The sequence below is a fragment of the Cornus florida genome, unplaced genomic scaffold (genome assembly GCF_030987335.1).
Source record: "Cornus florida cultivar Cherokee Brave unplaced genomic scaffold, ASM3098733v1 CherokeeBrave_3.0.0_Hap2_Chr06, whole genome shotgun sequence".
Classification (NCBI taxonomy): Eukaryota; Viridiplantae; Streptophyta; class Magnoliopsida; order Cornales; family Cornaceae; genus Cornus; species Cornus florida.
This window is the reverse complement of record NW_026775576.1, coordinates 76160973-76232875: the sequence shown is the minus strand read 5'-3', so window position 1 is coordinate 76232875 and position 71903 is coordinate 76160973. Positions and strand designations below refer to the sequence as shown.

The 71903-nt window shown below is 34.7% G+C and overlaps 7 protein-coding genes across 9 annotated transcripts in view; 1 reads left to right on the top strand and 6 right to left on the bottom strand.

Moving 5' to 3' along the window:
* Positions 1-10858, bottom strand: part of LOC132312151 (probable caffeine synthase 4) — a 15526-nt gene extending 4668 nt beyond the window's left edge. Inside the window, exons 1-4 of one of the 3 annotated variants that reach the window (XM_059810404.1) lie at positions 10701-10858; positions 10170-10562; positions 9351-9623; positions 8611-9021 (exon numbers count right to left, since the gene is read on the bottom strand). In XM_059810404.1, coding sequence (XP_059666387.1) covers positions 8674-9021; positions 9351-9623; positions 10170-10562; positions 10701-10775 — 1089 coding nt within the window. In that variant the 5' untranslated portion in view covers positions 10776-10858 and the 3' untranslated portion in view covers positions 8611-8673. Of the gene's footprint in view, positions 1-6982; positions 7304-8610; positions 9022-9350; positions 9624-10169; positions 10563-10700 lie in introns of those variants that run through there. The other 2 variants (XM_059810406.1, XM_059810405.1) reach the window with 2 other exon arrangements.
* A 2227-nt stretch (positions 10859-13085) lies between these two features.
* LOC132312150 (probable caffeine synthase 4) lies at positions 13086-15312 on the bottom strand. Its single transcript, XM_059810403.1, has 4 exons — positions 15134-15312; positions 14669-15041; positions 13958-14220; positions 13086-13580 (listed from the first exon to the last, which is right to left on the bottom strand). Exons 1-4 carry the CDS (start codon positions 15206-15208, stop codon positions 13236-13238), a joined length of 1056 nt encoding a protein of 351 aa, XP_059666386.1. The 5' UTR covers positions 15209-15312; the 3' UTR covers positions 13086-13235.
* A 28787-nt stretch (positions 15313-44099) lies between these two features.
* On the bottom strand, positions 44100-46773 carry LOC132312149 (probable caffeine synthase 4). Its single transcript, XM_059810402.1, has 5 exons — positions 46619-46773; positions 46138-46530; positions 45322-45594; positions 44428-44731; positions 44100-44351 (listed from the first exon to the last, which is right to left on the bottom strand). The coding sequence occupies exons 1-5, from the start codon at positions 46691-46693 to the stop codon at positions 44275-44277; spliced, it is 1122 nt and encodes a 373-aa protein (XP_059666385.1). The 5' UTR covers positions 46694-46773; the 3' UTR covers positions 44100-44274.
* A 1213-nt stretch (positions 46774-47986) lies between these two features.
* On the bottom strand, positions 47987-50313 carry LOC132312148 (probable caffeine synthase 4). Its single transcript, XM_059810401.1, has 4 exons — positions 50166-50313; positions 49665-50057; positions 48867-49139; positions 47987-48745 (listed from the first exon to the last, which is right to left on the bottom strand). The coding sequence occupies exons 1-4, from the start codon at positions 50238-50240 to the stop codon at positions 48398-48400; spliced, it is 1089 nt and encodes a 362-aa protein (XP_059666384.1). The 5' UTR covers positions 50241-50313; the 3' UTR covers positions 47987-48397.
* A 1715-nt stretch (positions 50314-52028) lies between these two features.
* Positions 52029-54044, bottom strand: LOC132312147 (probable caffeine synthase 4). Its single transcript, XM_059810400.1, has 4 exons — positions 53910-54044; positions 53407-53799; positions 52517-52789; positions 52029-52434 (listed from the first exon to the last, which is right to left on the bottom strand). Exons 1-4 carry the CDS (start codon positions 54012-54014, stop codon positions 52087-52089), a joined length of 1119 nt encoding a protein of 372 aa, XP_059666383.1. The 5' UTR covers positions 54015-54044; the 3' UTR covers positions 52029-52086.
* A 1190-nt stretch (positions 54045-55234) lies between these two features.
* On the bottom strand, positions 55235-56204 carry LOC132314936 (probable caffeine synthase 4). Its single transcript, XM_059813707.1, has 3 exons — positions 56106-56204; positions 55616-55991; positions 55235-55473 (listed from the first exon to the last, which is right to left on the bottom strand). Exons 1-3 carry the CDS (start codon positions 56178-56180, stop codon positions 55448-55450), a joined length of 477 nt encoding a protein of 158 aa, XP_059669690.1. The 5' UTR covers positions 56181-56204; the 3' UTR covers positions 55235-55447.
* A 3465-nt stretch (positions 56205-59669) lies between these two features.
* On the top strand, positions 59670-60281 carry LOC132314935 (WUSCHEL-related homeobox 7-like). Its single transcript, XM_059813706.1, has 2 exons — positions 59670-59942; positions 60048-60281. Exons 1-2 carry the CDS (start codon positions 59670-59672, stop codon positions 60279-60281), a joined length of 507 nt encoding a protein of 168 aa, XP_059669689.1.
* The last annotated feature ends 11622 nt before the right edge of the window (positions 60282-71903 follow it).

Here is a 71903-nt window from a genome sequence, read left to right as displayed (position 1 = left end):
AATAGAGGATAACAACTTTGAGCAGGTCAGAACTGAGTACCAGTGGCTACCAAAGTTTTGTACCAAATCTGAACCACACTGAAATGTCATGCCCTCTCAACTTCATCGACACTCCAAATCACAAGGGCAAAGGCACTCTCATTGCTGCTGACATCAATGGTCAACCTCAAAAGGGCAACAGCCCTGCAATGTATCCAATAAGCACTGAATGGGTAACTATAAGGAAGAAGAAGAAGAAGAAGAAGAAAGCTGGTACAGCCAAATCAGTATCCACATCATTACCATAGAACCAATCGAATGGCAATCAATTCTCTCTATTATCACAAATGAATCATGATTCTACTCCACCCATTAATCCCATCACCATTAGCCCAACATCCTCTCCCACTCAACAATGCAACCACTCATCACCACAATCTAGATCACACACACCTATCCATTCCCATCTCTGTAGCAAAAAACTAAATTTCACACTTGCCAGCCCCTTATCCCCCAAAACTCTACCACTACTTGTATTAACCATACCAATTACAACAGTTACACCAACCACATTCCCCCAATACAGGAAATAAACAAGAAAATACAGCTTAGACGGCATTACCACAACAAACCAAAATCATGTGCTCTCTTCCTTAAGTGATCCAGAAAGCATTGAACCACCTGTAATTATCAACCAAGGAAATATGGCACACAGAAGAATGAAGAAGGTCACAGGGAAAATGTCTTGCAGGAGCAGCTCAGTTTTGATGGCTGAAGGTCCCTTAACTAACCACAGGCATCTTGGAGGTTCATTAAATCCTCTATTTAAATGATCAATTTTGTCACATGTAACATTAAAGGGTTAAACCAACCCTCTAAACAGTCATAGATTAAGAGGATAATCTCTGAGAAAAGACTGGACCTAATCTCTATTGTGGAGACCAAAGTGTCTCACAACAATGTGATTTCCATCCATAGGTCATTGGCACCAGACTGGTCCATTGTCCATAATTAGAACTTCTCACAATTGGGAAGAATTTGGGTAATGTGGAACCCAATTCTTATTGATCTTACAATCATTGTTACCACTAGGTAGGCAATTCACTGTAGTATTTCCATTATTGGTCACAACATCAACTTTTTCACTTCATTCATTATGTTGCAAATGATATAAATGAAAGAAAGTTCCTCTAGGAGGACATTACCCATCATGCAGGTCTCTTTTGCCACTCTCCATGGTTACTTATGGGGACTTTAATGTCATCCTAAATGCTGGAGAGACACATGGTGGATCAACGAGATGGTGCCCAGTAATGACAGATTTCAAGGATTGTTTACAGCAAGCTGAGCTTGAAGACCTCAAATTCAGTGGAATCCTCTACACCTGGAGCAACAAAAGTGAATGAGCTGCATGCATCACCAAGAAATTGGATTGAGCACTGGTCAACCACGTGTGGTCCTTAACCTTTCCATAGTCAGATTGTATCTTCTTAACACCAGGTACATCAGATCACAGCCCAATATTGGTAAATCTAGACTTCAAACTACCAAACAGGTGTATTCCCTTCAGGTTTTTCAATGCTTGGAGTGCACATCCTCAGTTCCCCACCTCTGTACATGAAGTTTGGTGCACTTTCATCAGGGGTACTGCAATGTTCCAAGTAGTTCAAAAGCTCAAACTCTTGAAGCAAACTCTAAAGGTTAACTGTATAAAGAAGTACTCTGATGTTGATTCCAAATTACAAGCCGTGAAAATGGAAATAGATTTTATCCAATTGGATCTTGATTACTCACCATTTGTCGTTGACCTAAGACAGTTGGAGAAAGGCATTATCAAGGAGTACCTTAGGTTGGCCAAAATCCAGGAAGACATGCTAAAACAGAAATCAAGAATGACCTAGTTGAAATTGGGTGATTGCAACTCATCATTTTAATTTTCACAAATCCTTTTCATCTAGAAATAACAAGAAGAAGATATTTTCCCTTACCTGTGATGATGGTATATTATTGAGGATATGGAGTTGATTAAGCAAGAAGTGGCCTCACATGTTCAAAGATTACTTGGATGGTCACCACCTGCAACACATTCTCTATCTAGTCTTCAACCATTCATCACTAAGTAAGTCCCTCTTCACCTGCACAATTACTTGGAGGAAATCCCTTCAAACCTGGACATTCAAAGATGTATGTTCAACCTCAACAGTGACAAAGCATTAGGCCCAGATGGTTTTAATGCCTTTTTCTTCCAAAAAGCATGGGGTATTGTTGGTAGACCTGTCCCTAATGCCATGTTTAAGTTCTTTAGAAATGGGAAACTACTTTCAGAAACTAACAACACATATATATCCCTGGTACCTAAATGTCAGAATCCATCAACCATACATGATTACAGGCCAATATTGTTGCAACATAGTCTATAAGTGCATTGCAAAGCTACTGGCATAAGAGTTACAAACCTCACTCCCGCACATCATTGACTCATCTCAATTAGTTTTTATCCAAGGGAGAAAGATTACTAATCCTATCCTTCTGTCCGTGAGTTATTAAGGGGGTATCACAAGAATTCTACTACAGCAAAATGTGCCATCAAAATTGACCTGAGGAAGGCATTTGATTCAGTAAAATGGGACTTCATCACTTCATGTCTTACACTCCTCAACTTTCCCCTTAAATTCATCTCACTGGTGCAGGCTTGCATCTCATTAGCATCTTTTACCATAGCACTGAATAGTGAGTTTCAGGGCTTCTTCAAGGGCAAAGGAGGGTTGAGATAAGGTGACCCTATCTCACCTTTTTTTTTTTTTTTTGTGGTAATGGATGAATTGTCTTCAATTATCAACAACTTTGTAGGAAGAGCTCATACTTTCAAGTATCATTGGAGGTGTGGAGAACTCATAATAACTCATTTTTTGTGATACTCCTTGATTCTAGAACCACGGGTGATCAAGTCCGAGCACAGATCCGAGGGATACCAAAACAATTAGGTAATTAACAAACATGGAATACAAAATGAATTAAGAATAAAGAATAAAGCTGAAAGAATACTAATTAATAAATCATCATTAATTAATCTAATAATAAAACTCTAATAACAAAATCATCTGATACCAGTAATTAATTAAAATTACAACTTGAAAATCCATCATGTAGACCCCTAATCCAAAATCCAACTGAAATAAAATAATATTTGACTAAAAAAATAATAAGGAAATCCTACGTTAAGACGGATGAGTGAATAAATCGTCTCTGCTCAGCACGAACAATCCCTAAGCCTGGAACTGACGAACACTTGAAAAATAATGGTGGGTCAAGCTTACAAACAAGTTCCAATCTACTATATCCCAAACAGAGACTCAAAACTCATATACATCCTAGTCAATCCAATAATAACTATATAGTCAGTATATATATAGATACATACTAAATGAACCTCATTAGACTATAGGCTTGTCTCAACCTGAATAGTAAGTAACATGCAAAACGCACATATAGTGGGTATGAGTACCTAAACCTACCAGGGTATACAACTACATTATATCTAGGTACACATCCCTGGCAATATACGCACCCTAACCATGATCTTAAGACTCAAGCTCATATCATGGCATATAACTATTTATATATGATCTGTCCTATTCAAACATAAAATAAATATCCGATATGTCACACAACTGATTCAGTTGACCCGCATAAAAATATGTAGGATTTAACATTTTAGTTAATTCATTCCGTTATACATAAATAGGTAGGACTTAACGTTTTTAGTTAATCCGTCCCTAATATGCCACCATCCCATACTGGTGCATATAATGCATACAATCCATAAATGATGTTACAGTTATAATATCACATCAAATAAACCCATACATAGTATGATATAAATCATACATATATTCATTTGCATTTAATTGAACAAAACATAACAATTCTAAGTAGCATGCATTGAATTCATCTCATAAAAATTAATATGCATCTCAAATATATGATATAAATCATACATATATTCATTTGCATTTAATTGAACAAAACATAACAATTCTAAGTAGCATGCATTGAATTCATCTCATAAAAATTAATATGCATCTCAAATAATTGTACTAGTCCACAATCTGATCAAATTTATTTAAAACCAAATAATTGATTAAAATAATTTAATCCAACCATATTTAATTAATTTAACCTTTTAAATTAATTAAATGTTATACTTAACGTGTGTACTTAAATCATGTTTTTAAAATCCTCCATAATCTAATTTAACAATTTAAAAATCATTAAAACAGATTAAACAATACAGATACACACACAATATACAAAACACATTACATAAACTATATATACTGTAATTTTAGAGTTTATCATGCAAATAGGTTCAATTAATTAAATTAAATATCCTAGAATTAATCTAAGCTTGTATAGAATATGAATAAAATGGGAAGAGAAGAAAAGAACTTGCCTTAAGAATTTTGATAAAAACCCTAACCTCCTTCTTCCTATTTTTCTTCCTTTTTCTTTCTTCTTCCGCTCTCTAAAAAAATATACTACGTGATTTATTTTCTAATTCCCTTTTTTTCAGACCTATAATTATATATTTATAGGCTAAATAAAATAACCCTAATCATTTTTCTAATCCAAGTCAACTTAATAAAGAAAATAATAAAATTAAAATATTAAAAAGGTAACTAAAAATATGTTAAGTATATAATCTATGTATATCCTTATTATACAAATATAAAAATGTATACATCCGATTATTAATACTAAGTTACAATAATATTAATTAATTAATTACTTTCCTTTTATATATATATATATATATATATATATATATATATATATATATATATAAAACTATTCATGGGTAACTAAAAATATGTTACGTATATAATCTATGTATATCCTTATTATACAAATATAAAAATATATATATCAAATTATTAATACTAAGTTACAATAATTTTAATTAATAAATTACTTTCTTTATATATATACATATATATATATACACATATGTAAAACTATTCATGGGTAATTAAAAATATGTTACGTATATAATCTATGTATATCCTTATTATACAAATATAAAAATATATACATCAGATTATTAATACTAAGTTATAATAATATTAATTAATAAATTATTTTCTTTATATATATATATATATAAAACTATCTATGGGTAACTATCCATGCCCATTAAACCTCTTATCCAAGTAATCCATGTGACCCAATTGGTTGGTCCATTACTACTAATCATATCCATAAAATAAAAAAAAAAACAAAATAAACATTTAATTATTTAATTTACAAGTAATTACAAATAAATAAAACACATCAATTAAATCAACTAATTCAAATAACATTCAAGCACATACTTTCAATTAATCAGTTAAGTCAAATAAAAACATTTAAGCAAATAAAATACTTAATCAACCAATTCAATTAAACACGTAATCAAATAGTCAAATAATCAAGTAAATAAATAAAAATGTAATTAAAATATTTAAAATAATACCGAGACTATCATTTTAGAATTAGGGGTATTACACCTTTCATATGCTGATGATCTCCTACTTTTGTGTCATGGAGATATCACATCTGTCTCCGTTCTTAAATGTGCTTTGGATCACTTCTGCTCAATGTCTAGCCTTGAAGTCAATCTATCCAAAAGTAATGTTTTTTTCTTTGGAATCGACCAACATACACTGAGTAACATCTCTAGTTTACTTGGCATTGGTGTTAGTACTCTACCTGTAAAGTATCTTGGAGTACCATTGATATCCACAAATCTAAAGGCAACTCATTGCAGTATTTTGATTGAGAAAATTACTCATAAAGTAACCCATTGGTTATCTAGATCCTTATCATATGCAGGCAAGCTTCAACTCATCAAGGCAATCCTTGTATCAACCCAAATTTATTGGTGTAGCATCTTCATTCTCCCAAAAGTTGTTCTCAATGAGCTAAACAAAATCCTAACATCATTCCTTTGGTCAGGTCCTGAAATGAAGACCGCAGGAGCTAAAGTTAATTCGGGTAAGGTGTACAGACCTAAGGATGAGGGAGGATTGGGTATCCCTAACTTAGAAATTTCAATCAAAGCTGGAATTCTAAGATTTATTTGGGACCTACACAATGAAGATAATAACAGACTTTGGATTAGGTGGTGTAAAACCTATCTCATCAAGTCTATAAACTTTTGGACTTTCAAGACACCACAACCATGCTTATGGAGCTGGAGAAAGATTCTGCAACTGAGACTCCCTGCAAGACTACTCACGAAGCACAAAATTGGTAATGGAAGTGACACTTAATTCTGGTGGGATAATTGGGTACCTTGGGGTCTTTTGAGCACTAGATTTCCAAGCCAAATTATCACTGATGGTGGATTCAGTATAGACATCTCTTAGTTAAGAGCTTTATAGTGAACTCATCTTGGTCTTTCCCACATTGCATTGTCTCTTCAATCCCAGAACTCCTCACTTTGCTTCCACCATATCCATCAACAAGTGATAAATTATTATGGACAGCATCTCCTATAGGGACATACAGCCTCAAACACATATATACTCATTTAACAGGTCGGCTAACTTCAGTGTAATAGCACAATCTGGTATGGAAATTGCCAACAATCCCTTGCATGAAGTTTAACCTTTGGGTAGTTGTACAATCCAAGCTCCCTACATTGGACAACAAATCAATGGCCCATCATGAGAACATCTATGTCCTTTGCCGTGCTCAGCCAGAATCACATGAGCATTTGTTCTTCAATTGTTGTTTTTTCTCACCATTATGGAGATTCGTCAAGCAAAAAGCTCGATTTTTGTACTTCAACTACAAATTGGGATAACCTAATCCAATGGATCAGCATCCAATGGAAGAGGAATTCAGCTGCAAATCTACTTCGCAAAGTATGTTTCTTCTCAATTGTATACCATAATACATGGAAAGAGCGCAATGATAGAATTTTCAGATGAAAGAAAGCAACACAAAGAATTGTCCCTACCTGCATCTGCTCCACCATCACCTCCATACTAAGATTGGGTTGTTTTCAGGAGTGCCAAGCATTAAAAAGAATTCTTTGTGAATGGAATCTCTCACCTTCATGTTGTCGTCCTCCTCCAAGACCACCAGACTGAACCTCGCAGGCCATGCCGCCGGATCACTGCTATTGGACTCACCAGGTTGGAGCTTTTCCACCATTAACGATTAATCAACCGTTAATTGCGGTTATTGTTGCTTATGGGTTTTAAATTGTTTGCCTATTGGGCTGTGCTATTGTCCTTATTTGGGGTTGTTTTGGTCAAAGACCCACTATGTAATTTACTTTTATATTAATACAATTGCTTAAAATTCCATATAAAAAAAAAAAAAAGAAAAAAAAAAGGTTAAAGCCAAAAAAATTGAAAAACAGATGTGTTGTATTAAATTATGCTGCTAATTGAGATTTTATAAATAGTTCAAACACATAATAACTTGGATTTATAGTTTTAAATTTTAAAAGATAATTTGAATTTTAAAAAATTTCAATCAGAGTTTAGATGTTTCTAATCAATTTCAACCACTCATTTTTATCTATCCAAAATAATATATATATATATATATATATATATATATATATATATATGAGGGTAGAATTAGCTAAAATAAATTTTTTTTTTTAATTTAGAAAACCGTAATTAGGTTGCGATGTTTTGACCCGACTCATATTTGACCCGCTAAAAGCAGATATAAGTGAGTCGTAAAACACGAGTACAATTCCATACTTCAGTCACCTAACCCGCCTGCTTGCTAGGCCCAATTTTGAGCGGGAAATACTGTCACTGTCCAGAGTAACTGTTAGAACATATAGCCGTAACGCAACCAATGGATAATGAATCCTCCTCCCACTATGGGCCTCGATTGATTGAGACGATGGTCCTTTTTGTATTTTTGGTTCCGAACATCTTTGCTTCTGTTAGGGCTTAATTGCCCGGTTCAGGCCTCCTTCGGCACACCAAGGCCCACTTATAACATTTTCTTCCTCATGAACCATATAATAATAGTAATATTGGTTTACTACACAATTTTGAAGGAAGGAGCTATTGAGAGGGCCCAAAGGCCTGGAATCAACATCGCCACAGCAATTGCTATCAAAACGATCAATCAACATCACGCCAGTAAATCAAGACTCTTGTACCAATAAACATAGCGGAGAGTTGTCAATTGTTCACAAGAAATAAGGATTACTTTGGATCCACGAAAATTATTAATAATTGAATTGAATATCTTAATGCTCTTTACCATACATCATTTATTTAAATTTGTCCCTTGCAACAACTGTGATAGTGAAAACACCCCTCCCTCTAATTTAAGCATTTCTCTTAATTAAAATTGTTTTATCGAAGCCTAGCTTGTAATTCAATTATATCCCAAATGAGAAAGTAACTTCAACCTTGTCTTCGAATTGTTTCTTATTACTGCAACAAAGTTCTTTCTACACTAAGTTATTTGGAATGCAGTTATAGAGATTTTCAATTATAACAAATGTTTAAAACCATTACTAGGTAATGTGCAAGAGTTTATCGGATTCATTTATTGATTGATGTAGAGCATCGTAATCTCACTCCCAACTCAAACTGTGACAAATTTGAATTCTCTCTTGATCAATTTCTCAAGTTCCAAGTTTTATTGAAAAGTTGGATTTAAAACACTAAGCTATCCCAGGATTCTGCTAAGCACAACAATAATGCTTGTAGTGTTCATTGATTCTTTGGCCAAGTCCTCAACTACTATATGAGTAAATTTTTGAAACAATTTCTCGAGTATTTCTTCTCCGAAGTGGTATGAGAACAATGATTCTGTGAAGGACCTGATATTCTTCGCTAGCTTCTCCCCCTTAGTCCATGCATCTTTTTCTTCCTTGTCCACAAATTCAAGGGCAAACATCTCTAAACATTCAATTGCAAATGATCCCTCCTTCTCCACTATATCTTGCACCTCCTCTACTGATGGTGTATAGTATGGTACATTGAAGGAGTCTAATTTCTCTCCATCAACCAATCCCTATTCGGAAAAATAATAATAATAATAATAATAAATATAAAAGAACAAAGAGCTAGAGAGAATATAAAGTGATCACTAAACACCATTGGACAATTATCATGTTGGGAAATTTATAGTTCAACTTAGAGCTTGGATTCAGTGTCTAGAATTCTAGAGTTTTACTTTTCTAAACAGGATTCAATGGAATATTTATGCACTTAGAAAGGTAGAGCAATCTTAAGACTAGGTTTATAATTGGTAAGGAAATGAATGAGGATATATATAAGATCAGTATGAAGCCCAAGCCTTAAGTAGGAAAGATGAATAATGTGAGAATTTGGCAATTGTACCTGTGAAACCATATCGGCAATGGCCTCAGCTAAGAGCTCCCATTGCCAGCAGCTCTCCTTATCCAAGGGATCTGCAGATTGTCGACCGTGAAGTATCAAGACCATACAACCATCAGGAACCATCTCCTCGGAGCGAGACTTGAGAAACATGGTGAAATCTTCTTGAAATTGAGTTAGGTAAGCTTCTCTCACAACCGGTGGACTTGTTGTGGATATGTACATCTTACCCTTGTTTAATGGCAAGCCTTCATTGCTAGTGAGTCCTTTGGGTACCTTGTCATTCACCAGTTTCCATTGAAGTGATTAGTTTTGGCTTATAACGTTAATAAAGTAGATACTATGTACAGTCTGGCTCATCATCTAATTACTTTTCCTGTTTTGTTCTCATATTCAGGCTGTCCTTGGAAAAAAAATACTAATACAGATATGGCATGTTAAATTTATTTTCTTTCCTTCTCATTTCGTACTCTAATATGCTTTGAATGATGTACAATGAATCAAAATCATCAACATCTCTCCATTTGCTTGATTTTTGAATGAAATCCCACATCCAATTTCCCAATCCCACGGCAAAATGGATCTTTTTTTGGGAATTGTACATCAAAAAGGTCAAATACAAGAGGGCATGATGACAGACAGAATTGGTGATTAGAGTGATCTACTGTGGTTGCTATAGGAACCATGAGTAGGCTAGCAATCCCATATAATAATCTAGGACCAACTACTTATGGAACATTGAATTCATCACATACACATTTAAAATATGTATAGATATATTAGGAATTTAATATTAATATAATTGGTTGAGTGTGTATGTACCTGAGAAAGCCAGTGGGCACTGTAAGAGGAATGAGCAAAATGTAAGGTGTTCCGAGGGAAAAGCCGGCCATGGAAAGAACCAGGAACTCCCACCGCGTAGAAAGACGCACCCTGTGTTTGGTCACAGAATATAGACAATCCCTTAAACAGAGAATTGAAGTCATTACCAGGAAGATCATTCAAGTAAAACAGAAGTTCCGGTGTTTGGCAATTCAATTCCTTACATTCCTTTTCCACCGTCTCTTTTACTGTCTTCATCACAGAGAATGTGTTTGGACCAGCAGAACAACCCAAATCCGCCACATTGAGAGGCTTGCTTGGGTGGAATTTTTTTGAAAACAGAGAGTGAACTGAATTTTCTATTATGGGTTTGGTTATGGAAGCAACTTTTTGCTGCACAGAACAATTTTGGTTATGTTGATTGGGCTAAAACTTCAATTTTTAATGGGAAATTGAACTTAGAAAAAAAAAATGGAAAATTGAACCAAAAAAATAAATAAATAAATAAAGTGTAGAGTTGCAAAAATGTACCGTGAATTTGGAGTTTTTAGCATAGCTGCTTTCTCCTTCTCCTCTGTTCATGTAAAGAGCTTCCTTCACATCCATGGTCTTGTTTTAAGTCTTTTTTGGAAAGGTATCTTCTTGTTTAAGTTGGGTGCTCACAGTTTTCATCGTTTAGCTGTTTTGTAAACAGTTTGTTTGCTTCAATTATTATTTTTTATTTTTTATTTTTTATTTTTTTGACGCTACAATAATTTTGTTTGCTTCACTTTGAAGATGTGGTGGTGAAGAATTTGGTCCACTCACTATCTTGACTTTTGTAAGTTCAAAAGATGTGGTTGTGCCTTTTGCCACGACAGAATCGTGCGACACACCCTGTCCCAATCACCAACTCTTTTTCGAAAGATTTCCATGTTTTACATCACCAATACAGTCACTTGTTCAATGTATTATACTTTTCGAAAGGACAATGTCATTGTACTGAGGTAAAAATCCCAGACTTTAAAAATATTTATATATTACAATTTTTATGTGATTGTCATTGTACGTGTTATTTTAAAATTTAAATATATTAATATAGTTGTTAATAAAAATTAAAATATTATTATTTTTTCTCTCCATCCAAAGAAAGTAATAACGTATCCTCCCTCCATATCCTCTCTCCCTCCATATCCTCTCGTCAAAGGTCGTAAAACATAATCAAGAATATGCAATGACCCTTACAGATTAAATGAGTGTTTAATATTTATTATCACGTTTTCTTGTTCCTCATGTTTCTTTCTTATTTTTTATTTAATGATTTTTCAGATGATTCAAAAGAAATTTTTTTTGTAGGACTCTCTCACTAGAAAAAGAATTTTGTAAAGATATATATGACTTTAATTCCCAATTATCCACATCCTTGGCACGTAGATTATGCATTCTGGGATTTTCCAAGTTCATTTAATCATTTAATAGTTGATTAAAAATAGATTTAAACAAATCTGGATGCTTAAAACCAAAAATCCAAAGTCGCAGCCCAACTAAGCAGGCTCGGTTACAATTGAGTCGGCTCGATTGCCAATCGAGTCGCCAGTTCCAACTGAATCAACTCGATTGATGCTGAAGGTCATTTTCTTCGTCGATTCAGTCTTTGTAAACCATAAAACTTCGTTGTTAAGGCCTCTAAGCTTCAACCTAAGTCTCATACGTCCATGATAAATTATTTTAGATGTTTTAACATACAAAGATTAAACTTAAAAATCAATTATGCATAAAAAATCCAAGAATCATTCAAAACAAGAATATGAAACTAAAATCATATAACCCTCTATTTTAGTCCGATTAAGCATGCATAATTTCTCAGTTTTAATTGTTTAAGTTTGCTGAAATCTCTTAAGTGAGTTAATCCGGTGCATTGTGACACATGACAAGATGTTACACATGCCAATCTAGGCTATTGGATTAATTTAATATAAGTAGAATGATTCGGTGTATTACGGTGTATGGAAAAGGGTATGTATGTGCATCTAGACTGTAGATGTGGTCTAATCAACATAAAAATAATCTGGTGTGAGCAAACTCACAATAACTGAAAGACTCCAACCAATCAGAACACGCAAGTACACATGGAGACTCTGATATGGTGAAGAAACCAAAAACTAAAAGGGTATTTTTATCTGAAAAATATAATGGATTTGGTATGTGATGAGAGAGATTTGAAAGTCATTCGCGTATTGCCAAATTAAAGTTAGTTTTTCTGTCAGTATCAAAATTATCATTTTCCAAATTGAAAACACAACAACACCATTAAATGATTATGAAACACATTTATACTATTTTTGCATCATCGATTTCATTTAATGGCGTGCACAAGTTCTGGATTATTATTTATTGTTACATCCTTAATTTAACTGTACTTGAAAATACAATAAACAAAAGTATAATGAGAGTAGCCGAACCCGGTATTAACAAATGTTTTAATAACTATTAGATTGAAATTGAAATCATATATAAATAACTTTTCTCTTCACAACATTACTAAACAGCTATCCAGATTTTTTAGTTTTGTCTTGAACAAATTCAAGATAATTAAAAGAAAAAACCTAAATATAAGTGATTGGATAACAAAATATTAATAATTGAATCTTTATATTCTTTACCATACATCATTTATTTAATTTTGTCCCTTGCAACAACTGCAATAGTTTGAAAACACCACTCCCTGTAATTTAAGCATTTCTCTTCATTAAAATTGTTTTATCGAAAGTCAAGCCTAGCTTGTAATTCAATTATAACCCAAATGAGAAAGTAACTTGAACCTTGTATTCGAATTGTTTCTTTTACTGCATCAAAGTTCTTTCTACCATTTATTTAGTACAACTAAGTTGTTATAGAGATTTTCAATTATAACAAATGTTTAAAACCATTACTAAGTAATGTGCAAGAGTGTATCTGATTCATTTATTGATTGATGTAGAGCATCGTAATCTCACTCTCAACTCAAACCGTGACAAATTTGAATTCTCTCTTGATCAATTTCTCAAAGTTCTAAGTTTTATTAAAAAGTTGGATTTAAAACACTAGCTATCCCGAGATTCTGCTAAGCACAACAATAATGCTTGTAGCGTTCATTGATTCTTTGGCCGAGTCCTCAACTACCATATGAGTCAATTTTTGAAACAATTTCTCGAGTATTTCTTCTCCGAACTGGTACGAGATCATTGATTCTGTGAAGGACCTGATATCCTTCCCTAGCTTCTCCCCCTTGGTCTCTTTTTCTTCCTTGTCCAACAAAAATTCAAGTGCAAACGTCTCTAAACGCTCAATTGCAAATGATCCCTCCTCCTCCACTATATGTTGCACCTCCTCTAGTGATGGTGCATAGTATGGTACATTGAAGGAGTCTAATTTCTCTTCAGCAACCAATCCCTGTGGAAATAAAATTTGTGTATGTTATCTTCCATTAATGAAAGGAAACTGATTCGTAGATAGGATTTCTATTCTTTTAATGTAGTGAATGGGATCCACGTTTGAACACATCCACTACATCAAAGAGAGAAAAATCCATAAATAGGTTAAAGAGTATTCGGTCTGGAATATTTATGCACTTAGAAAGGTAGTGCTATTAGGACTAATTGGTAGGAAAATGAATGAGGAAATATATAATCTGCATGAAGCCCAAGCCTCAAGTAGGAAAGATATATATATATACTGAAATTTAAAACACAAAACTTAATGGTGGAAGATGTGTTGTGATGGCTTTTCAGTCCCAATCCACAAAGAAAGTGAGAACTTGGCAACTGTACCTGTGAAATCATATCGGCAATGGCCTCAGCTAAGAGCTCCCATACCCAGCAGCTCTCCTTATCCAAGGGATCTGCAGATTGTCGACCATGAAGTATCAAGACCATACAACCATCTGGAACCATCTCCTCGGAGCGAGACTTGAGAAACATGCTGAAATCTTCTTGAAACTGAGTTCGGTAAGCTTCTCTTACAACCGGAGGACTTGTCGTGGATATGTAAATCTTACCCTTGTTTAATGGCAAGCCTTCATTGCTAGTGAGTCCTTTGGGTACCGTGTCATTCACCAGTTTCCATTAAAGTGATTAGTTTTGGCTTATAACATTAATAAAGTAGATACTATGTACAATCTGGTTCATCATCTAATTACTTTTCCTGTTTTGTTCTCATATTCAGGCTGTCCTGGAAAAAAAATAATAATAACACAGATATGCCATGTTAAATTTATTTTCTTTCCTTCTCATTTCGTACTCTAATATGCTATGAATGATGTACAATGAATCAAAATCATCATGTCTCCATTTTCTTGATTTTTTAATGAAATGCCATACAATTTCTCAATCCCGCGGCAAAATGGATTTTTTTTTGGGAATTGTACATCAAAAAGGTCAAATACAAGGAACATTGAATGCACATTATCACATACGCATTTAAAATATGTATAGATATATTAGGAATTTAGTATTAACATAATTGGTTGAGTGTGTATGTACCTGAGAAAGCCAGTGGGCACTGTAAGGTGTTCCGAGGGAAAAGCCGGCCATGGAAAGAACCAGGAACTCCCACCGCATAGCATGACGCACCCTGTGTTTGGTCACAGAATCCAGACAATCCCTTAAACAGAGAATTGAAGTCATTACCAGGAAGATCGTTCAAGTAAAACTGAAGTTCCGGTGTTTGGCAATTCAACTCCTTGCATTCCTTTTCCACCGTCTCTTTTACTGTCTTCATCACAGAGAACGTGTTTGGACCAGCAGAACAACCCAAATCGGCCACATTGAGAAGCTTGCTTGGGTGGAATCCTTTCGAAAACAGAGAGTGAACTGAATTTTCTATTATGGGTTTTGTTATGGAAGCCACTTTTTGCTGCACAGAACAATTTTGGTTATGTTAATTGGGCTAAAACTTCAATTTTGAATGGAAAATTGAACAAATAAATAAATAAATAAAGTGTATACCGTGAATTTGGAGTTTTTAGCATAGCTGTTTTCTCCTTCTCCTCTGTTCATGTAAAGTGCTTCCTTCACATCCATGGTCCTGTTGTTTAAGTTTTTTATAAAAATTATCTTCTTGTTTAGGTTGGGTGCTCATAGTTTTCATTGTCGAGCAGTTTTGTAAACTGCTTTTTTTTTTTTTTGATGTGACAAAAAGTTTGTTTGAAGATGTGGTGGTGAAGAATTTGGGTCACTCACTATCTTGACTTTTGTGTGTTCAACCTTTTGCCACGACAGAATCGTGCGACACACCCGGTCCCAATACACCAACTCTATTTCGAAAGATTTCCTTCTTTTAGTCACCAATACAATGCAAACACTTTTTTTTTCTTTTTTTTTTTCGAGAAAGTTAAGGTGTATTGATTATGTAACTGTACAAAATCCAAATAGTGCAAAAGCCCAAGACTGCCAAAACAATGGCCCAAGTCCATCAAAGTTGAACAAAGACAATGATAGTCTACAGAGCCCTAGACTAATCTTGTCTACGCCAACAATCCAAAACAGTCCGGTACCAAACAATAACAGAGAAGCAAAGCCGCTAAGCACGCTCCTTATTATTATATTATTATACGAAAGATACAATACTTAGTAATGAATGTATTATACTGAAATAAAAACATACCCGTAAAACACTACAACACTATTAAATCGATGATGATAAAACAAATTTATACTATTTTTGCATCATTGATTTCATTTAATGGCGTGCACAAATTCTGGATTATTATTTATTGTTACATCCATAATTTAATTGTATTAAAAAATACAATATACAAAAGTATTTTGAGAGGAGTTGAATCCGGTATTAATAAATATTTCAGTAATTATTAGATTGAAATTACTTATTTCAGTAATTATTGGATTACCTTTCTCTTCACAACATTGCCTAAGTCACATAAAACTAGGGGCCAGGATTTCAGTTGAGGGGCACAGAGTTTTATATATGTGTGTGTGTGTGTGTGTGTGTAATATTTCTGCTTTTCGCCATTTTTTATTTTTTCGGAATTTTTGTCATTGCGAGGATATTTTTGTCTTTTACTGTTTTACGTACCGGACACTGTAGAGTATGCTGGTTGTGTTTGAGAGTTGTTTGGAGCATTTCATTAGGTCAAGGACTCTTTGAAATGTAAGGGTGGTCATTTTTGCATTTTTCAGTTTTTTGGACCGGACAGTTCCGTGTGGGACCCGCTACCGGAATTGTTACGTACGAAAATTTTAATTGGGTCCATTCGCATTCCATGCATTTTATTTAATGTGTTATATAAGGTTGAGAAATTATTAAATGTGTATAAATATATATGTGGTGTAAAATGAATATATATATATATATAAGAAAAGTGGTGGGACCCACATCTATGTTTTAAAATTGACAAAGAGGCATTTTGGGCTCATTTCCTTCTCCATTTTTCTCTCTCCCCGCTAGTCTCTCTCTCACCCTTTTTTTTTTCTTCAAAACTTTGAATCTTGATTTCTCCCTCAATCCTTGATATTTTTAAGTGCCATTTGCGGCAAATTAAAGCTTACTGCGAGATCTATAAGTTGATCGGAGCAATTCCTTGGTTGGTGCACTCTAGAAAATTCGAAATTTAGGGCATTAATTTGGGAGTTTTGCATAATTTTGAGGTAGGGGTCTCTAGTTCCCAATTTCTTGTTCCTTTGTGAGTTGTTCTTCATTAATTGTTATCAAACATGTTTAATTTGAGTTAATGGCCTTTTAAATGATGTATATGTTGTGTATGAATAACATGATTATGTGTGTTAATTGATTTGTATAAAGTATATGTTTAAGTGTCCAATTTTCATGCCTACGATGCTTATTAACCTGTTAGAAATAATTATAATAAATCATGTAAATTGTGAAATAATAATTTTTCCCAATTCCCACAGTATTGAAAAGGCATGTGATATGCATTCAAGCATTGGGCATGAAAAAGGGTAAAGTGATTTGAAAATGATGAAAAAGGGATTTTGGGGAGAATTTTGATAAAACGATTTTAAGAAAACCCGGTCGCCGCAGAGTCACCAAAGGGCCGGTGTGTTAATGTAACCTAGAGAGAATTAGGCAAAACACCCTAGCGTGGTTGAGCTAGCTGGGCCCCAAATGACGCTGCGAGGGTACTAGGGGTCAGGGACAGTAGCCAACCCTTCTCTCGTGTCGCTGCGGAGTCACCAAATGACGGGTTATATTAACAGTTTGTGAAGTGATGGATATTTCTGAAAATGGGGAGTGACATACATGGCATTGCATTCATGGCACGACATTTGCTTGTTTTGAACATGGAATTGATATTGTATTTTCTCCGGCTTAGCATGACCCCGCTCCCTATTGTCCTATTCATTGTTTGGATTCACGGGGTCACAAGAGGTGTGTTTTAGGTACCGCCTATTGAGCTTTATGCTCACCCTATCATTTGACATTTTTTTCAGGGCTCGGGAAGAAAGTGGCGGATAACAATCCTCCACAAGCTTAAGAAGGAATAGAAACTCACTTTTGTCACTTTTTGAGTAATTGTCATTCTTTTGTAAAGTCTCATACTCTGGTATAGTGTATTCATCTTGAAAGTCATGGCCATGTATTGTAATTAGAACACTTGATGGTAATTTGAAATGTAATGAGGCTATGTAAATATTTCATGATAAATGGGAAGTGAAGTTATGTTTGATTGTATAATGTCATGATTTATTCCCGTGAATACGAAAATTGGTTGCCAGACAGGTCCAGGGTGAGCTTGGGATTTTATTGAGCACAGTCAGGGACCATTCTAGTGAGTTCAGGGTTTAGGGGCCTTGTTTCGGCCGACCGAACACCCTCCACTAGCCGACTGATGTTGTCACTGTAGCAGTCCCGAGAACATATAGATTTTTTGATCGTTTCAGCCGGCCGACCCTGTAGGTCTGCCGACCGAACCTGCCCTGTCAACCAGCTGGTAAAATGCCATTAGCCGGTTGACTCTCCTCTTTTGACCTGCATCAGTAGACCCTTTCTGCAATGTTGTGTCATGGGATGTTTTGGGGACCCTGATTGACTTGTATAACAGATATGAACACAAGAAATTAATGATAGGACTTGAATGACCTCAGGTTCGGGTAAGGACCCGAATGACGATTCGGACCCACGGGTTCGGGTCGTTACAAATTTGGTATCAAAGTTATTGTTCGAAAACCATTAGACGATGGGTAGAGGCCTACATAGGGTTGCATGGGAAGTTGTTTGTGTCGATTATGTGATTAATTGCTACATGTTTTATTACTTGAAGAAGCATGTTTAACTGTTTAATTGCTTATGTGCTTACGTGTTTAAGCTAAAATGTTTCTTGCATGGTTTTGCATGCTAAGTGTTGGTATGGCATCATTTCATGTCGAGTCATCCACGGTGGACTTTAGTGTCATGTCATTAAACCGTTTCTTTATTTTATAGTATGATGCCGCCACGAAAAGAATCCAGAGAAATTGGCTCTAGGCCGACAAGGGGTGACGTTGGTGAGAGCTTTAGTTCCAATCCGGCGAAGCAAAATGAAGAAGATACACTTCTTAGGGATTTGATTATCCCAAGAGGTGTTTCTACCAGAAGGGATGATGTTGAAGCACCCGTTAAAGAGGGTGGAGGTTTGGCGGAACTTGCATTGAACCGTTTGTTGTAGAATGCCTTGAGGGCAACAATTGCTACTCTTTTGCAACCGGTAGTTCAAGTTGAGGAGACGCCAGCGCAGAAATGATTCAAGTTGATTTCTGGGTTTTCTAAGTTGATGCCAGTGATGTTCGAATGAGGTGCAGACCCCATGGTAGCAGACAACTACATGGATCAAGTAGAAACTCAATTGACCTCTATGGATGTGACAGATGATTATGTGAAAATCATCATAGCCACTTACAAGTATGGTCAAGCTCAAGTTTGTGAATTTGAAGTTTTTAGCATAGCTGTTTTCTCCTTCTCCCCTGTTCATGTAAAGTGTTTACTTCACATCCATGGTCTTATTGTTTAGTTTTTTTTTTTTTTTTTTTTTTTTTTAATTATCTTTTCATTGTTTAGCAGTTTTGTAAACAGTTTGTTTGCTTCAATAAAAAAAAATTTTCTTCTCTTTGACGTTACAAAAAGTTTTGTTTGCTTCACTATGTGTGATACCCCCGGATTTCTGGATGCAGGTTGGCCAGGTCCACGCTCGATTACCCGAGGATATCAAACCAATTAGCAATAAATGAACACAAAATACAATTAAGATAAACAAGAATAAATAAAATTGTTGAAAAGAAACTAGAATGATAATCCAAAAACTGAAACCTCAGAATAAAATTTATAGATAAGAAACTATTCTGATACATTAAATTTCTCCATTTCCAATACAACTCGGGAATCCATCTGGTGGACCCTAATAAACTCCAACACCGGAAAACAACAACTGAAGAACTCAAATGCTAAATCATGAAGAAACTCCAACGTCGTCGGAAGAATGAGTAGCCGTCTTTGCTCAGCACGAACAAGCTCTAAGACCTGGAATCGTCCGTTACCTGAAAAATAATAGTGGGTCAGGCCCACGAACAAGTTCTATCCTAATTACAATCCAAACAAAGACCTGATACGCAGATACATCCTAAATACCTCGCAATAGCTATCTAATCCATAAGTATATGAATATCCACACTAAGGGACATTCACTGGACTATAATAGGGGTCTCAACCTGAATAGAAGGCAACATGTGCAAACACACCCAAAGGTGGGCATGAGTACTTAGACCTAACAGGGTACACCTCAACCCACTATAGCCAGCTACGCATCCACTGCATATACGCACCCTAACCAACGAGCCTGAGACTCAAGCTTATTTCATGGTACCATAATCATATATCTAAAGTCCGTTTGAAACTAGAATATGTCATTCAATTATTCATTGAGGTGACATATAAAACACAGTCCAGTTAGTCACTCAACTTATTCAGCTGATATGACTTAACTACACCCAACTAATCCAAGAAGTCACTCAACTTAGTTAGTTGATCTGACTTAAACACAATTTAGGATTCAATATTTTACAATCCATTCCTTTAGTCCGATAGGTTAGGTCTTAGCATTTTGAGCTAAACCTTCCCTAGGATGGCACCGTCCCATACCGGTGCATATCATCCTCCATATCAATGTAAATTACAACACATAAATAGAAGATTAGTAATTTACAATCCAAACCATTATCCACATAATTGCAGGAAGATATTTAATACTCTAGCAATTGAAATCCAAACAATAATCCATGTAATTGCAGAAAAATATTAATATTTCAACAATTAGCATCCTAAGCATGCATAGACCAAAACTAATAATTAAATGACCCTATCATGCAATTAAAATAATTTTTATAACCATACTAGATCCTATTAAATTGCTAAAATTTAATTAATCAATTGATTTGTCTTTCATCCGTTAACAGCATAGCAAGTTCACAAATTTTATACTGCTTGTTCCATTAACTCAAAGGTAACACTTAATCAATTTAAGGTCCTAATAACCCCCAAGATTACGTACTTAACCCTTCTATGAAGTCTCAGAATCAACCCACACAGTTCAAACCTTCCACAGTCTCAAAATAGTTCGTAAAAAAAAATATCAGAAACCACAATTGAGAGAGAGCCTGCTCCATGTCTTTGGAAGCAGGCTCTTTGTGCTTGGAGCCTTCTCTTTTAAATCAAAGAGCCTTCTCTTTTGGCATGGAGCCTTCTCTTTCAAATTCCAGAGCCTTCTCTTTCCAAATCCAGAGCCTTTTCTTTGCCTATTAAGCATCTTCTGCTTCATCTCCGGCCACTTCTGACCTTACTGTTCTTCATCTAAATTGCATTTAAAGGTCTTAAATCACATCTAATATTAATTTAGACCTTGGTTTATTGCAGTAAGATTCAATACAAGATTAAAACAGTGGCGACTTTTTATGCTAAAACAAAGACGATGCAACCATACATGTTAAAATTATTGCAGATAAGTTTGTATAAATAAGTAACCCAATTATGCATCTTATATAGATTTAAAAATCATAATTCAGTCATTTAAATTGCTACATCAAATTAAGCAATTAAATTCTCCCTGTCCGTTAATAGCATGCAACTTATGTTAAACTTCTACACTGTTCAAAGGCTTTAGCATATAGTTCAACCTATGCATCCTAGTGATTTTAATACATCATAAACTAATGCTTAGAACCCTTTTTAATATCCAAAAAATGATTCTCAAACCTCAACTCGTCCAAAGAGTACTCAGAAAAACCCAGAATGCACTGAAACAAGGGAGCCTGCTCTTAAAAGTGGAGAGCAGGCTCATAAAACCCAATGAGCTGCTTCCCTACATAGGAGAGCAGTCTCTTGAGAGCTAGGAGCCAGCTCTTGCTTCCCCAGATCCGGCTCTGCACTTTGAGGGAGCCGGCTCCCTCTTCTATGGAGCCGGCTCTCTCCCTCTCTAAGCCTTGTTCCGTTTCCGCTTCATCTTCTTCGTTTCCGGCTGATTCCAACCCCTCCATTCTTCATTTATATTGACCTTAGGAGTCTAATATGCATCCAGTAATATCCCAGTTATTCATTCCAACCAGTTTGCATAAAAAAGAACCATAAAAACCATTGCCGATTTAATTACGTTTTAACAACAGGCAACATATTTCAACTTTCAGAAACCATTACAGTTTAAGCTAAATACATACCGACGAGTAATTAAATAATTTGTTAAGCATGTAATATTCCATTAATATCCAATTAAGATCCTAGAGATCATCTAAGGATGCACAGAATACAGGCCAAAGGGAGAGAGACAGTATAGAACTTGCCTCTGTATTTTTGGTTTGAAACCTTTAACCATCATCTGTCCAGACTTTTCGGCTACCTTTTGATTGTCGTCCACTCCTTTGTTGCCCTAGGTTCAACCCATGATCAACATCCCTTCTTCCTCTCCTTGGTTCAGCCTTGGTTCTTGGCCGGAACCCTAATTCTCCCTCCTCTGTTTTCTCTCAAAACTCAATTCGTGAAACGAGTTCTTTGTTGCTTCTAAACCCTAAGCCGACGTAATGTAACATTTATATAGGCTTAAGAAAGCCTAATTTTAATTCTTACGGGAGACGGAAAAGAAAAATAAAATAAAGCTATATTAGTTCGGCTATCCCGTGAGCATATCCAAAACCCTAAAATTATATTACACCCTATATAATGAATAAAAAATATAATTCACTTGTTAATAATTATTATTAATTCATATATATATATATATATATATATATACCCTTATATTCCTGTATACACATCCATGGGTATTTACCGTACCCATTTACTCCATACCATCCAATCCCATCCTTAATAAATTAAACACCTTAATTGAAACAATTCATTTAACCATTTAATTCAAGTCACGTATTTTATAATTTCAATTAAACAGACAACAACAACGTAATTCAAATTTCACAAAAAAACAGGAAACCATTCAAAACACGTAGCCACATAAGCACCTAAAAATAATAAAATAAATAATGAAATCAATAAAATAAATAGTAAAATTTCAATTATATCCCCTTTAAAACTAGGGGTATTACATTCTTCCCCCTTAACAAACGGAATTCTGTCCTCGGAATTCACAAAATTTTGAATGATTGTTTTTTTTTATAAAAAAAACGCATTTCCGTTCTCGTGTGGACTCAGCTCTATCAGTATAAATATATTTTTATTCATAACTCGGCAACTAACCCATGTCTCCCTAAGTATAGTTATTTATACTTTGGCAAATCAACCATGTCCCTTTTTGTGTATTGTGTTAAACCTTGACAAATCAACCATGCCGATAATTCAACCATGTCTATGGCAAATCAACCATGCCACCTTAAGTATATTAGTTCTACTTAACAAATCAACCATGTCTTTAATTTAATCATATACCGATTTTAAACTTAACAAAGAACTAAATCACCCATAGTTCGAGCATGCATATCAAACGCATAACATTAATTTAAAAACCAACCAATCCAGATAGACAAATTAACCATATCCTACATCAGCCGGTTCACTTGACTAGACATTCGATGTCCTGATGTACCTGATAATCGTCCGAGTGCATTGAAAAGAAGTGCTGATTTTAAATCGCAATTCATTCGGACCACACCAACAGAAACCACTAAACCTCCATCAGCCCCTTAAGCTCTAGTTGAGTAAAGTAATACCTCCATGAAGATCAACCCCAATATTTGCAGTTAATTTTCTTAATTTTCGTGATAACAGCTAGTGTCATTATTATACAAGCTAAAACTTCAACCATGAACTTAACAAAGAATGGCAAATTATGTAATATCCTTGCGGTTGTTGAGAACATCCACTTCCCTATTCCCTTCCACTGGACAGAACTTAATGCAAAGTGTGAATCACCACTTTGATGCATCTAAGTCATCTTGTAATCCCTTCTATTCATATGAACGGATATCCTACCAGTCCAAAATAAACCAGAATTGAGCTGATTTAATATAGAAACTAACCAACATTCCAACCAAAATCCTGACCCTTTGCAAAAGTTAGCAATCTTTTAACAAAATCTGTGGAAATGCTTTATCATTTTCCACCTTAGTATTGAAAACGTCCACAGGGATCTAGTGATCTCTAATGATTCACCTTGATTACCTAATAAAGATTAGGAACGGTGTCAAAATCACTACACCCCTCTGTTTGCCGATCCTCCAAACATTTGCTTCACATTGTGAAGCATTTTTTTTTTTACCAGGATGAATAAAGAACTAAGAGTTGGAAACCTCAGTCCTTACATCTGCTCTCCAATTTGTCTACAGAAAGTACCATTAGTCTGGCACCACTAGCTTTCATCTACACCCATTGTTTAAATTGGAGTATCTACAAAAGTTAACCCTACAACTGTAGCTATGCATCACCAGTTAGTGATAAACTTATCGATAATAAAATCAACCGGTAATCCCATTCATCGAAAGTCACTCACTATGACTTTTTCACACACCGTGCACCACTTCCTTATCTAGGTGTTCGGTTTCACCTTCCTGTCCTTGACACACCCTACTTCCTTAATATAAGTAAGTGTTCATTGGACTCCTTGTCTTGTTTCAATTTAATATGGAACTTTTCCCATCTTCCTTATAGTCATCAACGTCGAAGCAATAGCTAATTATTGCGAATTATGACCCGAATAAAATAATAACAAAAAAAATTCCACATTTTATGGGTGTAGAAAGTTTGATTCTTCCTCCAAGTGCATACCAGCAACTTCTCCAAATGACACCCTCGTAAAATCATGTCTTGGTTACGAATAGACTGATGAAGATTTAATCAGCCCACTATCCTCTCTCGGCGTCATTCTAACAAGTACCTACCAGCACAAAATCCTCCGTCCGAACCATAGTGGCATTACAATGATCTTTACATACCACAACCTCACGAATCCCCAAAACATTAACAACCACCATTCTTATAGCATTGTAAAAATGAATCCCTACCTAGCATAGAGCATATCAAACTAATCATTGTAGATTATTTGACTCGAATTGGTAGTTTAACTATCCTATCCCAAGTAGCATACCATATTGATGTTTATCCAGGTCCAATAGATTGGCTAGGAGTTTGTATTTCTACCCAATTCGATGACCATATATTCACAAATCCTAGCGCACATAGCGCTATTACACCCTATTATTAAAACAATAGTTGGCTAATCACATGCTTGTGCCCCCAACCAATCCTTATGCCCAATCCAGACTAATTATAACAAAAAAAATGAAACACGTAATTACAAAATGAAACACATAATACACACATTATAATTCAAAATATAATTCTACTTACTACATCCTCCATTCCAGAGAAGAAAACCTCATTTGAACTCAAGTTCCGTAGTTTCGTTGGTAATCATCCAACCTTGAAACCCATCTATTAAATATAGCTTAATTGCACAATCGTTTGCCAAAGCAAATACCCAAAGGCTTAATCCTTATCCTCCTTATACGCGGAATGCAAACCGTCTATCACGGCTTTACAAAGCAACTTAGGATGTCACAACCTAATCCCCATATGCTCGGGAATGTGATATAAAATCACGTCTTTGTTCTGATAAGAACTTCATCAATTCCAACCCTCCAGAAGAGTACTTCTCAATAACTCTCTGAGAGATGATACAAAAATTCGACTATATGTAGATTGGTTCACACCAACTTCACTAGTATCATTTGTTATACTGCTGGTGAGTAAGAGCACCCTCGTGCGATCCTTCATCTTCAAGCTTTAATATCCCCTTTCTTGGAGACGCTGAAATCTCCTCCCTTAGGATCCTCTTCAAAATTTTACTCTTCGTTTGTCTCCTTTTTCAGATCAACGGAAGTTGTGTTGGCCCCGACATGCGGTGACCTAACACCTACACCTTAATCCTTTCTTGGTGTATACTTTCTAAGTAATGCCAACATTGGAACTAAACCTTCGATCCAAGTTCTGCTTCTGGCAAAGAACTCAATAACGTACTCTTTTACTCCTTTGGGTCTGTATCATCGTCGCCTTGGACCGCATCCTCCTCCTAGTGTCAACCATTCCCTAACTATGGATTTTAATTGACATCTGTTCCTCCTAACGAACAGTAAACAAAGTACAATGAATCCTAATATGGCTCTAAGTTTTAAGAGACGCAACGCGGAAGTCTTATAACGAAAATACTCCTAAAGACACTAGAACCTGGAGTGCTCTGATACCAACTGTGATACCAATTAAGATAAACAGGAATAAATAAATTTGCTAAAAAGAAACTAGAATGATAATCCAAAAACTGAAACCTTAAAATAAAATTTATAGATAAGAAACTATTCTGATACATTAAATTTCTCCATTTCCAATACAACTCGGGAATCCATTTGGCGGACCCCTAATAAACTCCAATATTGGAAAAAAACAACTGAATAACTCAAATGCTAAATCATAAAGAAACTCCTACGTCGTCGGAAGAATGAGTAGCCGTCTCTGCTCAGCACGAACAAGCTCTAAGACCTGGAATCGTCCGTTACCTGAAAAATAATAGTCGGTCAGGCTCACGAACAAGTTCTATCCTAACTACAATCCAAACAGAGACCCGATACGCAGATATATCCTAAATGCCTCGCAATAGCTATTTAGTCCATAAGTATATAAATATCCACACTATGGGACATTCACTGGACTATAATAGGGGTCTCAACTTGAATAGAATGCAACATGTGCAAACACACCCAAAGGTGGGCATGAGTACCTAGACCTAACAGGGTACACCTCAACCCACTATATCCAGTTACGCATCCACTGCATATACGCACCCTAACCAACGAGCCTGAGACTCAAGCTCATTTCATGATACCATAATCATATATCTAAAGTCCGTTCAAAACCAGAGTATGTCATTCAATTATTCATTGAGGTGACATACAAAACACAGTCCAATTAGTCACTCAACTTATTCAGCTGATATGACTTATCTATACCCAACTAATCCAAGAAGTCACCCAACTTAGTTAGTTGATCCGACTTAAACACAATTTAGGAATCAATATTTTACAATCTATTCCTTTAGTCCGATATGTTAGGTCTTAGTATTTTTAGCTAAATCATCCCTAACATGCCACCGTCCCATACCAGTGCATACAATCCTCCATATCAATGTAAATTACAACACATAAATCGAAGTTTAGTAATTTATAATTCAAACCATTATCCATATAATTGCAGGAAGATATTTAATATTCTAGCAATTGAAATCCAAAAAATAATCTATGTAATTGCAGAAAAATATTAATATTTCAACAATTAGCCTCCTAAGCATGCATAGATCAAAACTAATAAGTAAATGACCATATCATGCAATTAAAATAAGTTTTATAACCATATTAGATCCCATTAAATTGTTAAAATTTAATTAAGCAATTGATTTGTCTTCCATCCGTTAACAGCATAGCAAGTTCACAAATTTTATACTGCTTGTTCCATTAACTCAAAGGTTACACTTAATCAATTTAAGGTCCAAATAACCCCCAATATTACCTACTTAACCCCTCTGTGCAGTCTCAGAATCAACCCACACAGTTCAAACCTTCTACAGTCTCAAAATAGTTCGTAAAAAAAAATATCAGAAACCACAATTGAGAGAGAGCCTGCTCCATGTCTTTGGGAGCAGGTTCTTTGTGCTTGGAGTCTTCTATTTTAAATCAAAGAGCCCTATCTTTTGGCATGGAGCCTTCTCTTTCAAATTCTAGAACCTTTTTTTTACCAAAGAGCCTTCTTTTACCAAATCCAGAGCCTTTTCTTTGCCTACTAAGCATCTTCTGCTTCATCTCCGGCCACTTCCGGCCTTACTGTTCTTCATCTAAATTAAACTAAAAGGTCTTAAATCACATCTAATATTAATTTAGACCTTGGTTTATTGCAGTAAGATTCAATACAAGATTAAAATAGTGGCGATTTTTTATGCTAAAATAGAGACGATGCAACCATACATGTTAGAATTATTGCAGATAAGTTTGTACAAACAAGTAACCTAATTATGCATCCTATATAGATTTAAAAATCATAATTCAGTCATTTTAATTGCTACATCAAATTAAGCAATTAAATTCTCCCTGTCCGTTAACAGCATACAACTTATGTTAAACTTCTATACTGTTCAAAGCCTTTAGCTTATAGTTCAACCTATGCATCCTAGTGATTTTAATACATCATAAACTAATGCTTAGAACCCTTTTTAATATCCAAAAAATGATTCTCAAACCTCAACTCGTCCAAAGAGTACCCAGAAAAACCTAGAATGCATTGAAACAAGGGAGCCTGCTCTCAAAAGTGGAGAGCAGGCTCACAAAACCCAAGGAGCCGCCTCCCTACATGGGATAGCAGGCTCTTGAGAGCTAGGAGCCGGCTCTTGCTTCCCCAGAGCCGGCTCTGCACTTTGAGGGAGCCGGCTCCCTCTTCTATAGAGCCGACTCTCTCCCTCTCTGAGCCTTGTTCTGTTTCCGCTTCGTCTTCTTCATTTTCGGCTGATTCCAACCCCTCTGTTCTTCATTTATATTTACCTTAGGAGTCTAATATGCATCCAGTAATATCCCAGTTATTCATTCCAACCAGTTTGCATAAAAAAGAACCATAAAAACCATTGTCGATTTAATTACGTTTTAACAATAGGCAACATATTTCAACTTTCAGAAACCATTACAGTTTAAGCTAAATACATACCGACGAGTAATTAATCATTTGTTAAGCATGTAATATTCCATTAATATCCAATTAAGATCCTAGAGATTATCTAAGGATGTACAGAACACAGGCTAAAGGGAGAGACACAGAATAGAACTTGCCTCTGTACTTTTGGTTTGAAACCTTTAACCGTCCTCTGTCCAGACTTTCTGGCTACCTTTTGATTGTCGTCCACTCCTTTGTTGCCCTAGGTTCAACCTATGATCAACACCCCTTCTTCCTCTCCTTGGTTCAGCCTTGGTTCTTGGCCGGAACCCTAATTCTTCCTCCTCTGTTTTCTCTCAAAACTCAATTCGTGAAACGAGTCCTTTGTTGCTTCTAAACCCCAAGCCGACGTAATGTAACATTTATATAGGCTTAAGAAAACCTAATTTTAATTCTTACGGGAGACGGAAAAGAAAAATAAAATAAAGCTATACTAGGTCGGCTATCCCGTGAGCATATCCAAAACCCTAAAATTATATTACACCATATATAATGAATAAAAAATATAATTCAATTGTTAATAATTATTATTAATCCATATATATATATATATATATACCCTTATATTCCTGTATACACATCCATGGGTATTTACCGTACCCATTTACTCTATACCATCTAATCCCATCCTTAATAAATTAAACACCTTAATTGAAACAATTCATTTAACCATTTAATTCAAGTCACCTATTTTATAATTTCAATTAAATAGACAATGCCAGTTAAACAAACAAATTAATTTACACAATAACGTAATTCAAATTTCACACAAAAACAAGAAACCATTCAAAACATGTAGCCACATAAGCACCTAAAAATAATAAAAGAAATAATGAAATCAATAAAATAAATAGTAAAATTTCAATTATATCCCTTTTAAAACTAGGGGTATTACACTATGAAGATGTGGTGGTGAAGAATTTGGGCCACTCACTATCTTGACTTTTGTGAGTTTAAAAGATGTGGTGTGCCTTTTGCCACGACAGAATCGTGTGACACACCCTGTCCCAATAGGATCAATATCCTCTCCAACGCAACAGGGAATATGTCCTAGCTTGTGAGTGATATATGGACACCATTTTGCCACGTCAGTTAGCCAAAGAAGAGAAAAGAAAGTAAGTCAATTTTTACTGAAGACGTATTAGTGTATACATACAAAGTTTGCCACGTCATTTAGTCAAAAAAATACAAAATAAAGTAAGTCAGTTTTTAGTGCTTATATACAAAAATAATACATCCCAACTTTCTCCTTAACAATATCCCAATATTTTCGTAAAGTACATCCCAATATTTTCCTAGAATACAGTCTACTATTCATATATTTCTCTTGTTAGGAAAATGTTGAGACGTTGGTCTTGCATCACAATATTTTCCTAACGTACATCCCAACTTTCTCCTTACTACCATCCTAAACAAGATAAAGCAATGAATAATGTGATGTTGGTAAGAAGAAAGTTGGGATATTGGTAATGGAAAAGTTAAGATGTAGGTAAGTCAGTTTTTAGTGTAAACATACAAAGCCTATACTTCCTAACTTTCTCCTTAACAACATCCCAATATTTTTCAAATTTTTCCTTACTACCATCCCAACATTTTTCTAACGTACATCCCAAACAAGATAAAGTAATGAATCGTGTGATGTTGGTAAGGAAAAAGTTGAGATGTTGGTAAGGGAAAAGTTGGGATGTAGGTTAGGAAAATGTTGTGATGTACAATTTATATTAAGATATGTTTATTTATGTATTTGTATAATAAGTGGGATGTTGGTAAGGAGAAAGTAGGGATGTAGGTTAGGGAAATATTATGGTATACAAGAAGTTGTAGGTTAGAGAAATGTTTGTGTAGAAAGAGAAAAAAAAGAGCAAAAAGTTGGTCCGGTTTTGATTTGATCTCGTATGTATGTTTGTATGTATATACAAAAGTTTTGTTTTTTTAATTTTTAACTTTTATGATTTTAAATCACTGGTTGAGACCGGTCTTACTGTTGCGTAGGAGAGGATTTTGATCATGTCCCAATCACCAACTCTTTTTCGAAAGATTTCCATGTTTTACATCACCAATACAATGCAAATACTTGCGCAATGTATTATACTTTCGAAGATACAATACTCATTATACTGAGGTAAAAATATAAAACACTACAACACCATTTTGCGCAATGTATTACACTTTCGAAGAAACAATACTCATTATACTGAGGTAATAATATAAAACACTACAACACCATTAAGTCGATCATAAAACACATTTGTACCATTTCTGCATCATTGATTTCATTTAATGCACAAATTCTGAATTAATATTTATTGTTACATCCTTAATTTAATTGTACTTGAAAATACAATAAACAAAAGTGTTATGAGAGGAGCCGAACCCGATATTAACAAATGTTTCAATAATTATTAGATTGAAATCATATATAAATAACTTTTCTCTTCACAACATTAGTCAACAGCTATCCAGATTTTTTAGTTTAGTCTTAAACAAATTCAAGGTAATTAAAAGAAAAACCCTAAATATAAGTGATTGGATAACAAATTATTAATAATTGAATTGAATATCTTTATATTCTTTACCATACATCATTTATTTAAATTTGTCCCTTGCAACAACTACAATAGTTTGAAAACACCACTCCCTATAATTTTAGCATTTCTCTTCATTAACATTGTTTTATCGAAAGTCAAGCCTAGGTTGTAATTCAATTATATCCCAAATGAGAAAGTAACTTGAACCTTGTCTTCGAATTGTTTCTTTTACTGCATCAAAGTTCTTTCTACCCTTTATTTAGTACAACTAAGTTATTGGAATGCCCGTTATAGAGATTTTCAATTATAACAAATGTTTAAAACTAGGTAATGTGGAAGTGTTTATGGGATTCATTTATTGATTGATGTAGACCATTGTAATCTCACTCTCAACTCAAACCGTGACAAATTTGAATTCTCACTTGATCAATTTCTCAAGTTCTAAATTTTATGCTATGTTTGGTTGGAGGGAATGATTGAGGAGGGATGAATGAGAGGGGGGATAAACTAACTTATTCGTGTTTGGTTGGAGGGAGGGGAAAAGCGGGAGGAAGCAAGGAGGGATGTTTCATCCTTCTTTCATTTGTATTTCTCTATCCGCCCAAAATTAGGAGGAAGAGGAAAGGGAAAGAAATAATAACTAACACAAATATCAATTTTCCATTTCTAACCTTCCTAAAAATTTAGAATAGATATAGAATTTTTAAATTTTTAAATACCGAGGGCATATTAGTAAAAAGAATATAAAAAACCTATTTCCCTTCCTTTTAACTAAACAAAAAAAATGTGTCACCCCATCCATCATTTCTACTATCCCTTCTATTAAACTAAACAAAAAGTAAGAAAGACACATTCCCTTCCTTAGGGATGCCTTGTCCATCCCTTCCCCTATCCGTTCCATCTATTTTTCCATCCCTCCAACCAAACAAAGCATTAATGAAAAGTTGGATTTAAAACACTAAGCTATCTGTTGGTACATAAAAGTGGCAGGCCAATGGTCAGCCATTTCAATGATAACATGATGTATTGAAAAGAGGACAAGTGGACTAAATCATGATCTAAAACTGAATTAACACATGTCAAATTTGAAAAGGAAAGAGATTCCAACACGGTGGAAATATCCGCAGAACAAGAAAGGTGGGTATGGCAGGATAACAACAGTTGGCAATAAAGTTGTGGACTAAATGATTTCCTGAAAACAAGGAGGACGTGGACTAAACTTCTATAAATTGTCATTTCAGCTTAGAAGTCCCTCTACCTCTAAGGAGTATAAAATCAATACACGGCTAAGGAAGGTAGTTCCTAAAAATTAGGGATTAGGAGAACGTGTTATACAGAATTCATTTCAAAATGGAACTAGACTGAAGCTGTTAAATTACGTGATATATATACATATTTAGATGAATAGTTTGAAGAACGTGAGACACATGGTAGCAGTGGTAGAAACTCATAGATCATGGGTTTGGAAGTTGGAATTTGGCAGCTGAGCATAAGACAAGTGTTGTGATAACCCTATGGGCGGGTGTGCCGTGGGCGGGTGCGAGAGATACTGACAGGCTACCACACTAGCGAGCTACGGGTGCACAGTCCTACATCGCCTGGGTAGAGGAAAGGTGAAGTGCTTATATGTAAGTGTGTCATCTCCAATTGGTATAAGGCCTTTTGGGGTGAAGCCCAAGAGCAAAACTGTGCAGACTCAGGTCCAAAGCGGACAATATCATATTATGTGGTGGAGTGGGTCGTTACAAATGGTATCAGAGCCTGACCTAGCCGGAAGTGTGCCGACGGGGACGTCGGGCCTCCAAGGGGGGTGGATTGTGATGACCCTGTGGGCGGGTATGCCGTGGGCAGGTGCGAGAGATACTGACAGGCTACCACACTAGCAAGCTACGGGTGCACAGTCCTACATCGCCTGGGTAGAGGAAAGGTGAAGTGCTTATATGTAAGTGTGTCATCTCTAATTGGTATGAGGCCTTTTGGGGTGAAGCCCAAGAGCAAAACCGTGCGGGCTCAGGCCCAAAACAGACAATATCATACCATGTGGTGGAGTGGGTCGTTACAAATGTAATACCCTTAGTTTTAAAAAGGGATATAATTGGAATTTTACTTTTTAATTTATTATTATTTTTTTCATTATTTATTTTATTATTTTAGGGTGCTTACGTGGCTATGTGTTGATATGTTCATTTAAATTAAATAATTATTGATTTGCATTTATTAATTGATATTTGAATGTAACTTATATACTTGTTTTATGTGACTTATTGGTCTGATTTAAATTGTTTAATTATTGTGTGCTATTTAAATTGTTAATTGTAGTATTCTATTTAAATTTCACTGTTGTAAGATTAGGTTATTAAATTAGGTTAGGGTTTAGCTATTTAATACATCTCACTTATGTAGCCGACATGTTTAGATCATAGGTTGGTCTGTGGGTCGGGTAAGTCAGTTAGGGTTTAATTGAACCTAGGATTATTTAAGCCTATAAATATATGATTAAGGTTCTGCCTAGGGTTTTAGAACCCTGTTCACGTTGGTGGACGTTGGTGGAGGCAGAGGGAGACCGGAAAGGGCAAACAGAGTGTTCACCGGGGAATTTAGGAAGACGTCGGTGCAAAGCAAGTTCTAATCCTAACTCTATTCCATTGACTTGTGTTCTTTGCATGTCTAATTCAACTCCAAGATTAAATAAGAATCGAACTTAAACTGAATTATATGTCTTTATATTTTTCACTGAAGATAGCCATGAGTATACTACTTGTTTTATGATCTTTCGTGTTTAACTTATAAACTAATTCATAGAACTGGATGTATAATGCATGTAAATGGATATAAACAGAGTGAAATTAGCTTGTAATACCGGAATATATTAATCTGGTTTGCATGTTTAGGTTCGTCGGTAATGGTATATGGTTGAATGTTCGTTTTTGTTTATCTTAAATTCTTTCTTGTAGAACTTTGTTCTAATTAGAGTGGATCTAGGATTAACGGTTTTTACAATATCTGGGGCATTAAAACTTAATTTTAATCAGTAGAAATCATTGGAGTTAAGGACTGATCAAACTAGACGTCAATGGAGAAGACGTAATTGAAGAGAAGAAGCAGAGAGGAGATGAGGAAGTTGGAGGCGGCTCCAAAATATTTTGGAGCCGGCTCAAAATTCTTTGGAGGTGGCTCCAAGTGAGTTGGAGCCCGCTCCATCTTGTTTGGAGGCTGCTCCAACTTGTTTGGAGCCGACTCCTTCAAGGTTTTCCTAGTTTTTGATGTGTCGGCGACCGTTCGGGCTACCAGGGTTGGATTTTGGAGATTTTAGATCATGTTAGAAAGCATAATTGGGGTTTTCAGTATGTTCTAATGCCATATTAAAGTTTCCAAGGGTTGGTTAACATGGATTAAAACACTGGTGTTTATAGTAAAACAATGCATAAATTGTTAGATGCAAATATGGTTACAGTTTTTGGAGATGTTAAGGTTTAATTGCCTATGATCTAATTTAGCAGATTACTATGGATGGTTACACCATGTTGATCATGGAACAGGGGTAGGAACAAGTATGCTTAAGCTTTAATTACTGCTAGCTACGGATTAACTGACATACAGAATTTAACTTGTTTCAGTTAGTGTTGGTTTGGTATAAAAGAAAGCATGTGAATTGGTATATTCTGTTGTGCTATTTTGGGAATTAATTTGATGTTTATATGTATGACATGTATGATCAATTACTAGAACTTAGTTACTCTGTTATGCTTAATGGGAACCTAGTTGCTAAATATACAGTATTGTGTCTTATAAACTTACTGAATATCTTGGAATGGTTTAAAGTGAGCATGTTAATTCTGATAATATTATTATTATGCTCATAGTGAATTACATAATGAATTATACCTTTTCTCCATGTTTTAATCTTATTGGAGAATTATGTATTGATAGAACAGAACAAGCATGTTATACACATATACTGGTTATACGTGTGATGGACTCTTGTTATTTTATTATGGATCAGTTGGTATTTACATATATATATTTGTATTACCATCTACTGGATTGATGGATTGTATGCACCGGTATAGGACGGTGGCATACTAGGGATGGATTGGTAAAACACTACATCCTACCTATTTTGGAATGAGTTGGATTAACAATAAAAAGTTAAGTCCTACTTATATGGATGTCTATGCACTGGTATGGGACGGTGGTATACTAGGGACGGCTCAATTCAAAACACTGAGACCTACTTATATTCACTAAGTCCTACCTATATTGAAATAAGATAGATTAACTACAAAAGTTAAGTCCTACTTATAACTAGGTGTCAGGTCAATAAACTTTTTGAATAACACACTTGGAACGGACTTTATATATTTATGTTATGATACCGCGATATGAGCTTGAGTCTCAGAGTCGACGGTTAGGGAGCATATATGCAGTAGGATGCATAACTGGCTATGATGGTTAGATGTGTACCCTGCTAGATCTAGGTAGTCATGCCCACCTCAGGTGCGTTTTGCATGGTGCCTACTAGTCAGGTTGAGACGGGCCTGTAGTCCAGTGAGAGTCCTGTAATGTGAATATATATATATATATATATATATATATATATATATATCTACGGACTATTTAGTTATTGTTAAGTTGGTTAGAATGTACATGCGTATCGAGTCTCTGCTTGGATTGTAGTAGGTTAGAATTTGTTCGTGGGCCTGACCCACCTCTATTTTTTAGGTACTTGTCAGTTCCAGACTTGGACTTGATTGTGTTGAGCAGAGACTACTACTCACTCTTCCGACGACGTAGGACTTTTCTCCACGGTTTACTCTGGATGTTCTTTAAGTAGCTTTCATTTCAGTTTAGATTATGATCAGGGGTTCATTAGAGATGGATTTCCGAGTTGTATTAAAATTGGAGAAGTTTGATGTATCAGACTAATTATTTATTTATAAAATTTTATTCTGAGGGTTTTTTTAAATAAAGGACTTTTATTTTAGTTTATTTTCAGTAAATTTTTATTCATTCCTGCTATCTTAATTGTATTCTGTGTTCATTAATTGCTAATTGGTTTAATATCCTCGAGTAATCGGGCGTGGGCCTGGCCAACCCGTATCCGGAAGTCTGGGGGTATCACAGTTGGTATTAGAGCACTCCAGGTTCTAGTGTCTTTAGGAATGTTTTCGTTAAAAGACTTCTGCGTTGCGTCTCTTAAAAACTTAGAGCCATATTAAGATTCATTATACTCTCGTTACGGTTCGTTAGGAGGAATTGATGTCAATTGAATTCTGTAGATACAGAGTGGTTGACACGAGAAGGAGGATAGGGTTCACGGTGAAAGCGATACGGACCCAAAGGCGTAAAGGCGTACGTTGTCAAGTACTTTGCCAGAAGTAGAACTTAGGACCGAAGTTTTAGTTCCAAGGTTGGCATTACTTAGAAAGTATACGCCAAGAACGGATCAGGGTGTAGGTGTTAGGTTACCGCATGTCGGGGCCAACACAACTTCGGATGTTCGCAAAAAGGAGACAAGCGAAGAGTATGACTTTAAAAAGGATCCTAAGGAAGGAGATATCAGCGTTTCCAAGAAAGGGGATATTGAAGCTTGAAGATGAAGGATCGCACGAGTGTGCTCTCATTCACCAGCAGTATAGTGAATGGTACTAATAGGGTTGGGGTGAACCATTTTACATATAGTTAAAGTTTCGTATCGTCTCTCCAGGAGTTATTTCAGAAGTACTCTTTTGGAGGGTCAGAATTGATGGAGTTCCTACCAGAGCAAAGATGTGATTTTATATCATATTCCGGAGAGTATGAAGATTTGGTTGTGACATTCTACATTGCGTTGTAAGCCACGTTAGCTGGTTTGCATTCCGCATATAAGGAGTATGATGGTTAAGACTTTGGATATTTGTTTAGGCAAACGATGGTGCTGTTACGCTATGGTTAATGGATAGGTTTCAAGGTTGGACCATTACCAACGAAACTATGAATGAACTTTTGTGAAATAATTTGGCAACTTGAGTTCAAGGGAGGTTTTTTCTCTGGAATGGAGGATGTCTTAAATAGAATTATATTTTGGTTGTTTTGTGTATTGTGTATATCTACGTGTTTCATCTTTGATTGTTATGTGTTTCGGTTTTGTTATTACGTGTTTCATTTTTGTTAATTAGTCCGAATTGGGAGTATAGATGGGTTGGGGACACAAGTATGTGATCAACCAACTATTATTTTAATGACATGGGTAATAGCGCTATGTACGCTAGGATTTGTGAATATATGGTCATAGGATTGGGTATAAATACAAACTTCTAACCAATCTATTGGACCTGGATCTGCATCAATATGGTATGCTATTTAGGATGTGATAGTTAAACTATCAACACGAGGCAAATAATCTAAAAGGAATAGTTTGATATGCTCTATGTTAGGTAGGGATTCGTTTTTACAACGCTATAATAATGGTGATTGTTAATGCTTTGGGGATTCGTGAGGATGTGGTAAGTAAAGATCACTGTAATGTCATTATGGTTCGGATGGAAGATTTCGTGCTGGTAGGTACTTATTAGCATGACGCCGAGGGAGGATAGTGGACTGATGAAAGCTTTATCAGTCTATTCGTGATCTAGACATTATTTTACGAGGGTGTCATTTGGAGGAGTTATTGGTATACACTTGGAGGAGGAACCAAAGTTTCTACACTGTATAAAATGTGGAAAAAATTTTAGGGTTATCTTTCGCAATAATTAGCTGTTGCCCCAACGATAATGACTATATGGAGGATGGGAATAGTTTCATATCAATTGAAACGAGACAATAAGTTAACTAGACACTTACCTATATTAGAAAAGTAGGGTGTGTTAAGGATAGGAAGGTGAGACCGAACACCTATATAAGGAAGCGGTGCACGGTGTGTATGAAAAAAATCATAATAAGTTGACCTTCGATGAATGGAATTACCAGTTAATTGTATTATCGGTAAGTTTATCACTAACTGGTGATGCGTAGATACAGTTGTAGGGTTAGCTTTTGACAATGCTTCGATGTAAGTAATGGTGCAGACGGAAGCTGGTGGTACCAGACCAGTTGGTACTTTCTGTAGACAAATGGAAAGGAGGATATAGGGACTGAGATTCACATCTCTTAGTTCTTGATGCATCCCGGTGCAACATAAAATGCTTCATGGTATGAAGCAGTTGTTTGGAGGATCGGCAAGTAGAGGGACGTGGTGATTTGGATACCATTTCTAATATGACCAAGATGGACCATTCGAGATTACGAGACTCTTATAGACATTTGCTATGTTTAACTGATAGACCCTTTTCACGGATTTGGATGAAGGGTTGCTAACTTTTACACAGGGTCAGGATTTAGTAGGGATGTTGGTTCATTTCTTTATTAAATTAGCTAAATTCTGGTTTATTGCAAACTGGTGGGTCATCAGTTCGTATAAATAGAGGGCATTACAAGACAACTTAGATGCCTCAATGTGGTGATTCACATTTTGCATTAAGTTCTGTCCGGGGGAAAGGAATAGGGAGGTGGATGCTCTCAACAACCAATCGGATATGCATATCCTGCGATTCATTGTTGAGTTTACAGTGGCAGGTTCGCTTGTATAATAGTGACATGGGTTGTTATCACAGGAAATAAGGAAGTCAACTGCACATATTGGGGTTGATCTTCGTGGAGGTGTACTTTACTCAATTAGAGCTTAAGGTACTGACGGGCGATTTGTAGTTTTCTGTTAGTGTTGTCCGAATGAATGCGATTTCAAAAAAAAAAAATCAACACTTCTTCTTAATGCACTCGGATGGTTTTACGGAACATTAAGACATCAACTGTCAGTTCTAGGGATCAGGTTTGGGACGAGACATGTATATAACTGCCTACAGGAGTAACACTTGTTTAAAAGGTAAATGATGGATAACCGGAGCCCATTGGAGATATTTGCCACTGCCTAAATCAAAATGGGAGTGGGAAACAGTTGATTTGGGGATGTCTTCTATAACGGAAGTTAGGTGCATTACTGTGGAAAGTCAATTTTATATATTACATTGACTTATATGGAGGGTGTTTCTCCATTTAGGCGGTAGCCTATCGATTCGTGATTTGCAACGTTAGGATGAGACACATAGAAGTTTTACACCTTTATGCTATGTACCTTGGAGGAAATTTGGATCTGTACCTTGTTTAAACAATTTGGGTAAGGATAGGAAGTTGCTCCATACAACTTACGTATTGCATAACTTTTATGTTTCATTGATATGGAACTCATACGTTTCCTAGGAGGATTTGGAATTCAGTGGAGCTCCTGCATGGCGGCAGCATCCACAATGGAATGGAAATGAATTTTAACATAAATAATTTAGAGTTTCATGAATTCCGAGGACTGAATTCCGTTTGTTAGGGGGAAAGAATGTAATACCCCTAGTTTTAAAAAGGGATATAATTGGAATTTTACTATTTAATTTTTTTTTTTTGATTATTTCTTTTATTATTTCTGGGTGCTTACGTGGCTATGTGTTGATGTGTTCATTTAAATTAAATAATTATTGATTTGCATTTATTAATTGATATTTGAATGTAACAGATATACTTATTTTGTGTGACTTATTGGTCTTATTTAAATTGTTTAATTATTGTGTGCTATTTAAATTGTTAATTGTAGTATTCTATTTAAATTTCATTGTTGCAAGATTAGGTTATTAAATTAGGTTAGGGTTTAGCTATTTAATACATCTCACTTATGTAGCCGATATGTTTAGGTCATAGGTTGGTCTATGGGCCGGGTAAGTCAGTTAGGGTTTAATTGAACCTAGGATTATTTAAGCCTATAAATATATGATTAAAGTTCTGCCTAGGGTTTTAGAACCCTATTCATGTTGGTGGACGTTGGTGGAGGCAGAGGGAAACTGGAAAGGGCAAACAGAGTGTTCACCGGGGAATTTAGGAAGACGTCGGTGTAAGGCAGGTTCTAATCCTAACTCTATCTCATGGACTTGTGTTCTTTGCATGTCTAATTCAACTCCAGGATTAAATAAGAATCGAACTTAAACTGGATTATATGTCTTTGTATTTTTCACTAAAGATAGCCATGAGTATACTACTTGTTTTATGATCTTTCGTGTTTAACTCATAAACTAATTCACAGAACTGGATGTATAATGCATGTGAATGGATATAAACAGAGTTAAATTAGCTTGTAATACTGGAAGATATTAATCTAGTTTGCATGTTTAGGTTCGTCGGTAACGGTATATAGTTTAATGTTCGTTTTTGTTTATCTTAAATTCTTTCTTGTAGAACTTTGTTCTAATTAGAGTGGATCTAGGATTAACGGTTTTTACAATATCTGGGGCATTAAAACTTAATTTTAATCAGTAGAAATCATTGGAGTTAAGGACTGATCAAACTAGACGTCACCGGAGAAGACGTAGTTGAAGGGAAGAAGCAGAGAAGAGAGGAGGAAGTTGGAGGCGGCTCCAAAATATTTTGGAGCCGGCTCAAACTTCTTTGGAGGCGGCTCCAAGTGAGTTAGAGCCTATTCCATCTTGTTTAGAGGCGGCTCCAACTTGTTTAGAGCCGGCTCCTTTAAGGTTTTCCCAGTTTTTGATGTTTCGGCGACCGTTTGGGCTACGAGGGTTGGATTTTAGAGATTTCAGATCATGTTAGAAGGTATAATTGGGGTTTTCAGTATGTTCTAATGCCATATTAAAGTTTCCAAGGGTTGGTTAACATGGATTAAAACACTGGTGTTTATAGTAAAACAATGCATAAATTGTTAGATGCAAATCTGGTTACAGTTTTTGGAGATGTAGAGGTTTAATTGCCTATGATCTAATTTAGCAGATTATTATGGATGGTTACACCATGTTGATCATGGACCAGGGGTAGGAACAAGTATGCTTAAGCTTTAATTACTGCTAGCTACGGATTAACTGACATACAGAATTTAACTTGTTTCAGTTAGTGTTGGTTTGGTATAAAAGGAAACATGTGAATTGGTATATTCTGTTGTGCTTTTTTGGGAAATAAATTGATATTTATATGTATGACATGTATAATCAATTACTGGAACTTAGTTACTCTGTTATGTTTAATGGGAACCTAGTTGCTAAATATACAGTATTGTGTCTTATAAACTTACTGAATATCTTGGAATGGTTTAAAATGAGCATGTTAATTATGATAATATTATTATTATGCTCATAGTGAATTACATAATGGATTATACCTGTTCTCTGTGTTTTAATCTTATTAGAGAATTATGTATTGGTAGAACAGAACAAACATGTTATACACATATACTGGTTATACAGGTGATGGGCTCTTGTTATTTTATTATGGATTAGTTGGTATTTACATATATATATTTGTATTACCATCTACTGGATTGATGGATTGTATGCACCGGTATTGGACGGTGGCATAATAGGGAAGGATTGGTAAAACACTACATCCTACCTATTTTGGAATGAGTTGGATTAACTATAAAAAGTTAAGTCTTACTTATATGGATGTCTATGCATCGGTATGGGACGGTGGTATACTAGGGATGACTCAGTTCAAAAGACTGGAACCTACCTATATTGGGGATGGATTAGTTCAAACACTAAGTCTTGCCTATATTGAAATAAGATAGATTAACTACAAAAGTTAAGTCCTACTTATAACTAGGTGTCAGGTCAACAAACTTTTTTAATGACACACTTGGAACGGACTTTATATATTTATGTTATGGTACCGCGATATGAGCTTGAGTCTCAGAGTCGACGGTTAGGGAGCGTATATGCAGTAGGATGTATAGCTGGCTGTGATGGTTAGATGTGTACCCTGCTAGATCTAGGTAGTCATGCCCACCTCAGGTGTGTTTTGCATGGTGCCTACTAGTCAAGTTGAGACGGGCCTGTAGTCTAGTGAGAGTCCTGTAGTGTGAATATATATATATATATATATATATATATATATATATATATATATATATATATCTATGGACTATTTAGTTATTGTTGAGTTGGTTAGAATGTATATGCGTATCGAGTCTCTGCTTGGATTGTAGTAGGTTAGAACTTGTTCGTGGGCCTGACCCACCTCTATTTTTCATGTACTTATCAGTTCCAGACTTGGACTTGATCGTGCTGAGCAGAGACTACTACTCACTCTTCCGACGACATAGGACTTTTCTCCATGGTTTACTCTAGATGTTCTTTAAGTAGCTTTCATTTCAGTTTGGATTATTATTAAGGTTCCATTAGAGATGGATTTCCGAGTTGTATTAAAATTGGAGAAGTTGGATGTATCAGACTAATTATTTATTTATAAAATTTTATTCTGAGGGTTTTTTTAAATAAAGGACTTTTAGTTTAATTTCTTTTCAGTAAATTTTTATTCATTCCTGCTATCTTAATTGTATTCTGTGTTTGTTAATTGCTAATTGGTTAGATATCCTCGGGTAATCGGGCGTGGGCCTGGCCAACCCGCATCCGAAAATCTGGGGGTATCACAAGTGTCTTGTAAGAAAGAAGTGGACAGTTTCTAAAAAGGACATAGGTCCTTCTTGTAAATGTTGGCTTAGGGTTATATTGCAGACTCTCTCAACGACATCAATCAACATTCAATACTTCGTATTTCAATTCAAGCAATTTCAATATAAGTCTTTTCAATTCCTTTACATTCATTCACTTACTTTCAGTATTGCATTTCAATTCATTAGATAGCATTGTAGTTTTAATTAAAAGTCCTTTCATCGAAGGCAAATCCAAAACTTTACAATCGCTTGATCGTTCCAAAAGGAATTTCCTTTTCATTCGACCTCTCTGAATCTTTCGAAATTCTGGCATGCTTGCACATTCCAAGTATCCCAATTTAGTGGAAACACTATCCCAGGATTCTGCTAAGCACAACAATAATGCTTGTACCGTTCACTGATTCTTTGGCCAAGTCATCAACTACTGTATGAGTCAATTTTTGAAACAATTTCTTTAGTATTTCTTCTCCGAAGTGGTATAAGATCAATGATTCTGTGTAGGACCTGATACCCTTCGCTAGCTTCTCCCCCTTTGTCTCTTTTTCTTCCTTGTCCAACAAAAATTCAAGTGCAAACGTCTCTAATCGCTCAATTGCAAATGATCCCTACTCCTCCACTATATGATGCACCTCCTCTAGTGATGGTGTATAGTAGGGTACATTGAAAGAGTCTAATTTCTCTTCAACAACCAATCCCTGTGGGAGCAGAAAAAAAAAAATTAGAAGAAGAAGAACAAAGAGGTAGAGAAAATATAAAGTGACCACTAAACACTATTGGACAATTAGAGTGTAGGGAAATTTATATTTCAAGTGTGGAGTTGTGATGGTGGTCAATAGTTTTGCAGATTAATTACTGAGATAGTAGAGAGGACAAGGATGTTGAGTTGCACCAAGTGCAAAATATTTGTAGGTTAGGGAATTAAAATTTTGCAGATTAATAGTTTCGAGTGTGGAGTTGTGATGGTGGTCAATAGTTTTGCAGATTAATTACTGAGGCAGTAGAGAGGACAAGGATGTTGAGTTGCACCAAGTGCAAAATATAAGTGCAAAATATTCCTTTTTTGTTGGTACATAAAAGTGATAGGCCAATGGTCAGCCACTTCAATGATAACATGATGTATTGAAAAGAGGACAAGTGGATTAAATCATGATCTAAAGCTGAATTAACACATGTCAAATTTGAAAAGGAAAAAGATTCCAACACGGTGGAAGCATCCAGCAGAACAAGAAAGGTGGGTATGGCAGGATAACAACAGTTGGCAATAAAGTTGTGGACTGAATGATTTCCCGAAAACAAGGAGGACGTGGGCCAAACTTCTATAAATTGTCACTTCAGCTTAGAAGTCCCTCTACCTCTAAGGAGTATAAAATCAATACACGGCTAAGGAAGGTAGTTCCTAAAAATTAGGGATTAGGAGAACGTGTGTTGTACAGAATTCATTTCAAAATGGAACTAGACTGAAGCTGTTAAATTACGTGATATATATACATATTCAGATGAATAGTTTGAAGAACGTGAGACACATGGTAGCAGTGGTAGAAACTCATAGATCATGGGTTTGGAAGTTGGAATTCGGCAGCTGAGCATAAGACAAGTGTCTTGCAAGAAAGAAGTGGACAGTTTCTAAAAAGGACATGGGTCCTTCTTGTAAATAGTTGGCTTAAGGTTATATTGGAGGCTCTCTCAACGACATCAATCAACATTCAATATTTCGTATTTCAATTCAAGCAATTTCAATATAAGTCTTTTCAATTCCTTTACATTCATGCACTTACTTTCAGTATTGCATTTCAATTCATTAGATAGCATTGTAGTTTTAATTAAAAGTCCTTTCATCGAAGGCAAATCCGAAACCTTATAATCGCTTTGATCGTTCCAAAAGAAATTTCCTTTTCATTTGACCTCTCTGAATCTTTCGAAATTCTGGCACGCCTGCACATTCTAAGTATCCCAATTTAGTGGAAACACTATCCCAGGATTCTGCTAAGCACAACAATAATGCTTGTACCGTTCATTGATTCTTTGGCCAAGTCCTCAACTACTATATGAGTCAATTTTTGAAACAATTTCTCTAGTATTTCTTCTCCGAAGTGGTATAAGATCAATGATTCTGTGTAGGACCTGATACCCTTCGCTAGCTTCTCCCCCTTTGTCTCTTTTTCTTCCTTGTCCAACAAAAATTCAAGTGCAAACGTCTCTAAACGCTCAATTGCAAATGATCCCTCCTCCTCCACTATATGTTGCACCTCCTCTAGTGATGGTGTATAGTAGGGTACATTGAAGGAGTCTAATTTCTCTTCAACAACCAATCCCTGTGGGAGCAGAAAAAAAAAATTAGAAGAAGAAGAACAAAGAGGTAGAGAAAATATAAAGTGACCACTAAACACTATTGGACAATTAGCGTGTAGGGAAACTTATATTTCAAGTGTGGAGTTGTGATGGTGATCAATAGTTTTGCAGATTAATTACTGAGGCAGTAGAGAGGACAAGGATGTTGAGTTGCACCAAGTGCAAAATATTTGTAGGTTAGGGAATTAAAATTTGCCGTTTTTGTGTATTTTATCTCTCATTAATTAAAGGAAACTGATTCTTAGATAGGGTTTCTATTCCTTTGATATAGTGAATGGGTTCTAAAGCACATCCATAACGTCAAATAGATAAAACCCACAAATAGGATAAAGAATATTCGGTCTGGAATATTTATGCACTTAGAAAGGTAGAGCTATTAGGACTAATTGGTAGGAAAATGAATGAGGAAATATATAATGTGCATGAAGCCCAAGCCTCAAGTAGGAAAGATACATATATTGAAATTTAAAACACAAAACTTAATGGTGTAAGATGTGTTGTGATGGCTTTTCAGTCCCAATCCACAAAGAAAGTGAGAACTTGGCAACTGTACCTGTGAAATCATATCGGCAATGGCCTCAGCTAAGAGCTCCCATACCCAGCAGCTCTCCTTATCCAAGGGATCTGCAGATTGTCGACCATGAAGTATCAAGACCATACAACCATCTGGAACCATCTCCTCGGAGCGAGACTTGAGAAACATGCTGAAATCTTCTTGAAACTGAGTTCGGTAAGCTTCTCTTACAACCGGAGGACTTGTCGTGGATATGTAAATCTTACCCTTGTTTAATGGCAATCCTTCAGTGCTAGTGAGTCCTTTGGGTACCTTGTCATTCACCAGTTTCCATTGAAGTGATTAGTTTTGGCTTATAACATTAATGAAGTAGATACTATGTACAAATCATCTAATTACTTTTCCTATTTTGTTCTCATATTCAGGCTGTCCTGGAAAAAAAAAAAATAATAATAATAATAATAATACAGATATGGCATGTTAAATTTATTTTCTTTCCTTCTCATTTGGTACTCTATTATGCTATGAATGATGTACAATGAATCAAAATCATCAACATTTCTCCATTTTCTTGATTTTTGAATGAAATTCCATAAACTGCATCCAATTTCTCAATCCCACGGCAAAATGGATCCTTTTTTTCTCTCTCTTGGAATTGTACATCAAAAAGGTTTAATACAAGGCCACACACAGAATTGGTAATTAGAGTGATCTACTGTGGTTGCTATAGTACCAACTAATTATGGAACATTGAATTCACAAACACATATAAAATATGTATAGATATATTAGGAATTTAGGACCAACTACTTATGGAACATTGAATTTAACATAATTGGTTGAGTGTGTATGTACCTGAGAAAGCCAGTGGGCACTGTAAGAGGAATGAGCAAAATGTAAGGCGTTCCGAGGGAAAAGCCGGCCATGGAAAGAACCAGGAACTCCCACCGCGTAGAAAGACGCACCCTGTGTTTGGTCACAGAATATAGACAATCCCTTAAACAGAGAATTGAAGTCATTACCAGGAAGATCATTCAAGTAAAACTGAAGTTCCGGTGTTTGGCAATTCAATTCCTTGCATTCCTTTTCCACCGTCTCTTTTACTGTTTTCATCACAGAGAATGTGGTTGGACCAGCAGAACAACCCAAATCGGCCGCATTGAGAAGCTTGCTTAGGTGGAATCCTTTTGAAAACAGAGTGTGAACTGAATTTTCTATTATGGGTTTGGTTATGGAAGCCACTTTTTGCTGCACAGAACAATTTTGGTCATGTTAATTGGGCTAAAACTTCAATTTTGAATGGAAAATTGAACAAATAAATAAATAAAGTGTATACCGTGAATTTGGAGTTTTTAGCATAGCTGTTTTCTCCTTCTCCTCTACTCATGTAAAGTGCTTCCTTCACATCCATGGTCTTCTTGTTAAAGTTTTTTTTTTTTTTTTTTTGAAATTATCTTCTTGTTTAAGTTGGGTGCTTATAGTTGTCATTGTTGTGCAGTTTTGTAAACAATTTTTTTTTTTTTTTTTTTTTTTTTTTGACGTGACAAAAAAGTTTGTTTAAGATGTGGTGGTGAAGAATTTGGGTCACTATCTTGACTTTTGTGAGTTCAAAGATGTGGTGTGCCTTTTGCCACGACAGAATCGTGAGACACACCCTGTCCCAATACACCAAATCTATTTCGAAAGATTTCCTTGTTTTAGTCACCAATACAATGCAAACACTTGTGCAATATATTATTATACGGAAGATACAATACTTACGTGATGTAATGAATGTATTATACTGAAATAAAAACATACTCGTAAAACACTACAACACTATCGATGATGATAAAACAAATTTATACTATTTTTACATCATTGATTTCATTTAATGGCGTGCACAAATTCTGGATTATTATTTATTGTTACATCCATAATTTAATTGTATTATAAAATACAATATACAAATGTATTTTGAGAATAGTTGAATCCGATATTAACAAAGATTTCAGTAATTATGAGATTGAAATTACTTATTATCACCTTTCTCTTCACAGCATTACCTAAGTTACATAAAACCAAGTGCGAGGATTTCAGTTGAGGGGCACAGAGTTATATATATATATATATATATATATATATATAAAGAAGAACTGGAAGGAAAAAAATTGAAAAATAACAAAAGGAAAAAAAAATAAATAAATAGACATCAATTTAACATGAAAATTTTAATTTTTTTAAAGAAAAAAAAAAAGAAAAAAAAAAGGTACTACTAAAAAATTAAGAAATAATTTTAGAAACTAATAATTTTAGAAGGGGTGGCAGCATTATATTAAAAAATTAATAATAAAAAAAACCATATATTTATGTAAATTTTTTTATAAAAAATACAATATATATAGTGGGCGGGGGACATGCACCGGCTCCGCTGTTGCATAAAGCGGAATCGAGGGTATATTCAAGAATAAAAAGGGCAAAATTTAAGTCATACATAATAAAAGTGGGAGTGGGAGTGAGAGCATGTGTGGAGTGGGAGCTGGCACCGTAAAAGCAGCACTTTTTTAGATGGATTGTGTTACTTAGAGCATTGCTCAATAGCTATATAGATTTTTTTAATTTAGTCTTAAACAAATTCAAAGTAATTTATAACAAAAATCCTAAATATAAGCCATGGATATCATAAAAATAATAATAATAATAATGAAATAATGAGTCTACAATAATAGAAAACCATTGATATATATACAGGAAATGCTATTAGCATCTAATTCCTCTACTTTTACACTCCACTTCTTTTTTTCTAAAAATAAATTTACACAATTATCCTTTGAAACCGTCTCAGACTACACAATTATTTCAAATATATATATATATATATATATATATTCTTACACAACTTTATTTCGTCCAGCTACAATATTGGAATGCAGATATAGAGATTTTCAATTATAATTTAAAAAAAAAAAAAAAACCATTACTAGATATTGTGGAAGAGTTTATTGGATTCATTTATCCATTGAAGTAGAGCATCACAACCTTGCATTCAGCTCAAACTGCAACAAATTTAAACTCTCTGTCCATCAATTTCTCTGAGTTCTAAATTTTATTCCAGAGTTCAATTTAGAACACGAAGTTATCCCAGGATCCTGCTAAGCACGAGGACGATGCATGTAGCGTGCAATGTTTGTTTGGCCAACTCCTCAACTACCATATGAGTTAATTTGTCAAACACTTTCTCAACTATTTCCTCTCCGAAGTGGTACGAAATCAGTGATTCTGTGAAGCACCTGATATCCTTGGCCACCTTTTCCCCCTTACTCCATGCATCTTTTTCTTGCTGCTCCCCAACTTCGAGTGCAAACTTCTCTAATCGCTCAATTGCAAATGATCCTTCCTTCTCCACTATATCTTGCAGCTCCTCTAGTGATGATGTATAGTGCGGTACATTGAAGGAGTCTAATTTCTCTTCACCCACCATTCCCTGTTGGAGAGAGAAGAAAAAATAATAATAATAATAATAATAATAATTGGATGGTTTAAGATGTGTTGCAATGGCGTTTCAGTTTCAATCCGCAAAGAAGGTGAGAATTTGGCAATTTTACCTGTGAAACCAATTCGGCAATGGCCTCAGCTAAGAGCTCCCAATGCCAGCAGCTCTCCTTATCCAAGGGATCTGCAGATTGTCGACCGTGAAGTATCAAGACCATACAACCATCAGGAACCATCTCCTCGTAGCGGGACTTGAGAAACAGGGTGAAATCTTGTTGAAACTGAGTTAGGTAAGCTTCTCTTACGACCGGAGGACTTGTCGTGGATATGTACATCTTTCCCCTGTTTAATGGCAAGCCTTCATCGCTTGTGAGTCCTTTGGGTACCTTGTCATTCACCAGTTTCCATTCAAGAACTTTGTTTAGGCTTATTACATCTTGTTCAATGTTCATATTGAGGTTGTACTGATAATAGAATACCAAATGGCATGTTAATTGTTTTCTTTCCTTCTCATTTGCTTTTTACACACTTTGTTGTCAGTCTAGCAAATCACTGATCGCCCTAAGAATCATTTTCCTCTTCCTTTTGGGGAAAAGTATTCTCAGCCTACACATTTGTTGGGCAACAATGTTGAAGGGGTTTCTGGAAACAAGAGAATTCTTAATCTATGCTAAATTTATTGAATGAGATGTCTATCTGTACTCAAGCAGCTAATTAATTACTTGATCAAGAGGGCATGATTCACTCATATTGTTTTGGACTCTTGGAGTAGTATATTTTTTTATGGAAGGATAAACAATTGAGAATTCAAACTCCTAAACTACATATATGTGTAGATATATTGGGATCAACTTGCTTTTTAAAATTATGGAACATTTAATTTAAACATAATTGGGTGTGTGTGTGCATACCTGAGAAAGCCAGTGGACACTGTAACATGAATGAACAAAATGTAAGGTGTTCTGAGGAAAAAGCCGGCCATGGAAAGAACCAGGAACTCCCATCGCATAGCATGAAGCACCCTGTGTTTGGTCACAGAATCTAAACAAACCCTTAAACAGAGAATTAAAGTCATTACCAGGAAGATCATTCAAGTAAAACTGAAGTTCCGGCGTTTGGCAATTCAATTCCTTGCATTTCTTTTCCACAGTCCCTTTTACTGTCTCAATCACAGAGAACGTGTTTGGACCAGTAGAACAACCCAAATCGGCCACATTGAGAAGCTTGTGTAGATGAAATCCTTTCGAAAACAGAGATTGAACAGAATTTTCTAATACGGGTTTGGTTATGGAAGCCACTTTTTGCTGCACATAGCAATTTTTGGTTATGTTAATTGGGCAAAACCTTCACTTTTGAATGGAAAATTGAACAAATAAATAAATAATTAGTGTGTAGAGGTTGCAAAAATGTACCGGTAATATGGAGTTTTGAGCATAGCTATTTTCTCCTCTTCCTCTCTTCATGTAAAGTGCTTCCTTCACGTCCATCGTCTGTTCTTGCTATTCAGTTTACTACTCATGGTTTTTATATTTTTATATTATTTTCGTTCCACTTTAATTTGTTGCCTTAAAAAAATATGACTCATAATCCGAAATCCACAATTAAAGTGAAATAGAATTGTGATTCACATCTTTTTAAATCCACAATTAAAATGAGACAGTAATTAGTTGTTTGTTTCACTTTCAAAATGTCGTTGTTGTCACCCACTATTTTGACTTTTGTGGGTCCACACTCAAAGATGTGCGCCTTTTGTCCCAATCAGACCCTGTCAAGTGCCACTCAATGGTTCAGTACATTTTAAATAGACAACGGTGTACCCTACATACAAAAAGCCACATCCATACAATGCATGGATCTTGTCACTTTTGGCGCCACTCTCCACGATATTGATACCTGCACTGTTTTAAGAGTATGTGTAATACGTAGTATTAGGCAAAAGTAAAAATAAAATAAAATAAAATAAAATAAAATAAAATAAGTACGATCACAAAAATGAAAAGTAACCTCCTGTACAATTCTAGGTTGCAAATCAACCTCTCATCTTTTGTGTAATGTATTCAAAAAATGCCAAAGTTATCTTTTTGAATGATTATTATATTTCAACAAAAATGCAAAAAAATTCCTGAATTATGAAATTATACAATTTATTTTCGTTATTATTTAAATAATAAAATTAATAATATTATTATTATTACCACCACTATTATTACTAGTATTATTAAATCTTACACAATGAAAAAAATAATGAGTGGTAAGTTTTTTTTTTTTTTTTTTTTTTTTCCTTTTACACAATAATGAGTAATAAGTTAGGGACCAAATTTGACAGCTTAAATTATTATTCAAAAATAATACGACATAAGAGCTAGGCGTAAGTGTTAGCGCGACAGGAAAAAAAAAAATCAAAAACAAAATAAAACAAAAAAACTTGAGAACAAAAGTGAATAACTGTTAGAACATATGGGCTAACGAATGGGTCTCGATTGAGCCGATGGTTTAGTTGTATTTTTGGTTCCCTAACATCTTTTGTTCTGTTTGGGCTTCATTGCCCAGTTCAGCCCTCCTAGGCCTCACCAAGTCCTCACTTGTAAAAATTTTATCTATTTATTATTATTATTATTATTATTATTATTATTTGCTTTTAAATTTTATTTTACTTTTACCTTGGTAGAAAAAACTCACACCCCAATATACATATCACACATAATGAAATCAGGAATAAGAGTTTGTGTCAATCGTGAGAGTTAAAAGTATTATATGACTTAAGTAGGAATTGAAATTTCAACTACTTAATGGTCTAGCCAAGTCCAACTAAAACACTTTTTTTTCTCTCCTTTTCCTTTTTGAAATGCAAGTACGAACTTTCCATGTATGAGAACTTGTGATTAGAACACTTATCCGGCAATATCTTTTTTCTGAAATTATAAAATGATTTGAAAAACAAATGAACCCTTAAAATAATAAATTTTGAGAAGTAGTTTGGTCCTAAATTAACCGTTAATGCCAAGGGGCTTGACAAAACCGTGCTTCTTTAGGAAACATACTTTAATGCTTGTGGAAAATTGATGATATGGTAATAAAGTAAATGTATTTTTATTTATGTGATAAAGAGGTAATTGGTTGAAGACACTGAGTGACATAAAATTACAGATGCATTCGTAAATTTTTTTTATTTTTATTTTTCCATTTGACACCTTTACTATTTTAAGAGTGTATTTAATACTATTATTTTGGCAATACAAAACTAATGCATAAGATTGTAATTTATACGCTAGGGATTTTAAATTTCAAATAGCATTGCATAGAATTTGCAAGGTCTTAAACTTTGAGAATAGGCTACCCAACGATCCTGCTAAGCACAACAACAATGCTTGTAGTGTGCATTGATTCTTTGGCCAAGTCCTCAACTACTATATGAGTAAACTTGTGAAACAAATTTTCAACTATTTCCTCTCCGAAGTGGTATGAGATCAATGATTCTGTGAAGGACCTGATAGCCTTGGCAACCTTTTCTCCCTTACTCCATGCATCTTTTTCTTGCTTCTCACCAACTTCAAGTGCAAACTTCTCTAAACGCTCGATTGCAAATGATCCCTCCTTCTCCACTATATCTTGCACCTCCTCTAGTAATGGCGAATAGTACGGTACGTTGAAGGAGTCTAATTTCTCTTCATCAACCAATCCCTGTTGAGAGGAAATTAAAAAGAGTGAGAATAAATATAAAAGTGATCACAAACTCCACAAAGGAAGAGAGTGGGAATTTTACCTGTGAAACCATTTCCGCAATGGCATCAGCTAAGAGCTCCCATTTCCAGCAGCTTTCCCTACTCGAGGGATCTGCAGATTGCCGACCTTGAAGTATCAAGACCATACAACCATCAGGAACCATCTCCTCGGAGCGGGACTTGAGAAACGAGCTGAAATCTTGTTGAAACTGAGTAAGGTAAGCTTCTCTCACGACCGGAGGACTTGTCGTGGATATGTACATCTTCCCCCTGTTTAATGGCATGCCTTCATTGCTTGTGAGTCCTTTGGGTACCTTGTCATTCACCAATTTCCATTCAACTACATTAATAAAGTAGATACTATATAGGTGCTACCTTGCTCATCTAACTTTTCTTGTTTTTATAGGTTTTTAGTTCACTCGGCTAACTTCATTCTTGGAATTTCGTAGTATTCTAGTAGGCTATGAATGATATATAAATCAAAATCATCCACATATCTCCATTTTTCTTGATTTTTAAATCAAATTCCATAAACTGCAACTAATTTCTCTTTTTTTGGGATAATTAACGGCAACTGAGTTCTCAATCCCATAGCAGAACAGATTCCCTTTTTTTTTTCACATCAAAATGATTAAATACAAGGTCATGAGACAGAGAATTGCCAATAGAGTGATCTACAGTTGTTCCTATTGGAACTATCACTAAACTATCAATTCCATTATTATTATTTTTTTTTTGGGGAAAATATATTCTCACGCATTTTCTTGGAAATAGGATTAATGGGATTTTGGGAAAAAAAAATTCCAAAATCCATTCTTGTATAGAATTCAAACTCAAAGTATAGATATGTGTATGTATAGATATACTAGGACCAACCTGCTGTTTAAAACTTATGAAACATTAAATTTAACCTAATGGTGTGTTTATATACCTGGGAAAGCCAGTGGGCACTGTAAGAGGAATGAACAAAGTGTAAGGTGTTCAAAGGAAAAAGCCGGCCATGGAAAGAACCAGGAACTCCCACCGCAAAGCATGACGCACCCTGTGTTTGGTCACAGAATCCAGACAATCCCTTAAAAAGAGAATTGAAGTCATTACCAGGAAGATCGTTCAAGTAAAACTGAATTTCCGGAGTTTGGCAATTCGATTCCTTGCATTTCTTTTCCACAGTCTCTTTTACTGTTTGAATCACAGAGAATGTGTTTGGACCAGCAGAGCAACCCAAATCGGCCACATTGAGAAGCTTGCATAGGTGAAATCCTTTTGAAAACAGAGATTGAACTGAATTTTCTAATATTGGTTTGGTTATGGAAACCACTCTTTGCTGCACAGAGCAATTTTGGTTATGTTAATCCGGCTAAAGCTTCACTGTTGAATGGAAAATTGAACAAATAAAAAAATAAATAAAATAGTGTAGAGGCTGCAAAAATGTACTGTGAATTTGGAGTTCTGAGCATAACTACTTTCTCCTTCTCCTCTGTTCATGTAAAGTGCTTCCTTCACGTCCATGGTGTTGTTTAGAGCATACCTAGTTTTCATTGCTTAGCAGATTTTTAAAGACACTAGTAACTAGTTGGTGTTGCTTCACTTTCAAGATGTGGTGGTGAGGAATTTTTAAAGACAGTTGCTTTCGAGTTTTGTGGGTCCAAAAGACGTGGTTTGCGTTCGTCTACACACAATCATGCGACACCCTTTCGCAATCACCAACTAAATGTGGAAACCATTATGGAGGTCCTGTCTAAGTGGGGATCAGATCCTCTCATCTCAAGTGCAGTAAATGACTAATACTCTCAATAGTCTCCAAGAAGCTTGAGTTCTTCTTATTTAATTATTGAATGAATTAATCTTTTGAAATGTATTAAATGTTAAATTAATTATTTCATCAATCTAAAATTAATGCATTTAAATATAATAAAATAATAATAATAATAAAAAGCTCATCACGTTTTTTTCATGAGAGAAACCTCTCTTAAAACTTAGGAGCATTACTTATCGATTATATGCATTTTTAATCCTCGGAGATGAATGCCATTTCTTTTGTTATAAAAATTGTGGCCCCCGCTTTTTCTTTTGTTTTTTCTCTCTCCCTTTTTGCTCTTTCTGTGGGTCTAATAAATAGATTGTCAAACCTTCTGTTACCATACAGTCCAAATGCAAATGTATAGCAGCAATCTTTACGTGCACAGTCAGCCAATATCCATTGTAAGACGGGCTATGTGCATAACAATGCCTACAATAGTTATGCACAATTTTTGGCTAGCCTGTTACACCATCTTCAATACTAAAAATTATTTTCTCATGTCAAATTTATATTTTAACAAGTGTTACAATGTTAAAATGCTACATTTTAGCAATTTTGCTCTAATGATACATTTCATGCAAAATACTATTTTTTGATACGATCACTATTCTTTTTCAATTACCATTTCCACCATTCATATTTGCATCAGTAATATTAATATTAGGCATATTCTAAGTCAAATTGTAGACATTGGAAGAAAACTAAAATTAAACCTAATTAAAAAGAAGCATAAATCTAAAATATCTGGTAAAAAAAAAAGTTAAAACAAAATGATATAAAAGAAAATCAAAAAATCAAAACCCATATCTTTTTATATATATATTATATATTATATGTATATTATATATATTTGATTATATTATTGTTATATATATATATTCAGCCTCCCCAGTTTGGAAACCCATATCTTTTTATATATATATATATATATATTATTGTTACAATCCTATTTTAAAAAAGTACTACATAGGACCATAAAATAATTTTTATTATTTAGATATATATATATATATATATATTCCAACACATACAACCATCAGGAACCATCTCCTCGGAGCGAGACTTGAGAAACAGGGTGAAATCTTGTTGAAACTGACTAAAGTAATCTTCTTTTACGACCGGAGGACTTGTGGTGGATATGTGCATCTTCCCCCTGTTTAATGGCTTGCCTTCATTGCTTGTGAGTCCTTTGGGTACCTTGTCATTCACATTCTCCATTTTCCATTCAAATACATTAATAAAGTAGATATTATATAGCCTATAGATATATATACTAGGACCAACCTGCTGTTTAAAACTTATGAAACATTAAATTTAACCTAATGGTGGGTTTATATACCTGGGAAAGCTAGTGGGCACTGTAAGAGGAATGAACAAAGTGTAAGGTGGCCATGGAAAGAACCAGGAACTCCCACCGCAAAGCATGACGCACCCTGTGTTTGGTCACAGAATCCAGACAATCCCTTAAACAGAGAATTAAAGTCATTACCAGGAAGATCATTCAAGTAAAACTGACTTTCCAGAGTTTGGCAATTCGATTCCATGCATTTCTTTTCAACGGTCTCTTTTACTGTTTGAAGCACAGAGAATGTGTTTGGAACAGCAGAACAACCCAAATCGGCCACATTGAGAAGCTTGCATTGGTGGAATCCTTTTGAAAACAGAGATTGAACTGAATTTTCTAATATTGGTTTGGTTATGGAAGCCACTTTTTGCTGTACAGAGCAATTTTGGTTATGTTAATTGGGCTAAAGCTTCACTTTTGAATGGAAAATTGAACGAACAAAAAAATAAATAAATAAATAAGTGTAGTGGTTGGAAAAAGATACTGTGAATTTGGAGTTTTGAGCATATCTACTTTCTCCTTCTCCTCTGTTCAAGTAAAGTGCTTCATTCACGTCCATGGAGTTGTTTTGAGCATAGCTAGTTTTCATTGCTTAGCAGTTTTTTAAAGACACTAGTTGGTGTTGCTTCACTTTCAACTTTTCAAGATGTACTATGTTGAGTTTTGTGGCTCCAAAAGATACGGTTTTCATTTTTCTACAACAGAATCATGCGACACCCTTTCGCAATCACCAACTCTGTGGAAACCATTCTAGAGATCCTTGTTTTAGTGGGGGTTAAATCTTCTCAAGTGAATCGAATACGAGTAATGCTCTCGACAAATTTTTAAAAAGTATGAATTCTTCATATTTAATTACTTTTTAAGATATGTGAAAAATTAAATTAATTATTTAATGCATCTAATTAAGTAAAAGAATATATATATCTCTTAAAACATTACTTATGGATTAAAACCCTTAATGCAAAATTGGAGACGAATACCATATCTATTGTTAAAAAAAAATGGTGGCCCCCACTTTTTCTTTTTTCTTTTTTTCTCTCCCTATTTTATCTTTATGTGGGTCTAATACAGCCAAATGCAATAGTTAAATATAGCAACTTTTTACGTGCAGAGCTAGCCAATATAGCCATTGTTACACTGATTGGCTATGTACATAACTATGTCTATACCAATTAACTATGCACAATTTTTCCCTAGTCATATCATCAATTGAGTTAACATGACTAGTAACAGCGTGTGATATCAGCTAGTTATGCACAATTTTTGTCTAGTCATGTCATCAATTGAGTTGACGTGACTAACAACAGTGTATTATACTAAGCATAACTTTTGTTTAGTCATGTCAACAATTGAGTTGACGTGACTAGTAACAGTATTTGGTTAGTTCAACTCCACGAGACTAACTACAAATGAATATATAATTGATGGGACTCACCAAAGAAAGAGAGTAAGAGGAAGAGAGAAAATTGTATTGGAAAGAAAATATTTACGAGTCCAAAAGATGTGGTTTGCGTTTTTCTACAACATAATCACGCAACACCCTTTCCCAATCACCAACTCTACGCGGAAACCATTCTGGAGGTCCTTGTTTTAGTGGGGTCAGATCCTATCAAGTGAATCGATCACGAGTAATACTCTCCGGAGGTCTCAAAAAAGCATGAATTCTTCTTATTTAATTATTGAATGAATTAATTTTTTGAAATATGTGAAAAGTCAAATTAATTATTTAATACATCTAAATTAAATATATATACTCTTTTAGTGAGAGGGACCTCTTAAACCAAATCAATTATATGCATTTTTAATGGTTAATACAAAATTGGAGATGAATACCATTTCTATTGTTAAACAAAATTGTGGCCCCCACTTTTTCTTTTTCATTTTTTCCCTCTCCTTATTTTCTCTTTCTGTGGGTCTAATACAGTCCAAATGCAATAGTTAAATATAGCAACTTTTTACTTGCACAGCGTGGCAATATAGCCATTGTTATATTGATTGGCTATGTACGTAACTATGTCTATACCAATTAGCCATGCACAATTTTTACCTAGTCATATCAATAATTGGGTTGACATGATTTTTTTTTTTAGTTGGTATTCACACACGTATGTCTTTTTTAAGATTTGAACCTCCGACCTCCCTTTGAGAAATAAGAGGCCAATACTGTTAGGCCACTGGCCTATTGGTGAGTTGACGTGATTAGTATCAGTGTGTAACCAATTCAACTCTACAGTATAAGATTGACCACAAATGAATAAATAATTGGTGAGACTCGCCCAAGAAAGAAAATAAGGGAGTGAGGAAAAATTATATTGAAAGAAAAGAGTTAATGGGATTTGCAAAGGCTGGCCACAAGTGCATGTGGCTAGCCTTTAAAAAAAAAAAAAAATGTGTGGGGGTCTAATATCTAGCCATCCCACGCCACAAGCTTTTACTAAGTAAAAACTCACTTTTGTTAACTAGCATATACCATACCAGATGGCCTTAGAAGTAACATACCTTGAAGTTGTAATTTGTAGGAATTAAGTTTAGGTATTTTAAATTTCAAATTGCATTAGTGTAATTTGCAAGGTCTAAAACTTTCACCTATTTGAGAGTTTATAATTAATCAGGCCTATTAATTAAGTGCCTCCATAGAAGGACAAGTCCTAAAATACAAAAAGTCATGACTTCTTTTTTATATTTCTTGCACAATCACCTATAACCAAAATGTTTATCTTAATTTTATGCAACCTAGATCCAAAGAGAAGATGAACGAGCCAAATAAATTTGTTTAAGAACGTTACTTGCCTAACACTTGAGGCACAGGACATCAGAAAAGACAAATTGGTCCCCTTCCAATTTGGTCTTGACTCTTGAGTTCTCTCTCTGAAATTTGAATTTGGTGACTTAATTGTCCTCTAGTTTTTGTCTCTGGACTAACCCATTATTTTATTCCCAATGTACTCTAGTTATGGTCAACTTAACCCAGTATCCATGTCAATAATATTTGATCACAACCGTCCAACTAAGATCAGACAGTGTGAACTTTGACTTTCAAAAACTTCTTTGCCAGCAAGCGCATTCATATTTCATGTAACCTTTAACAAACATCTACTTAGTTTATAACAAATACTTGGATCACTTTTATGTCTTGGTGGGTTTGGACTCATTAGACTAGTTTCCTAGTAATCACTAAAAAAACAACAGGGTGACCTTGTTTGTTTCAAAAAAATTATTCGTGTGATTTCCACTCATAGTGAAATGACAGAAATGTCCTGCAATTTTCAAAACCTATCTCCACCCCATCTCTATCATATGCACATCATTTTGTATCCATTTTACATGAATCTAGTCTTCTCTTCTCCACTTTTATGTCAAAAATGTAAAGTGCAGCACAAGCCTAACCTAATTTTTTCAATTTACAAGATTTAAGAATTGTGTTTAGATATTCGATGAATCACGATAGTTGTAAGTTTGCACATCATTAAAAGTTTTATTATATTTGAAGAGTATAGGTTCTATTCGTCTTTAAATATATCAACTATCTGGTTCCATCACCTGAGAGATTCGAGAGTACATTAGTATTGTAAAATTTTCAGCACAACTCGAGTTAAAATTTTCACTATGTGTGAATTGTTGATGATAAGCTCAAATCCTTTCTATTTCACCATGCATATCTAAAACTCAAATTAATAGAAATTTAATAGAGTAAATGATATTTAATTATTTATACAAAATTTGAGAACTTACTTATTTGTCTGCTCGCGGATCAAAACGTTGAACAGTAGCAGTTTTTTGTTTATGTTTATCTCTCTTTCTTTCTACACTAAAAACCAGACAAAAACAACGCGATCAAATCCTCAAAGTTGTAACAGACATTCCCTAAAATCAAAGCAGAGTCACATAAACAAAACAACGATTCTGCCTTCACTTACATCTAGGATTAAATAAACCAAAAATAATCATTTCATTGCACTATAAAATATGTATACTAGAACTCGCATCTTTGAATTCAGAAGCTCAGAACCAAACATCACAGTTTCAGAAGGATCAAAGAAATTTAGATATGGATGAGAGAATTATGTTAGGATTTTGTATGAAACCACGAGGCGGTAGTGGTGGTGGTGGTGGCGGAGGAATGAAGTGTGGGAGGTGGAATCCGACCAGTGAACAGGTTAAAGTTCTGACCGATCTGTTTCGGTCAGGACTACGAACTCCGAGTACTGATCAGATCCAAAAGATATCTTCCCAGCTGAGCTTTTACGGGAAAATCGAGAGTAAGAATGTATTTTACTGGTTTCAGAATCATAAAGCTAGAGAGAGACAGAAACGTCGCAGAGTTTCATCAGTTGCCGAACAAAATGAGATCCGGTCATCCACTAAGCGTAAGTCACAACAATTTTATGCAGACCTCAGTTGAATGTTTTCTTGAGCATTTTCTTAGCTGCCAAACAGTCGTAAGTCAACAATTAATGTTCATTTTCTTTGTTTTTCAGCAAAGTTTGCAGAGATAAATCAGGTACTTCTAGAGCCTGAAAAGGTAATGGAGACTTTGCAACTATTTCCGTTGAACACATTCCATGAATTGGAATCAGAGAAGCAGAAAATGTCATTCTCGTACACAATTGAAACCGAGAAGGAGCATCCGCCATTAGATTTATGTTTAAGCTTCCTGTAAAATATGTGAAGATCGAATCTGTTTGAATCAGGGTGATGATTCCGAAGGAGCTTAGGTTTAGCTTGGAAAGAGAGAGAAGATCGTTCAAAAATAGCTGAAAACTTTAGAAGTTAGTGTAAGCAGAATCAGTGAGTTGAAATTTTTAAAATGCATAGACATTGATCTCCTTTGCATGCTCACAGAAGCACTGTTTTTTCTATTGTTTCACGTGTCATATGAATAATTATTACATAGTCACCTTGCCATCCAATTAAATGTCCTTTATTCACTTTTTCTATTTGTAATGCATGTCAAGGTTTTTTATTTTTTTCGGTAATTCTAATGCATGTCAAGTTCGCGGGGACCATATGATCCCAACCATTTAATAATTATTTTTTCATATATATATATATATATATATATATATATATATATATATATATATATATATATTTTATAGTATGCCCCCTCTAAAATTCTCAATTATTAAAATTATCTTTTACTTTTTTTTTCTTTTTTTTTTTCCTTGTTTACCCATCAAATTCCTCTACTTTCCTTTTTTTTAAAAAAAATTGCATTCACTTTCTTCAATCAAATCTTATTTCTTTCATTTTTCTTTCTTTCTATTTTTTTTTTCTTTTTTTTTTTTTCACTTCTTAAAATTCTTCTTTTTGAACTCTTGTATAATACAGGTAACTTTATTTTTTCCTTCTTATTTAAATTTATTATTGTAATTTTATATACTCAATGCGTATAATTTTATGTATCACTTTCAAAATATAAAGACACATATACTCAATGCGTATAATTAATATTTTTATTCTTATATTTGTCACATATTTTCTTTCTTATAATATTCTTTGATTAATATATTATTTTACAATGATTCTCCTCTCGAAATAAAATTCTCTGTTGCGTAAAATATCATAAGTTGAACAAATCTTGACATGATTTCTATTTCAAAATTTCGACGACTACAAACTGAATCTTTTATAGAAGCTCCGTTTTCTCTATTTGGTATATATGATGTTGAAGCAAAAGGACTTTTCTCTTCTTTCTTTTCTTTTCTTTTTATCCTAATATTGAAAAGAAAAGAAAAGAAAAGAAAAGAAACGTATAAAAAAAAAATTAAAAAAAAAAAGTCCCCGGGTGGAGCAAGAAGGAATTATATCTCACAAATACTTCATCTTCTTATTTTAATCAGAAATTAAGCAATTGTATAGATATAGATATAAATGTAAGTCTGTACAAAATTATATCGGTATATAATACAGAAATGATCTTCTTAGCCCAAAAATTGGAATTTAACTGGACCACAGTTAAGGACCCAATTAGAATTCTAAACAAAAGCTAGAAGGCCTAGCCCAGCTTGATTGCAAAAAAAGCCCACCCAAGATTAAGCCATTTTAAATCGATGTCATGATCAATACTTTTGGTTGCGTAGATGATAGATCACTAATAAAAAGGTGCTATTGTTATTAATTTTAGAAAGAAAAATATAGAGAATAAGATAAGAAAAAAAAAAAGAAAAAAAAAAGGGACAAATCCATCGGCGTAAATATCATTTTTGGGTATAGAATTAGTTTTTCTTAATTGTTTTTCAATTTTTCAAAAAATTTATTTTTTGGAAAACATTTTGAATATTTTGATTTCACTTTGGAAAATATATATTATTATTATATTGATGAAAGATTAAGAAAAAGAAATTTGTAAAGTGTTAACAAAACAAGATTATTACTTTAGTAAGTTATACAAGAAGTAGTTATACAATTTATTTTTTGAAAGGTAAATTTAATTGTATAGGTAAAACAGGAAACCATAAATGGGAGTAACCCCAAAAAGTTCATGCTAAGCTCAGGAATTTTTTTCAAAAATTGATCATGGACCTGCTGTATATTCGTAAGTAACCTGTACAAACCCATAAATGAAAATTTTGCTGCTTCTCGATTTACGTGACTTGAGTATCTAAGGTAGTAAGCTCACAAACCCATAAATGGGAGTACGCCCAAAACGATGGACTTTCCAACAATACAAAACATTGGGCAAGAAGCCCAAGCCCAATCTAGGACAAGCCCTACAATTTCCACACTTTGATAATTTGAACTAATAAATGGGATAAGCCCCAAAAAGTTCATGGACTTTCAGCTAATACAAAACATTGCGCAAGAAGCCCAAGCCCAAAGCAAATTTTGCAAAATCTGACTGTTGGGCATTGGTCCAACATCTCAATCCGGTGGATTCAAGTGACAATTAAAAGTATTAGCATATACCACGTATATACCATTTTGGTCTCACAACTCCTCAGTTTCTCCTGTGACTCTCACAAATTGAACTGACACGGTTCCCCATTAAGGACACTTTTTTTGGGACGGAGGTAGTGTATTTATAGTTTTACATATCTTTATCACAAATATCTTAAGACTAAAATGTGTCACAAAAAAAAAAAAGTTTATGCATTTTTATTAAACTTGATGGGACAATGTATTTTTCTTTCTTGAATTAATATAATCGATTTTATATATGTTTATATGTAAATGAAGAAAGAAAGAGCTGCGGAAAGAACTACAATACCAATGAAAAATTTATGTTTTACAAGATTCGGATTTTCAAGAATAGGTTTAATTAATCCACCTTAAAGTTTTCTATAAATTTCATACGACACGAGTTAAATTTATTTTCAAATTTTCTATTTTCAGCCCAATATATAAGTATTCTGAAAAAAAAAAAAAAAAAAAAAAAAAAAAAAAAACGGGCTTATTTTCTTTGAACCAAAAAAAACGGGTTTTGTCTTTTGGACCAAACAGTTGTTTAAGGTGTTTTGAGCCTGTCCAGTCCAACCCAATCATAGCATGGACTTTGTATATATCATCATTCATCACCCACACACACACACGCATATTTATCCCCAAAGACCATTTGTTTAACCTTTAATAATAATAAAATTAAAAAATCAATAAATTTTATAACGACAAATTATATTTATTGCAACCTCTCGTTTTGGTCCCCTGCACAAACTCTCGTGGGTGGGGGGTGTGTGGCAATGCCGCCCCGACCCACCCAGATTCTGCCTTTTACTCAAACTCTCTCTCTTACCATATCTCAAACTCAACTTGGTAGGAATTTAATAGAGTCTATGATATTTAATTAATTTTTTTATTAAATAAAAATTGGAACTAAGCTGCTGTCTGTTTGAGGATTGAAAGGTTGAAAGAGATGATGTTTATCCTTCTTTATGCACTGAAAAATCTGTCAGTATTATCTGACATTCCCAAAAACAAAGCAGCTCTCATTTAAACAAAACAACGCAACCATTCTGATCCGCTTACATCATATGATTTACATGGTTTAATGTACCAAAAATATTCATTTTATAATTTACATTGAAGTATTATTATATATATGTGTATCGAACTATCATCTTTTGTTCAGAAGCTCATAACTAAACATCATAGTTTCAGAAGGATAGGATCAAAGAAATGGATAGGAGAATTATGTCAGGCTTTCCTATGATAGGTGGCGGTGGCGGTGGCGGTGGAGGAACGCACCCCAAGCGGTGGACTCCCTCCTGTCCACAGCTAGAAATTCTGACACATTTGTTCGAGTCAGGACTTCATAATCCGTACGAAGGCCAGATTTGGGATATAACGTTCCATCTGAGATTGTACGGAAGCATCCAATACAACAACGTATTTTACGGGTTTCAGAATCGTGCAGCTAAAGAGAGAAAACGTCAAAGAGATTCAGGTTCCGGACAAAACCAACTTCACTTGGATGGTAAGATCTCATCCACAAGCGTGTATGCAAAACAATTTATGCAGTTGAAAATTTTCATCATCATTTTCTTTGCAGCCAAACAGAGTTTGTCTTGTAGAAACTAAATTAAATATTACGTGACAGCATTAATTTTATTATGTTCATTTTCTTTGTTTTCAGCAAATCAAGTTCCTGAAAAAGTAACTCTCCAACTTTTTCCATTGCACTCGTCCAGAGAAATTTGGAGTGATTGCAACGAGGTTAGCTGCTACTCTGCAATCCACACACAGGAGGAGCATCATCCATTGGACTTGTCCTTGAGATTGCAGTGAAAAAAATCTATCTTTGAATCTGGATAATCTGTTTGAATCACCCACTTCAAATAGATTTAAAGTTCGTAAAGGCCACCTAGCTATAGTGTTTTTTTTTTTTTTTTTTTTGTGTGTGTGTGTGTGTTTGTTCACTCTGTTTTTCATGTGTTATATATATATATATATATATATATATATATATATATATATATATATATATCTGTATAGGAGGTGATATTAGTGACTAACCTTGTACCACACACTACATCACCGTGTTGCAACACTAGCTATAAAAATATTAAACAAAAATTTAACAATATTATATTATGTTTCATTGTGGATTTAAAATTATTGCTTTGTCTTGTTACCTAAAGATTATAATTTCCATTTAAATGCACTGGAACACTGCACTTAAAATCTCACAAGATAGACTGGTTAGTTCTGAATTTTAGATTGACATATTATAACCATTTAAAACCCTACCTCTCACTCCTGACCCAGGTATAATCTCTATAAAACTTGCATGTTTTGAAATTATAATTTCTTTGATCTGAACTTGTGATTTTATAATAGTTTCATATTTGTAGAAACGCGTACAACAAGAACTCGTGAATTTATAATAGTTCTTTATTTGCAAAAACGCGTAAGAATTCTGTTTCATATCTGCAGTAATAAAATTTTCTTATTCAACACATTTCAGTAAATTCAATCATATATTTGAATTCAGTTACCCATCTCTAGTAAATACAGAAATGTAGTTTAATATTAGTCTATAGGCACAAATAAAAATTTCGGATATTATAACTAAGAGCTCTAGTGTTTTTCTCTATGGTGTTGTGTGGGCGTTTGGTCTACCACTAAACATATTTGGAAAACAATTGTTTTACTGTTTTGAAGAAATAGTCTCTGCACATAAATAATTTCTTTAATTTAGAACTCAATCTAAAGGACACAACCTTATATCAATCTTGTTTAAATTCATTTTTAAATGTGATAGAGAAAATAATTTAGGATTGGGCAAGTATGTTTGGACTCATTAATCAGTATGAAAACACAAATTTCTATTTCAGGATATAAAAGTTAAGAATAATAATGCAACAAAAACAGGCTTAGGGGTGAGCAGCCAACAAACAATGCGATCTCCAATGGTACACAAAGCAACTCAACAAGAAACTTTCCAAACATATCATGATTTATTTGCTGCTCAACTACAAAATCCTAAAATTAATTTATTTTAACAATCTTCCTTACTTTTTTCGATTTTAAACCTTGGTATACATAGATAAGATAATATTAGATAATAGAAAACACGAAAATAATAAATAAGGAAAAATAAAATAAAAAAAAGTTCATTTGAAACTAATACTTCATGCATAGGACCAAAATAAGGCAAAGAAATATATGATGAATGTGATAAAATTAGTTAAAAAGATTACACAAATTAATAGCTAGAAAAGAAAATATTGAAACAAATTTTAATTTGAGTCGAACCGTACCTAAATCCCAAAGCTCATCACTTGTGTCTTTGAATTTCCAAGAAGATACGCTAATATATTTCATTAGATGGCGATTCAACCATATAGGTTTCTTTGAATCTTCTATCAGTTATTTGCAACACTAATGATACAAGTAGCAGGTTTAGAGAGAGAGACATAAGTTTCTTTGTTTACAGAAGAAGATGGTCGAAAGACTATTTTATTCGTTATATACGCTCCAAACACTAAACATCAACTCCGTGCCAAAGTCGTGCATTACAAACACGTGTGCCAAATCGTAGGGGTGAGCAAATAATCCGTCAATCCGATCCCTGTGGTTCGGTTCGGTTATGGTTTAGAAAAATTGCAATCCGCTATTCGCGGTTCGGTTAACGGATTGGATCCTGAAAAAATCGACTTGAACCATTAACCGATTCAGACTGAACAGTTACCTAAATAATATATTAATATTATATATATATATATATAACTATATATATACAATATTGAATATACTTCTTACTTAATGTATTTATTATTATTATTATTATTATTCATTATTCTTTTAAGTTAACCCTAGCTCCCAAATTCATTACTCTCATTTCATTACAGTCGCGCCTCCCTCACCTTCGCCTCTATAACTGTCATCAATCTTCACTCTTCGCCTCTGTCTTCCTTCTCTTGTCTCCCAATCTCTCGCTTTTCAATGCAGCACCTCTCAATCCATCGTTCACCCTACAACACATCAAAACAACGGCCACCTCTTCGTATCGAAGCAACAACGACCTCTTTGACTGGATCTACCTCTTTTCCGATTAGTGCACAAGATTTTTGCATGGATCTTCTTATTCTCCTCTTCTTTGAACATTTTTTGTAAATTTTTTTTTTCTTATTCTTCTCTTTTCTTCGACTAGATCTACTTCTTACACATTGTTTTTTGTAATGATTTTTCATTGATTTCTACGACTAGAAGAAAATCTGTGCTTCAATTTACGTAATTATATATACTTTAACTTATTAATTGCAATTATTATTTGTTAGAAATTTCGATCCTTTAATTTATATTATTATATATACTTTAAATTATTAATTGCAATTAGATTTTGTCCCTATAATTTCTATATTTTGAAAAGATGAATTGTTACTTATAATAGAGCATTCATGGAATTTGCTAAGTTTGAAATGTTTTGTACCTGTTATTAGTTCCAGGCATTACACCTATTGATGCACACATAAATTAAAGATATTGTGCCAAATTAAAAATTATAATTGTTGAATTAAATATATTAATTATTGCTTGGGTAATGAAAAATGTTTTTGGAAACTGGTTTACTTTAATTTTTTTTTTTTTTTTTTTGGGTAGATTTTATTCTGATTTATTATTTATTTGTATAGGTTTTAGTATTCAAGTTGAATCTAATGTAACAATTTCTTTTCCTGGCAGATGACAACTGCAGAAGATATTAATATTCCAAGGCCTGAAGTTACTGGATCATAATCTATTGTTGTTAATGAACAATAATCTATTGTTATTATTGGGTCATAATCCATTAAGCTGTTTGAAAAGCCCAATTCGTAGAAACCGGTCTGATCTGATCCGTTACTTTACGGATCGGTTCGGTTTCAATTTTCACCAATCTGTAGGGACTGGTTCGGCTTAAACTTTATCCTCAAACCGAACCAATCCAAACCGTGATCAGGCCTACCAAATCGTGCAAAAGACGTGCATGATAAACAAGTATGTTAAATGGTTGTCACAAAGTTGTACATGTCACGTGCGTGATAAACATGTATGCCGAATGGTTATCACAAAGTTGTGCATGTCAAACATGTGTTCCCAACCATGCTATGTATATACCAAACACCACATGTTTCGAACCGATTTCACATATCAAATATATGTTCATAATCCATCTCCCTTTTTTATAATGGTAATTATATAAAAAGAGCTTTTATATTTGTACGTGTTTTATTTAATGGTTATAATTGTCGTCAACGGGCAAATTGTTTGTACTTTCAGACGGAATTTAATAAAAATTATTGTGGTATGTAAGATACACCGACACATATACAGTTTTGCCTCACTATTCTATTTAGTGGTGGTCGACGACTATTTTATTCGTCATATACGCTCCAAACACTAAACATTAACTCCGTGCCAAAGTTGTGCACTACAAACACGTGTGCCAAATCGTGCAAAAGACATGCATAATAATCACGTATACCGAATGGTTGTTACAAAGTTGTGCATGTGAAACACATATTCCCAACCACGCTATGTATATACCAAACACCATATGTTTCGAACCGCTTACATAAAGATTTGTATGTGAAACACCTGTTTCGAACCGCTTTCACGTACCAAATATATGTTCTCAATCCATCTCCTTTTTTTTATAATGGTAATTATATAAAAAGGGCTTTTATATTTGTACGTGTTTTATTTAATGGTTATAGTTGCCGTTAAGGGGCAAACTGTTTGTACTTTCAGATGGTAGAGGTTACAAACTCCAAGTACTGATCATGTACCTTCGAAATTCGATGAATCGCGTCGGAATTGAGCGTCCTGGATGGAAGATTTTCGAGAAGCGGCCGAGGGATCAACGACGAGAAATGAAGGTGGAACGAATCGTAGAGACGTTGAGTTGAGTCGCTTACACAAAGTACATGACTGGGACGTCGTGGACGGGCTTTTGATCTGTGACGACCCTGGTTTTTAGGCCAGCGTGTCCTGTGATGAACCGTAAGGATCATCCGATAACGGATCCGAATGCGGAAGCGAAAACAGAAAACAAGACTCTAAGAAGTCAAAGTGACCTTCCATGAGGTCGTGGAACTCAACAAGAACTGATGCGGAAGCAAAAGATCGAAAATATAACAAATAAGCCCCCAGGGGCAAAATAGTCATTTCTGAAAACTGTAGATTCGGGTGCCACCGAGCACACCGCTGGAAGGATAACGAAAAACTAATCAAGATGGACTCAAGAATCGTATGATTTGGAGTCCGGACGAAGGAGAAACGGCATGACGAAGAAAAACGAGCACTTAAGGCAAAAAGGGTAAACTAGTAATTATTCAAGAAGAACCGGATGCAACCGAGCACACCGTTGGAAAGACAGCGAAAAATTAGTCAAGTTCAAAAAAAAATTCACTTGAATCAGAGTCCGGACGAAGGAGAAAAGCCCAAAAGAAGAATTGACGTCGCGGCGGCCCGACGAGGGGCCATGGCGCACACGGCGCCCATGCGCAAGTCCACCAGCGTGCATGCCGGCGCCCAAAGACATGGCATGGTGGCAGCCCTTGGCTGCTGCTACATTTTTTTTTTAATTTGCCCAGAACTGAGGCTTGAAACGGAGGTCAAGATGAGTTTTTCTGGAAAAACACGAAGAAGAAACCCCCCCTAAAATCGAGTTTTCTACCTGACATAGCGGACGGAATCGAAAAAAACTCACTGTGAAATCACGAAAATGCCCCTAGATTAGAACTGAACAAGAGGGTCATAAAGCTGCTAAATGAAAACTGGAAGCTGAAACTTCACGAGGGATTTCCGGTACCAAAACGACATTTTCTGGAAAAACACGAAGAAGAAACCCCCCCTAAAATCATGTTTTCTATTCAACCATGTCAAAAGAAGAAAATAAAACTGATGTGAAAGGTCCATAATGCCCTTACATCAGAATATGTAAAAAAAATGCGAAATGAATTAACAAGAGGCTCAAAACACAAACGATAAGGTTTTGCCCGGAAATGACCATGCATGCAAACGTAACTTACCTATTTAGAAGCGCTACAATAGTCCATGGCTTAAAAATATAGCCGATACAAAATCCGACCCCCCAACGAACAAAAAGGCAAAAATGGACTTGGAATGGAAAACATGGAATCTAAAAATGTAAAATGGAGTCAAATGACCATTTGGCCCTTGGTCACACTTCATACAAGATTAATAAGACCCTATGAAAGAATGAAAATGGAATTCCCACACCCGATGTAACCATGGTGAAGCAATAACTTACGATTTTTCAAGATTTTCATAATATTTCATGAAGTTAAAAAGTTGTATAGAATACAATACACATGTCATTGGCCTCCGGTCTTATCTCATACATGTCAAATACATTGAAAGGAGTGCACTTATGTACACATTACATACATGGAATCATTATTTTGACATATAAGTTTACAAAATAACATTTCATGCTAACATTTGCATGAAATGGAAACTTGAAAGCTACACGACATCCAAGGAATGCTAGGCTTCACGAACCCAGTCTTCGTACCTGAAATATGCCCCAGTATCGTAGGGGTGAGTAACATAAAGCTACTCGTAGGAGATGAGCATGCATCGACCTAGCATTTTACAAATTTATCACCTTAAGGTGAAACATGTTAAAGGGGCTCATGCCACTTAACGTCTATGTCCAAGTGAGACTCGGGGAGCATCCTAAGCTACCTTAGAGTCTAAGCAACAAGAATCATGATATACATACGTGTATGAAACGAATCATGGTTGGGATAATCCAAAGAACACGACAAGAAGAATGCTTGAGCATAGATTAACATGAATTGCATTTTCAATACAATTGAACTAGGTCTAGAGTAATCCATACAACATGACAAAAGCATATTTGAATACAAGTTAACAAGAATCACATTATCCATGCAATTCAACAACAAAAGAGCATATTATACAATGCAACAAGGTTTAAGTTCTCAAAGCCATCAACTTAGAATCTAAAACACAAAATAACAGGAGTGGTTCATGCCACCTAACGTCTATGTTATAAATGAATCAATAGGATCAATCCTAAGCTTTATTAGAACGTTAAAACACGATTTTTAATATCGATGCAATTTAACCAATATTGGAACTTCCAATACAACGCATAAAGCATAATTTCGCAAAGTTAACATCCTGTAACTTAAAATGGAACGACAAATAAGAAACAACAAGTTACAACATCATCTAGTTATCAACTTGAAAATGAAATGCGAAATCAAACAAAGTGGATACTCGGACGTCACGCCGGATCAGACCGACAACATAGTTACTTTAGGGTTACTAGCCCATGGGTAACCTCCCTATGTGCGCACTAGACCATATAGAGGGACTATCCCCCGTACTAGAACCACGTCCTAGCCATAGTCAAACAACGGCATCCCCAAGTTTCCAAAATCAACAAGTTGTGCAACAACGTATATATCAACAGGAATATGCAAGATAATCAACTATCTACTAAGCACAACCAAATTTGGAAACCTATACAATACATGCTCTAAATCCACAACTAATATGATATGATGAATGTCGAATCTTCAGTATGCGATTCGTTACACGCTATGCATGAAAGATGTTAAACACGAAGTGTGCAAATCATTACACAAGGCAACAATATATTCAATAAGGAAAACATATTATCACGAATACAAACATAGCAACTATGTTATCCAATGTTCAAAACATAACCAAATGAATATACAACAAGTCTAAGTCCATGATTTGAATATAGAAACCACTTCTAAAACACAACTAGATCATGGAGCAAATTAAAAGAATTTAAATAGATAAAGACAATTAAATTCTCTAGATTCCGATTCAATTCCAAATAACCTCAATTTAATACATGTTAAAGGACGTGATATGGTCATCACCTATATCCATTCTAAAACTCAATTAGGTTGTTGGAACAACAAAGTAGAACTTTACTTAAATCATGCTAATTTAATTACCAAGGTTCTAAAGCAACTTCAAATGGTCCACAATTAATATATACTAGTAAACAAGTCATGGCCAATACAAACATCAAGTTAAAACCTTAATTAAGCTAATGAGATCACAAAATATATTTTAATTAATTCTTTTAATTAAAATCTCTAAATTTTCAAACTTAACCAAATGCTCTCAAATTAACTTATGTTGGAAAGTATGCCAAGAACTAATGTAATATCACATTACAAGTTTATTTCATTCAATTTAAGACCGTGTGAATTAAACTTTCACTAAAGTTAAATATAAATTAAAAGTTGCAATTCTCATGCAATTAATCCCAATTTAATATATGTGAACAACTATACCTAAGCTTAATTTTCTAGCATACCACAAT

Bases quoted from the DNA above. Each gene is read 5' to 3' on its own strand.
- LOC132312150 (XM_059810403.1), bottom strand. From the start codon at position 15,208: ATGGATGTGAAGGAAGCACTTTACATGAACAGAGGAGAAGGAGAAAAC. The intron at 15,042-15,133 runs GTATACACTTTA...TGTTCTGTGCAG, and splicing joins CTAAAAACTCCAAATTCACG to CAAAAAGTGGCTTCCATAAC. The intron at 13,581-13,957 runs GTACAGTTGCCA...TTATTTCCACAG, and splicing joins TTGCCGATATGATTTCACAG to GGATTGGTTGCTGAAGAGAA.
- LOC132312149 (XM_059810402.1), bottom strand. From the start codon at position 46,693: ATGGATGTGAAGGAAGCACTTTACATGAGTAGAGGAGAAGGAGAAAAC. The intron at 46,531-46,618 runs GTATACACTTTA...TGTTCTGTGCAG, and splicing joins CTAAAAACTCCAAATTCACG to CAAAAAGTGGCTTCCATAAC. The intron at 44,732-45,321 runs GTACAGTTGCCA...CTGCTCCCACAG, and splicing joins TTGCCGATATGATTTCACAG to GGATTGGTTGTTGAAGAGAA.
- LOC132312148 (XM_059810401.1), bottom strand. From the start codon at position 50,240: ATGGACGTGAAGGAAGCACTTTACATGAAGAGAGGAAGAGGAGAAAAT. The intron at 50,058-50,165 runs GTACATTTTTGC...TGCTATGTGCAG, and splicing joins CTCAAAACTCCATATTACCG to CAAAAAGTGGCTTCCATAAC. The intron at 48,746-48,866 runs GTAAAATTGCCA...TCTCTCCAACAG, and splicing joins TTGCCGAATTGGTTTCACAG to GGAATGGTGGGTGAAGAGAA.
- LOC132312147 (XM_059810400.1), bottom strand. From the start codon at position 54,014: ATGAAAACTAGGTATGCTCTAAACAACACCATGGACGTGAAGGAAGCA. The intron at 53,800-53,909 runs GTACATTTTTGC...TGCTCTGTGCAG, and splicing joins CTCAGAACTCCAAATTCACA to CAAAGAGTGGTTTCCATAAC. The intron at 52,435-52,516 runs GTAAAATTCCCA...TCCTCTCAACAG, and splicing joins TTGCGGAAATGGTTTCACAG to GGATTGGTTGATGAAGAGAA.
- LOC132314936 (XM_059813707.1), bottom strand. From the start codon at position 56,180: ATGGACGTGAATGAAGCACTTTACTTGAACAGAGGAGAAGGAGAAAGT. The intron at 55,992-56,105 runs GTATCTTTTTCC...TGCTCTGTACAG, and splicing joins CTCAAAACTCCAAATTCACA to CAAAAAGTGGCTTCCATAAC. The intron at 55,474-55,615 runs GTATATAAACCC...GTGAATGACAAG, and splicing joins GTGCCCACTAGCTTTCCCAG to GTACCCAAAGGACTCACAAG.
- LOC132314935 (XM_059813706.1), top strand. From the start codon at position 59,670: ATGGATGAGAGAATTATGTTAGGATTTTGTATGAAACCACGAGGCGGT. The intron at 59,943-60,047 runs GTTTCATCAGTT...GCATTTTCTTAG, and splicing joins AGAGACAGAAACGTCGCAGA to CTGCCAAACAGTCGTAAGTC.